General features: G+C 56.2%; 1 protein-coding gene across 6 annotated transcripts; it reads right to left on the bottom strand.

Moving 5' to 3' along the window:
- Positions 1-218: 218 nt before the first annotated feature.
- ADGRL1 (adhesion G protein-coupled receptor L1) lies at positions 219-49,445 on the bottom strand. Of its 6 annotated transcripts, none has more exons than XM_047776829.1 (24): positions 49,095-49,445; positions 31,377-31,548; positions 27,366-27,579; positions 22,333-22,442; positions 18,214-18,228; positions 13,817-14,617; positions 12,687-13,001; positions 11,883-11,986; positions 11,383-11,568; positions 11,030-11,068; positions 10,663-10,846; positions 10,359-10,481; positions 9,702-9,916; positions 9,237-9,407; positions 8,610-8,819; positions 8,300-8,520; positions 8,048-8,114; positions 7,543-7,634; positions 6,870-7,038; positions 5,163-5,291; positions 4,882-4,978; positions 4,660-4,788; positions 4,488-4,505; positions 219-4,084 (listed from the first exon to the last, which is right to left on the bottom strand). In XM_047776829.1, the coding sequence occupies exons 2-24, from the start codon at positions 31,444-31,446 to the stop codon at positions 3,342-3,344; spliced, it is 4,422 nt and encodes a 1,473-aa protein (XP_047632785.1). In that variant the 5' UTR covers positions 31,447-31,548; positions 49,095-49,445; the 3' UTR covers positions 219-3,341. The 6 variants fall into 6 exon arrangements, with proteins under 6 accessions (XP_047632785.1, XP_047632784.1, XP_047632787.1 ...); XM_047776828.1 differs by having other exon boundaries at positions 18,214-18,231; positions 49,095-49,231; XM_047776831.1 differs by having other exon boundaries at positions 8,610-8,702; positions 18,214-18,231; positions 49,095-49,231.
- Between the last annotated feature and the right edge of the window lie 11,503 nt (positions 49,446-60,948).

Raw genomic sequence — 60,948 nt, 5'->3', positions numbered from 1 at the left:
TATGATTCAGACAAAAATTGCACCTGAATTGCTCAACCAGGCCCAGGAAACTACCCAGTTCCATAAACAATGATTCTGTGACTCACCAGGCCCCTGCTGTGGGTTCTAAACACTTCAGTACAGGTTCCTCATTGTGTCACAGCCTCGTGGGGATGCTCTGTGCAGATCCACTCACCTAGTTCTTGCCTCCCCCCTCCACTAAATGAGTCACACCACTCTTATCATTCCAAGAAATCTTAATTTCTTTATTGATTTTTTTTTGACTCAACAATTTTTTAAAACTTTTTTTTTTTTCTGAAACGATCTTGTTGTTAATGAGCCTTTTGTTTTGTTCTCGTTAAATGCACTCGACCCAAAATTGGTTTGGCATATCGAAAAGGAGACCAAGGAGGGACCAGGGGAATGGGAGAAGGGGGAGGAGGCCCGGAATGGACATAGAAATTGAGGGTGAGAGAAGAGAAACACAAGAGACGACGAGAAAGACATAGGGAAAGAGGTGGAGACAGAGAAAAAAGAAGGCAAGGAAAACCAAAACCAAAAAACAAAACAAAACAAAACAAAAAAACCCAGAAAAATAATAAGATTCAAAAGCAAATGAATTCAGGAGCCTAAGGAAGGGAGTAGGAGAGGAAACCAAGACCCTTCCTTCTCTATACCGTCCCAGCTGGGGTGGGGGCATCAAGGCACCAGGTCTGGTTGGGGTGGGGGGATACCTGGGCTCCCGGGGTAGCTTTATACTGGACTGTAGTGATGTCCAGTCCTACCAGGGGCCCTGCCATACAACTCTGAGGCCTGGGAACCCATATTGGTGATTCTGGCTGGATTGGGAACCAAGGGACCTGCTGCACCCTCTCCCCCTTGATTGTCGGAGTCTGGAGAGATGAAAGGAGGACTGGGCAGAGGAGAGGAAGTGGGACTCCTTGCTTGCGTCCAGTTCCCCAGGGAACTCTCTCACCCTGCAGTCTCTGCAGAGGCAGTCTCTGACTCCAGCTGGGCTGATACCTGGGCCAGGCCTAGTCCTTCATCTATCCTTGTCTCCTACCAGCTCTTCTTAGATCTCTAGCCACCCCTCCCCATAGAGGAGTGTCTGGCCTAGCGAAGCCCAAGAAAGCCATGGAGCTGTCTCCTGCCCTCACAGAGCCATCTGGGCAAGACCGTTCCCTTCCTTACTTGACCTCCCTGTCCAGATTCACCCATGGTCTTATAAAAAAGGGGTTAAGCCGCCCTACCAGGAAAAAACAGGTGGAACGCAACCTTACCTTCTCTCCACACCTGTCCCCCTGTGTGGGACAAACCACCATCTTTGGTTTGACCCCTTCTCCCCTAACTGATGGGGACAAGCAAGCCCCAGCTCCCCAGGAGAAGGGAGGGGCTTTCTAGCAGCAAAAAGGGTCCCTCCAGCCACCTATCTGTCCCCTCCTCCTAGTTCCTCCCTAGAATCCCTCCTCCTTAACCCAAAGAAGTTCATGGCAGCAGCAGGCTAAGACCCGAAGATGTTTGAAAACTCATGGCACTTGTGAGAAAAGAGGGGCAAAAGAGATGAGGGATCAGAGCAGAGGTGGAGGACCACCACCACTGGGGAAATGACAATGACAAGGCTGGGCTAGTATGGCAATGGGACTATGCTGTTCCCCAAAGAGTTAGGATGGTTGCTGGGAAGGCCATGGTGACAGACTGAAGAGGAGGGGGCTGGGAGAGGTACTCAGGTGACATCCCAAGCCTGGAGCTTCTGACATCTGCAGGTTTGGGGTTGAGCCCTCAGAACATAGGTGTCTTGACTCTAGCCAGACCCTGGTACTGGCTTTGCCTCCCATGCAGGAGTGTGTAGGGTAGAGATCACCTCCCACTGCCAGCCCTCCCTTCTCAGTTAATACCCACCACCATCAAACCCCGCTGTCATTTTCCTTTCCCTGTCAACCTCTCTAGGTGGGAAATTAACCCCTTCCCAGGCCGAGAGTCCCAGAAGCAGTATACAAAGAAGCAGGAACTCAAAGGGACAGCGCAGCCATCTTGGCAAAAGCATCTTTGGGTGTGAGGGTGCCTCCCCCGGGCCAGTGGGGAGGGGAGGGGGAGACAGGCCCCAAGTCCTGGGGCAGGCAGTGAGGTACACGCCCCAGGAGGGCTGACTGATGCCAGGGAGAGGCAAAGCAGGGAAGGAGGCGACAGAAACGGGTGCCGGGAAGGAAACGGGTTCTTTGTTTCGATGTTGCTTCTAGATTTTGTTTTCTGTCTCTGGATTGTAAAAAGCTGCTCTGGCGGCCCGCCCACCCCGGCTGGGGATGCACAAATACATGGAGAAGTCCTGGCTTCCAGGGCCCGGCGGCGCAGCTCTGCTCCGGAGAAATCCCGGGCTGGCCGGGCTGCAGGCTCCCGGTGGCTTCAAGTGATGAGATTTTCTTTCTTTTTTTTGTCTTTTTTTTTCTTTTCCATTTCATTGAAATATTTACAGCAATGGGGGAGGAGGAGAGGAGAGGAAGGGGTAAGAGGGCCCCCTAGGGAAAGATCCAAGCCCAGGACCCACTCCCCAGGGAGATCCAGACCCAAAATCTGCTCCCCAGATAGCCAAGCCCACAGGACTGGGAACTGCTCAAATATGGCCACCCCTGTGGGCTGGGGGCCCTGTGGGGAGTTGTGCTTCATCAGGAGTCACCCCAAGGGAGGGGGTCATTGGGTGCACTCAAGGAGGGCTGAAGGGGCAGCTTGCTGGGAAGGCAGGGACGAAAGAGCAGAGAGAAGGAGCTTCGGAGAAAGTTCCACCTTTAAACCACCAGCCACAACTGCCCATTCCTCTTGCCCTGGGGCTTTCTGCCCCTCTAGGGCTCTCTCCTGGGCCAGAGGCCCCAGTCTCCATGGAGCAGGGAACTGTAGTGCAGAGGAACCTGTCCATCTGTCCTGCCCCTGCTGCTCCATCCCGGTGCAGCTGGCAGCACTTCTGGCTGCAAAGAGAGGAGCAGCTGACAGGTTCTATCCAGCAGGGCCTCTGGCCCAAGGAATCCAGAGCCCTCATTTCCCTCCAGGGAGGAGGAAGAGTAGGGAGGGAGGGGGAAGTCAAGAGTGGGCTGCACCCTTCCAATTTCTCCTTCCTCACTCCCCTGGGGACCTCTTGGCTCCTTACTGCACTTCCCCCAAATTGAGCTGGTGCACATGGCTGGTGGGAAACCCTGTCTGTGAACCCTGCACCTCGGGCCCTCACAGCAGAGCCCTGGAGGGCCCATGGCTGAGGGGCTCCTGCAGAGAGTGGCCCATCAGCCACTGCCTCCATCAGCCTCCCTCTCCCACCAGAGCCCCACCCAGGGTTCCCTTCCTGGCCTGGGCCACCAGCCCCTGGTCCGTGAGGTCCCTCAGAGACTGGTAACCAGTTGCATCTGCCCATCCCCATCGGGCCCTGGCCCCTCAAGGCCTGGGGCCGCCAGGTAGCCCTCATGGCTGGGCCGCCGCACCTGGTAGTAGCCCTGCAGGGGGTTCCGGGCCACCAGGGCCGGTGGGCGCGAGGTGTAGTAGATTTCAGGGGGGCCAGGGGGTGCAGGTGGGGGTGGGGGCAGGGCCTCACTAGGCCCCTCGGGGCTGCTGTCCGGGTAGGAGGGCGAGTCCCGCAGGTTGGCCCCGCTGGCGTAGAGGGAGTCCCGGCCTGGAGGGGAGGAGAGGGGCCTGCTGGTGGCCCCGTCCTCCGCCGTGCAGCTCTCCGACTCGTCCAGATCGCTCTGGTACAGCACCGACTGGGCCCGGGGCAGCAGTAGTGGCTCCTCCAGGGCCTTGTAGAGAAGTTCGATCTCTGCCCGGTCAGCACCCCCGGGCCCACCTGCCTCTTCCTCACCGCTGCCCCCTGGCACGGGCGGCACGGGGGGCTCAGGCGGTGGAGGGCCCTTGGCTCCGCTGCTGCCACCCCGCAGGTTGTTGTGCACCAGCTCCGAGATGATCATCTTCTCGAAGGCAGCAGCGTCGGCCAGGTTCCGGCCTCGAGGTGGCTCGGGGGCCCCATCCCCTGGAGGGAAATCCCCACTTCGCAAGGAGTAACTGTTGTTGAAGTTGCCGTTGAGGGGCAGCGTGTCCATGCCGCAGGCTTCCCGGCCTCCCAAGGGGTGCTCTGCAGGCAGAAGGGAGCTGCTCAGAGAGTTCAGAGTGGTTGCCTGCCTTTGCCTTATTTTCCCTGGGCTCGCCCCTGCCCCTGGGGATTGGGGTCTTGTACCACTTTTCCACTGGCAGCAGGGGCAGCAGCTCGGCAGTAGATTAGTGGAGGTGGGTGTGGCGACCACTTACAATTACCCTAGGGTCCCCTCCCAGCTGGGGGGCTCAGACTCTCAGCAGTACGAGGAGATCAGGTGACCAGGTCATGCTCTGCCCCCCGTCACCCTCATTCCCCACCTAACAACACCATGCAGTATGTGTGGGAGAGAGCACCCGAGTTTCTAAGTTAGGCCATCTGCGGAGGCCATGGTGGAGTTCCCCTCCCCACCTTGGAAATGTTCTCAGGAAACAGTCACACTTACTGGGTTCCCGGTAGCTCCCTGCAGGTGCCGGCCAGGAGGGAAAAGAGAGAAGGTGAGAGAGCTCAATGCCAAGTCCAGGCTCCAGTTCAGGAGGCAGGAGGATGCCTCAAGTGGAGACCCCACACTCCCTGACCAGGGCTGTCACCCTCTCCCAGCACCAGAGTGCTCTCACCTGGGGAGTTGAAGACGGGGGGCGAGGAAGGATTGAAGCCCACCGACTCAGCAATGAGGGTGTTGTAGGGGCTGGTGCCCCCACGGGGCTGCAGTACAGGGTTGGTCAGCAGATGGTTCCCCATGGTACCTGCCCAGGAGGTCAGAGGTCACAAGGCGGCCAGGAGATGCAGGCCCAGGAATCTTGAGGGACTGAAGCCTGGGGTGAGGGATGCCATCTCACCTCGGTTCAGGGTAGGGGTGCTGTTTATGTCGCCCGCCATGAAAGAGGATTCCGTCTGTTTCCTCACCGTGTCGTTCCACATCCTCCGGATTCGGCTCTGGGGACACAGCCCAGACGTGAGGGGGCCCTTGGGCTGCCCACCCTCCAGGATCTTTCTGAGACCACTTGCCTGATGAGCACCACCAGGGACCTGGGCGGAGAACTGCCCTGCCTCTTGGGCTCTCAGGTCCAACACTAGCCCCAGGGAGCCCTGCCTGGCACCCTGGCCCCGGCCCAGATACCTGCGTCCCCGTGTAGTAGCGGGTGTTGCTCCGCATGGCTGAGGTCTTGAGTGAGCCGTGAGCGCCCCCAGGCGGGGAGCGGATGCAGCAGTAGGAGTGACGCAGGCACTTGCTGTACTCCTTATGCACCTGGGGGGCCAGGAGGACAGGCAGCTGGCAGTGGGTACCCCTGCCTTGGGAGTCTCAAGACCAAGTTCTCAGTAGGCACCAGAAAGCTTACTATCTCCTGTCCCCAAGAGCCAGCCAAGCTGTCTCTCCTCATGCAGGCCACCCTCCTTTCTCCACCTCCACCAACAGTTTCTCATTCATTCACTCAGCAGAGCTTTAACATGCATCCTTTATGTGCCAGGCGTGGCTTAAGCCCCGAGGATAGACACAAATTGGGCGTAAAGCCCTACTTCTCAGAGCTGGCATCTTTTAGTAGACAGGGATATAACATGGATGCAAATATCAGTACATTGTGAAGGATGTCTGATGGCGTGAGGTGCTGCCCAAGAGAACTATGGCCAGGGATTAGGCAGGGCAGCGCTGGTGAGTGATTTAAAATAAATCAGGGGAGGCCTCACTAAGGAGACGTTTCAGCAGAAACCTCAAAGAAATAAGGCAGTGGGCCTCTCTGGGGAGGAGCAAGGGACAAGACCTGAGGAGGGAGTACCTCCTGGTGTCAGAGAGCAGAGCATTGCTGGAGCGAAGGGAAGGAAAGGGGGGGCCTTATGGTGGACCATGTGGGCCTGGGGGCCCCTATAAGGATGTCACTGTCACTACATGAGGTGGTGGCCATGCAAGGATTGGTTTTGACTGTGTGCCTCACAGAGGTGTGTAAGAATATCCCTGTGTGATGAGGGGATAGGGTTTTGTTTTTTTTTTTTGTCTTTTTGCCTTTTCTAGGGCCACTCCGGTGGCATATGGAGATTCCCAGGCTAGGGGGTCTAATTGGAGCTGTAGCCACTGGCCTACACCAGAGCCACAGCAACTCGGGATCCGAGCCGTATCTGCAGCCTACACCACAGCTCACGGCAACGCCAGATGCTTAACCCACTGAGCAAGGCCCCGGATGGAACCCGCAACCTCATGGTTCCCAGTCGGGAACCACTGTGCCACGACGGGAACTCCGAGGGGATAGTTTTGAGCAGAGCAAGGATACAGTCAACCTTGTAGCCAAGACTCCTCCACTCCCCTCCTTAGCCTTACCCCCGCCCTGTCCCCCCAGACCAGTCAGTCTGACCTGTCCAAAATGCCTTGGCTCAGTTTCCCTGCCTTTAGTCTTGAGCCTACTGCCTGTACACTCTCTCCGCATTCCTCTGCTTCTGTTTCTCCTTTTTTTTTTTTTTTTTTTTAAAGATTCAGACTTGAACACACTTTACTTAAAAAGGAAACTTCCTATCACCACAAAACTCCCAGTCTGTCCCATTACTATTAAGTAGGAAATGTTCTGTCTGGGTGGCGCCCATGGTCATTTCCCTCCACATGCCTGATCTATGCCCCACACCGTGGGGAGGGTCTGTCACCACCTCCCTGCCCTGTGCTCTCCCAGCTCCCTGAATCTGTCTTGCTTTCTCCTTCCTCTAGGCTGTGCTACCTTGCTCTTTTCCAGAACCCTCTCCACACCTGTCTAAAACCTCCCTGCCCATGAGCCTGCATGTCTCTCCAGGCATAAACAGGTCCCACTGCAGAAGGCAGCCCCCTGGCCCCTTCCCTGGTGCTCACCTTCTTCTGTAAGGCGCAGTGAAAGACGAAGATGAAGACCCCCTGGAAGGCGTTAAAGGTGGTGAAGAGATAGGCCATGACCACCGACTCCTTATTGATGAAGAGGAGGCCAAAAGCCCAGGTGAGGCCCAGCAGGAAGAGCAGTGCGATGGCTCCCAGGGCCCAGGATCTGGGGACAGGTGGAGAGGGGACGGGGACGTCAAAGTCCCCACCAGCAGAGATGCCTCTCCCTGCTGCGCGTCCCTCTGGGTGGGCCTGGACACTGCCCTGGAGTGAGCAGGCCTGCCCAGCAATGCTTTCACTCAGGCTGAGCCTGAAGGGCAGTTGGAAGTCAGGGGTCATTCCCCTGCAGCCTTCATCCTTTGGGCCATATTTCAGAACTTTAAACTATTTTTGTCACTTCTCTTTAAGTTACCCTGAAATGGACTATGTTTTTGAACTCTGCCTCACTCTAAGCAGTTATGTGCCTAAAACCAGAGCTCGATGTGCCAATGCCTTGTTTTCTAACACTTATTAAACAGATAACCCAAAGAACACAATAAAACCACCTTTGTCCTTAAAATTACAGTATGTAACAGACCCCAGAAGTGAAACACTCCCTTTTAGGAAACCCTGGAAGAGGCCTGGCCAGCTCAGGGTTCTTAGCGCGTGGGTACGGGAAGGGGGTGCTCACTTAATGTTGTCGAGGCGACTGGAGTCAGGCTTGAGCACGGATGAACTCCGGATCATCTTGTGCAGAGTCACCATGAGGAACACCAGGTTCACCTGGGGGCAGGATGAGGGGAGGAGCTGGGCCAGGGTCCCTCTGCCTCCTGCTGTCAGCTCCTAGCCTGGGTTCAGCCTTGACTCCCCCCCACCCCCTTCAGGACCCCCCCTGCTCCTATCTATACCTGTCCCCAGGGGCATGCTAACTGATATAACTGTTAATGTGTCTCCCAGGACTGGGGGGACAGGGCTCACGGCCTGACACAGATCTGGGGCTCAAATCACAGCTCCTGGATGATGGACAGAGACTGACAGACCTCAGTGCTAGAGCTCTACAGACCCACTCTACTCTCGTTTTCTTAGCTGGCCGCTCAGTTCTGATGGTTTTCAAGGGCTCAGGGAAAATGAAGGGCTTGCGTCAAGGCTAGCCTGGATGAAGGACAAAGACTGGGGGCTGCTGTCTTCCAACTTACCACAATAACAAAGGAGACGGGCCCAATGAAGCTCCAGATGAAGTAATTGTCCACGCGGAGCCAGCAGCTGTAAAGGAAGCAGAGCCGGGGTAGAAAGAGGTAAGGGGCGTGGGCCCTTCCCTGCCTCTGATGCCAGGAGCCCAGGGACTCTGCTGACTGTGGCCTCAGGGCTCAGGAGGAGGGAGGCCAGTGCCCTCAGGGTGCTGCTGAGCAAGGAGCCAGGAGACACTCGGGGGCGAAGGGGAGACTCACGCCTTCTCAGTGCCGTAGCTGCGGTAGTCGATGGCAGCTGCGATGCCCACCACCAGGGCCGGGAAGCAGTACCCGCCCAGGTAGTAGTATTTGGTGCGGGAGTACTCGCTCTCAAACACCTCCACCAGCAGCAAATAGAGGTGCACGCCCTCTAGGCACAGCCAGGAGAAGGCAGCCAGGAAGAAGTAGTGCAGCAAGCCGGCGAAGATGGGGCAGGCAATCTGGGGGGGCGGGGAGCACCAGAGGTGAGGGGCTGCCCCGCTGGTGTCACCTCTCCTTCCAGCCCCTCCTGCCCCAGAGGCCCACTCACCTCATACTGAGTCTTGTCTATCCCAACCAGGAAGAGCAGCTCAGCCAGGAAGAGGTTGATGCACAGGTTCTTGTGGATGGTGTTTCGGTCAGTCTGCAGTCCCCGTAGGAAGCAAAAGGTGGAGATACAGATTGCCAGGCAGACCAGGGAGATGACGATGCCCACCCAGGTGATGACCGACAGCAGCAGCTCGTTGATGCGACCCTGGTACTGGGGGAAGGAGCAGGGGTGTTGCACGCAGCCAGGGCTCAGCTTAGTGCCAGCTACGGGCAAGGCTGTGGGTCACAAGCACCACCAGTGCCACCCACCAAGCCTTCTGCCCCCCTGGCCAACTTGCCAGCCCCCACCCCTGTGCAGGCGGCACGCTCACTTCCTCATGCTCTGGAAGGCTCGTGGAGAGATGACAAAGGTGACACCAACTTGCTTCTCCAGAATGCCTTGGAAGAATGTGGGACCATGACCAGAGAAAACCAGACGTATGGCCTCAGGCCCTGGGCAAGTCTTGGGGCCCCCCTGCCCACGAAGCTGGCCTTCCCTGGCACTGCCCATGCAGCTCTCTCTATGCCATGCAAAGCCGGGCGAGCAAGGGGGGGCCTGCCCGGAGGAGCAGAGCACCGGCCAGCTTACGATCTCACGGTGAGCCATGAGCACAGCAAAGTTGGTGAGGTGGCTGCAGGCACAGGTGGTATGGGTCTTGTTGGACTCCACCAGGCGGCAGCCCTGGGTTGACCAGTAGCCCAGCATGGAACGCTCCGAGTAGTTCCAGAAGGAGCAGTTGGCATTGAAGTGGTTCTTGGCCTGTTGTGTGGTAGTGGCCGAGGGGTCAGATCTAGGGAATCCCACTCCGGCCCCTGTGCCCAACTACAGGGATAGTGATAAGCAGGAGAGAAGTGCCTGGGGCTTTGGGCTCCAGATAACAGTCTGAGGTATCTGGGGACAAATGGCCCAAGCTGCTGAGTTGGGGGCTGGTGCCCCAGGGAGAGGTTGTAACTTGCTCTTGGGGTGGGTGATCACACAGTAGGGGAGGATACATAGCCTAGGAAAATGGAGGATGCTGGGGCCCTCATGGAGAAAGGGGGCACCTTAGCTCACCTCCAGGTGGGCCACAGTGAAAATGACAGGGTCCATGAGGAAGACTCGGCTGGACTCCTTGTTGATGGATGCTGCGATGACCTGTGAGTTCACCACCAGGGAGGCGCCCCCCGGGCCCCCTGGGCCTGCCTCGCCCGCCAGCTTCACCGTAGCGTTCTCAGTCGACAGGAAGAGGCCCAGGTTGTTGTAGAGAATGAAGACAACTTTGACCACTCCTGGGGAAGACAGGCACAACGGGGTGTGTTGTCAGCCCCTGGCTGGCACAGCTCCAGCTATGCTGGCCACCAGGACTTCTGAGGTCAGGCTGCAGCTCAGGCAAATGGACCTCTGGGAGAGCCCTTCCAGGGACTGGGTTCCCAGCACATCTCTCACTTACTGTGTGACCTTCTGCAAATCCATAACCTTTCTGGGCTTTACCCTCAAAAGGGACAATCCTGCCTGAGCTAGGAGAATACTACTGCCCGGGAGTGAGCTCTACAAACTGCAAAGTGTCCTAGGTTCTGTGGGGCTTTGCGGGGGTCTCTATGAATCCTCTGAAATGTTACACTAGCTTGAATGGTGGATACCTCTTATGGGATTCTACAATCTGATAAAAATCAAGAACTGCTATCCCCCATAAGAGGAGCAGGGATGCTGGCACAGAGCTCAGGCACTGACCGTTGCGGCTGTTCTGCTTGATGGTGTTGGCGGACAGCTGGATCGAGTTCTCGCTCGGGTACTCCTGGGGGAACACCAGCTCCTGCACTTGGCCTTCGGTGTTCAGAACTGTGACCTCTAGGACTGTGGGGACAGGGAATGGCAAGGTACACATGGTTAGGGTCTGTCCACAGTCCAGGGGCCCAGGCTGTGGCAAGAGGCCCGAGATCGAGAGCCAGGGTATCCCCTGTGGTCTTCAGGCTGGGCAGACCCCACTATTCAAGATTGGTACCCAGATTGGCCCCGGCATGACTACAGCACTCACCCACATTCGGCTTGGCGGCCAGAAAGCGGGCAGGCTCCCTGACGTTGTCGGCCAGCAGGAAGGCGCCCTCCTCTAGGACGTCCAGGAGCATGGTGGCCGTGTGCACCTGCTCGGTGGCATTCATATCCTTCCAGGACTCAAGAGCCTCTGGCCGCAACAGGTTGTCCACCGTCTCCACCACAGCCTGTGAGGGCAGGGGTAGGGTGTGGGGGAGGCAGCGCTGTGATTCCCCCTACATCCTTCAGTTCCTTGGGCTGGGCTTTGTGTCCCCTTCTCTGAACCTCTGTACCCAGTGCCATCTGGGGCCTTTCCAGGAGTGACAAGGGCTGCCCCACCCCCTCGGCCAGCAGGAGCCCCTCGGCCTCACCTTGATGTAGTCCTTGCAGGTTCTTTCCCGCTTATGCATCTAGGGAAAGAGATGGGATACGGTCAGGCTTGGCCTCCCAACCCTACTCCTCCAACCCCGACACTCTGGGCCCCTGGGGAGCTTGCACTTCTGCCTCTGCTACTGACCTGGGGCTAGACCATGAGCAAGAGCCACTCCTAAGGGATCGCCCTCCCCCAGGACCTTCCAGGGCAGTCCAGGAGGGAGACCCAGTAGTCCTGGGGCCTGTCTTTCCTTCCTCTCTGATGGGTGGGTGGCAGCCCAGCTGTGGTACTAGGCTGGATATTTCTTAAGTGCCCAGGGCAGTGTCCACTGACTCTGCTGCCAGGTCCCACCTTGTTGTAGTTCTTGCCAGCTGACTCGCGTTCGATGGGCCGCAGGGCCTGCAGCTGGGCATCCAGGATGTCCAGCAGTTGCTCCATCAGCTTCACAGAGGAGGACACGTCACCCGCATAGATGGAGCCCCGGGTGTGGCGGGCCAGCTCGCTTGCAATGTTGGCTGCATTCTCCCCGCTCTTGATCTGTGTGAGGTGGCAGTGGGGGTCTCTGAGGGACCATCCTGCTTCCCACATGGTCGTTTTCACACGCCCAGCCTGCTCAGCCCCTCTCAGCCCTCTCTCAGCAGCCCTTCTCCCTGTCTTCCCTCTCCCTCCCCATCTAGCTCTGCTCCCTCTGTAGACCCAGGAGTGGACCCACAGTCCTGCCTCCCAGACCTGCCGGCCCCTGCTCCTCTCCCCAGTTGTTCCACTGCCCCTGCTGGGCCTTGTGCCCAGGCACCAAGGGCCCGCTGTGTGAGCACATGTGCCTGTCTGTGAGGAGCAGCTGCTGCTGGTACCTTCTGGGCCACCTGGTTGACCCAGGGGGAGGTGCAGTTGCTGAGGTCAGGGCCCCGGGGGTTCCAGAGCCCCAGGGCTGGTAGACACTGGAAGGAGGCAATTCCTGTAGGGACAGACAGACAGGAACAGAAAAGGGAAGCACAGGGAAGGAGAGAAGGATGGGCCAAAGCAGGAAGAAAGGAGATGAAAGAAAGAGGGGGAGAGGAGAAAGGTGAGGGGAACATGGAAGACCAGACATGAAGTGGGCCGGACAGTCAAGAGAGGTGTCACTCTGAGGTGACATAAGCCACCCTTCACTTTCCCTAAACCCTCCCTCTTGGCTCCTTTTCTATCTTTGCCTACCACAGCTGGAACCTTCTAGCAAAGCCCACCTTGGAGGCCTCACCACTCCCCCCCAACTCTTCTGACCCTCCCCTCAGATCCCTGGAGCATGTGGTCCCAGCCCCACCCTCTGTGGCACTTCAGCTTCTGTGTCCTGCCACCCAAATCACCTCCCATGGGCTCCCTGCAGGGTCCACCCAGCACTTTGCATAAGGCAGGTGCTTAGTATTACAGAAGGGCATAGGGAACAAAGCAGGGGAACCAACTCTGCTACTGTGCTCTCTTGGGCTCTGGGTTTACAGCTACAGACATCAGGTGTGACCCCTGCACAAAGGCCATGCTCAGGCAAGGGAGATGCACAGGTAAGTGCACCTAGGCTAAGCTAGGTGATGGGCATGTCCCCGTCCCCTCCCTGGCCAGACCAGCAGTGGCCATTCCCCAAGCCCCTGCTGCAGCAGAGGTAACCTCAACTCTGCACTCACCTCGAGTCCCCTTAGGGCAGGGCCTCTCCACCAGCATGCCCTGCTGGGTGGCTGGCCACTGGACCCGCCGCACCTCTCGAGGTTCACAGAAGAGTTCAGGGGACACATGCAGATTGGGGGCTGGGGGCCGCCGGGTGCTGGGGGCGGGGGCAGTGGCTGGAGGTAGGTCAGGTCCCAGCTGGTTGATGGCACCCACAGGGTGCGTGGTGAGGGGCGCCCGGCGGAGCGGAGTGGTGGCTGCGGGCGAGGCTGTGCTGGTCAGGGGCGTGGGCCGGGCTGTGGTGGTCGTGCTGAGGGGTGGGGAAGTGGCTGGGCCTGGAAGGAAGAGGGGATATGTGATAGGGTTACCCTTGTGCTTGAGGCTATTGAAGTGGAAAGCTATCCTGGTTCCCAAAAGGTCTGGGAACTTGCCCTTGGCCTCTGCCCACAGAGGGCCCTCGTACCCCTGGGGCCATCTAAAGCATAAGAAAATGGTAACAATTCACTAGTTCGTACTCTTGAGGTCTGCGAGCACAATCACAGAGGACCAGCCAGCACGGAGGTGTCTGGAGGCTGTTGCACACGGCTACCTCCCACCCTCATTCTACACTCACTCTGGTCTGACTTGGCCACATCCCTTCCCTCTGGGAGGGCCTCAGTTCCTCCTTTTGGATTAGATCCAGCTCCCTGGAGCTATGGGGGCTGTTCAGAGTTGGTTTAGGGCAGCTGAGGGGGCCCCGACCCTGGTCAACATCAGCAGCTCAGCTTTTGTTCTGTTTTACTGATACTGGGCTTCCACTCAAGATTTTGGCTGAAGGGGTTCCAGGGCTCAAAATGCACAGGCCTCTGGGAGACAGAGTGCAGCTTGGCTAGGAGCTCGGAGTCCTTGGTTCAAATCCTCAAATAAGCAAGTTAGTCTCCTACCCACCCAGTTCTTGGGTTTCTTCCATCTGTAAAATGGAGGCAATAACAATCCCTGTTTCATACTCTGAGGATCAGAGAAGTTGCTCAGAACAGCCTCTGTCACATCGCCATGTCTGTGACCTCCACGGCTCCCCAGGACCCACCTCCAGATCCCTAAGAGCTCACAGAGTGCACCCCCCACCCTGGGACCAAGGTGGGATTGGGGAGCAAACTTAAGCTGTCCTCACCAGCACTAGGGTCGGGTGGCCCAAACTCCAGGCTATAGCGCACCACAAAATAGTTGTTCCAGACATAGAGCTGGTTGTCACGAGGGTTATAGTCTACAGAAGAAACAAACTGGTAGGGGTTGGGGAAAGCCAGGCTGACAGGCTCCTCACGGTTGGCATTGGTATTGAAGGCGTAGTCCACGCGGTTGCCGGCCGCCTCGCTGTCGTCGTCCACGTACACGGAGCGAAGCACGTAGAGGACCCCGCACACCATGAAGGCGTTGGACGCTGAGCGCTTGTCGTAGCCGGTCTCCCACGTGCCTTCAAAGCGCAGCGTGTAGGGGTTGAGCTGGCTCACCACCAGCCGCCCGTTGTTGCCCTCAGTGGCATAGATGACCCACAGGCCGTTCTCATCCACCGCCAGGTCAATGTCGGTCTTGCCCCCCCAACGGTAGGGCGACGTATCATGATAATTGGCCGTGTTGATGACCGTCTCCCCGCTCTTGATGCGCGTGCGCAGATCATACTTGACGATGTTGCGCGTGCGTTCCTTGTTGTAGAAGACGGCGCCGTCGTAGACCACGAAACCTGTGCCGTCCACGCGGTTGGGCAGACGGTAGGTGGTGGTGTGGCGTGCCGCCACGTAGTCCTCCCACGAGGCGTACTCGGTCAGCGTGTCCGTGCGGTAGGGGATCCAGGGCATGACGTAGATGCGGTCACCTGCCTGCAGTGGGTCCTTGCACCACGCGCCAGACTGATGCTCTGACTCGTGTGTCGAGGTGGGCTCCAGCACCTTCTGCAGGGTCCCTGGGCACACGAAGACTGGGCCAGGCGGGTGGGCGGGGAGGACACAGGGGAGAGGAAGAGCAGGGGCGAGGGAAGGGGAGAGAGAGAGGCAAGTTGGTCACGCGGCCAGGGGGGAGCCAGGCTGTCCCCTCCTGCTGCTGCAGTCACGGTTGCTTGGTAGGGCTGGTGATGGGAAGGGGGTTTCCGGGCTGGGACCCCTGCCCCGCCCAGCTGCCCCTCTCCCTGGAGATGTCAACCCTGGAGGCCATTAAGAGCAGGGTTAGTGGGGGGAAGTGGTACCCCTCTTTCCTTCCCTGGCTGCTAGAGACCCCACAGGCTGGGGATAAGGGGTTTGGCAAGAGCCATCCTACATCCGTGTGCCTTAAGTGGAGGTGGAAACGACTTCCTCGCTGCAGCCACTGGCGGTTTTGAGGCTCCAGAGACTCAGGGCCCTGCCCCTTTGCCAGCATTTATGCCCCCTATGGAAGAGCTAGGGTCAAGGGTCCCATCCTTCACCAACCACATCAGGACACAGATTTTTTTTTTTTTTTTTTAAAAACTCCATTCTTCCTCCTGCAAAAACTGCAAGGCAGAGTGATGTTTCCATACCCACTGTGGGTGGGTGTGAGGAGTCCACTCCTATTCCAGGGTGGGAAGGCACCCAAGGCTCCTGAGGCAGCCTGTGGCACCCCCCACACCCAGTACCCATGAAATCAGTAGCTGAGGAAGGGTTTTCAGAAAAGTCCAGCCCCTCCTGTGGGTGCCCAGCCCTGCCCCCAGCCGGCAGGGTCTCTCATGGGGTTCATTCAGCAGCAGACACTGACACTGGTGCACAGGGGAGCGGGGGAGGACATGGGAAGGGAGGGGACTCCCGGGAGAGCTGGGGAAGGGGAAGGAGAGCTGTGTGGAGGGAAGAGAGACAAGGTGGGGTCGGGTGGGGGGGCTCGGCGAGGTCCTGGCTCCAAGGGAGGCACGCTGGAGAGCACCTGGGAAGAAAGGGTTAGTGCTGGCGAGGAGAGAGGGGGGTGAGCAGAGAATTCACTCCAAGGCCCAGGCCCAACTGAGGGTCCCTTGGGGGGGCAGTCCCAGGTCCAGCTCAGAGGGGGCAAGGGAGGGAACCAGGTGCTAGGATAAAGACCCAGCCCGCCCCCGACAGCTCCCCCCACCCCCCTGCCCCGACCCGGATTTACCTGCAACCATCCCCGGCTCGGGAGGAGGGACCAAGGCAGCGCTGATGTCAGAAAGGTGGGGGGCCCCGCCCCACCCCCCCATTCCCTGAAAAGGAGGAAAACCTCAACTGCATCTCGTTGGCCACCAATGGCCTGCCCACCCTTGCCCAGTCACGTCCCAGAGCCACCTATGCCTAGCCTCCCCTTACTGACCCGGTGGGGGTCTAGACTTTCAGTCAGTGTGGCCAGGCTCCCCTCCTCCTCCCATGGTGGTGACGTCCCTCCATCCAGGATGGCTGGGGCCTCCCTCTCACCTCCCTCCTAGCAGAACCCACGGACAGGCCAGGGTGAGAGTTTGCAGTGAATTCTCTGCTCTTGCTTGGCCTGTCACCAAAGCAGCTGGCCCCGAGGGGACAGGGAGGGCTGGGACTTGGCATCAGCTTGGGGGATGGCCACAGTGGCTAGAGGGGCTTGGACAGAAACCACTTCTCATTCCCCCACTTCCAGCCTCCTTCTTCAGCAGGCTTAGGTGGGTGAGTGGGAATAGCCAGCCCTCCCTTCACAGCTTTAGGACAGTTTGACCCAAGGGTCTCCAGGCACAAGCAGCCAGGAGCATGTTTTAGAAGGGGGAAGGGAGTCTGGCACACAGAGGGAGGCGGGAACCAGAAGGCTCCTGGCCTGAGCCCTGGGGCTCCACCATCTCCCTGTCCCCAGGGGCCTGAGGGGTTGGCTTGCACCTTCTGTCCAGCGCACCTAGCCACTGCTCTTCCCCCCTGTGCCTGAGTCTCTGCTCTTCCCAGTCTGGGCCCTCCCCCCACCAGCTCTGTGACACCTGAGCAGATATGTTGGTGTGTGTGAGGGGGGCAATGGGAGGTCTCAGAGCCTGGCCTGGTTGGAAGGGCATGGAGGAGGAAAATGTGGTTAGAGGTTACCCGGGGGGAGGGGGAGAAGATGAGGAAGAGTCTGCCTGGGGCCTTTGCCAGCAAGGACCCCTCCCCAGCACCAAGCTCCCAAGACCTCCTCTGCCCTCCAGCCTCCTCCCACCCACCCCTTGAAGAGAAAAGATCCCAGGCTGCCGTATCCAAACCACCACCGGGCCTGCAAGAAGAGTGTCTGGTGCTGGGTGGGAGAGAGACTCCAGGAGAGAGAGGGAGAGAGTGGAAGGGTGCAGTGAGGGGCAGGACGCTGGGCTGGCTGCCCAGGCCTCTATGAGATGGGGGGGAGGGGACAAGGGGGGAGGGGAGCAGCTCGGAGGGACCCCATCCCACCTCCCTCAAAGGGGATGCTCCATAGACCACCGTAATTTCAAGGCAAAAGTTTTCCTGAAAGGTCATCTCTTCCAGCCCTGCCCCTGCTGCCTGTCTCAGAGCTGTCAAATTCCCAAAACTTTCAGGGGAGGAAGGGACCATCCCCAGCATCGAAGGCCTCCAAGCCCTTCTGCTGTAACCCTGCCCACCACGGAGTTCTCCCCTCCTCTGCTGAAGGTTTCACCTGCAAGAAATTACGGTGCTCGTTGAAGTCCCCCGACCCAGCCTAGACCTCCCCCGCCCCCCCTCTCCCTGGTCCTCTAACCACAACAGCCCAGAAGAAACCCTGACTGCAGCTTCGCAAGTATTTCAGAACCAGAGGAAAAAAAAAACCAAAAAAACAAAAACGCTTCCCCCGCCCCTCGCTCCCCCCACCGTGAGGCCCGCCCCCACCCTCTCGCCCCAATTTGGCAGGCTGCCCTCCCAGGGCTGGGGACAGCTTATACCCCTCCCCAGGGCTGGGCTCTCCCGCTGGTGGAGGATGGGGGTTGGGGGTGGGGAAACTGGTGCTCCGTGCTCCAAAACAGCTCTGGGCCTTGGAAACGCCAAACCAGAAGGAACTTAAGCCACCAGGAGCCAGAGAGAAAGAGAGAGAGAGAGAGAGAGAGGAAGAGGAGGAATCTGCTCCCCAAAAGGAAAACAAAGTGTCCCCTCCACCCTGCTCCCCCTCCCCCAAACCAGACACATGTTACAAAAGTTGGGGCAGGAAGAAGAGAGAGAGACGGCTCACCCGGTGCCCTCTGCCCCCAGTTGGGAGCCAGGGAAGGGGGTCCCTCCCTCCCCACCCGCCCCGGATGCTTACACACTTCTCCTGAAGGAGGCAAAAGAAGTATGAGAGAAGGCCAGGTCCCCTCGAAAGGGCCGGGACTAGGAAGGAGGGACAGGGAGAGAGAGAAAGGAGAGAGAGGCAGAGAGAGAGACAGAAGGTCCTGCCCGAGCTCAGAGAGGAGCTTCCTCGGGTGTCTGGAGGGTGGAGTCGCCTGGCCACACCAGGGCTGGCCCCACCTTGGGGGGACACCGGGGTGAGGGAAAGCAACTAGACCAAGTTGGGGGTGGGGGGAAAAGAAGGGGCTGGAGGGGAGGGCGGGTCACATAAGTATGGTACAGGTAAAACAAAGTCTGAGTTAGGGGTTAGCATTGGTAACAGTGCGTTTACCTTTCTGCTCCACTTCTACTTTAAGCATCGGAAGAGAGAGAGAAAACAAATTGAAAAAAAAATGTGCAAGAAAAAAAGAGAAAAAAAAAAAAGATTAAATTGCTTTCGTTTCTTTTCTGGCAACACGCCCCCTTTTCCTTTCTTTCCTCACTCCTGGTTCCCCAACCCGGAACGTAGCATCAGCCCCCACCCCCAAGTCCTTTCCTCTAGGGAGGGTGTTGGGAGACAGTCACAGGGAGGGGGAGACACACAGGAGGACAGAGACCAAGAGAGACACAGGGGGTGGGGGGTACAGGCAGGCAGGGGGCAGAGCCCTCAGATGAGAACGGGCACCCTCAGTGCAGCAGGCCCTGGTGTGTGGGGGAAGGCCCAGCTGGGAGATGGCTCTGCTTAGGGGGGCACCAAGGAGGGATGGGGGTGGAGGAACCACTTGGATCCCCTCCAGCCCTGCCTGCTGCCCTCCTGCTAAAACTGGGGGCCCAGAGGAGGGGGTTCAGTGCCTCCTGGGGCCTGGCAGCTGTGCATCAGAGAACACACTGAACTCCTTCCCCTTCTGTGCTGGCCTTGAAAGAGTCCAGCTGAGTGTCCCCAAACCCTCAAAACCCCCCCCCAAAAGCCAACACAGAGAGAGGGTGGCAGCAGTGGACACAGGATGACGGAGAGGCAGACAGGCAGAGCCCCCTGGGCTTCAAAGGGCCCTGTGGGGGAGACAGAGGCAGAGGGGGAAGAGGCTGGGGTGGGGCGACATCACAGACAGGCAGGACAGCAGGTGGGGGCACAGACACGCTCCCACACTCCCCCGGGGCAAGCCTGGGGCTCAGTTTCTCTGCCCAGCTCTCCCCCCCCCCACCCCCGGGGGCCCAGGAGCTGGGAGCTCCCCAGCCCACTGCTGGGGTGGGCGGGCGGCACCTGGGGGAGGAAGGGGGCACGGTTAGACTGTGCTCAGCTGCAAGGCAAATCCAGCGTTAGTCGGGCCTGTCCAGTGTGTGAGTGGGGGCCAGGGGGAGTCCCACATACCCACTGCTCCCTTCCCACGGTAGCCCCTGCACCCACCCCTAACCAGCACTGGGGTCACCCCAGCCTCTGAAGCCTAGAGCAAGATGCCTGCCCAGGCTGCTCCCCCTCCAGGTTCTGTATCCCTGGCCCCTTAGAGACCTCTGACCCAGGCCTCTATCTCCTGCCCCCTCTCAGGAGGGGGCAGTGTTTGGCTCCTCTCCCAGCGCCTCATCCAGGGCCTGGTACACAGGAGGTGCTCAGCGAAGTGTTTGGGGGATAAGTGAGTGCCTGGCTTCCCTGTTCTGTGGCCTAGCTTCCATCACCCTTTTAATGCCAGCCCTCTTCTGGGACCAGGAGCTAGCTCAGCCCGTGTGTGACCGTGAGTGTGTGTGTGTGTGTGTGTGTGTGTTTGTGTGTGTGTGCGCCCCTCCTCCAGGGCTCAGGCTAGCTCTCTCCCATCAGACTGGGAGCTGCCCATCCCCTGGGCTACCTTGCCCTCCATCCCCTGGGCCCTCTTGGTCTCTGTGGGCCATGTCCCCCAGGCCAGACTTGGAGGTTTGGCTTCAGGAGGTCTCTAAGCCCTTCTCCCCCACACCCTCTTTTTCCCTGCTTCTTTTTTTCTTTCTTCTTAGGGCCACACCTACGGCATACGGAAGTTCACAGGCTAGGGGTCTAATCGGAGCTATAGCTACCCACCTACGCCACAGCCATGGCACCTGGGGATCCAGGATACGTCTGTGACCTATACCACAGCTCACAGCAATGCTGGATCCTTAATCGTCTGAGCAAAGCCAGGGACTAAAGCTGCATCCTCATGGATACCAGCTGGGTTCTTGACCCAATGAGCCACAACAAGAACTCCTTTTTCCTGCTTCTTTGCCTGCATGGTATCTACCTGCTTTGGACATCTCTTGGACCAGGGATTTTTTTTCCTGCCCTTTATCTTACCTGCCTCAGGAGAAGCTCGGTTTGTCATCTATTGTTTTATTTTATTTTTTTTTCATTTTTGGACACCCTGAAGCATATGGAGTTCCCAGGCCAAGGAATCAGATCTGAGCTGCAGCTGCGACCTAAAGCTGCAGCTGCAGTAATACTGCATCCTTAACCCGCTATGTTGGGCTGGGGATCACACCCGAGTCCCAGTGCTCTGAAGACACCGCTGATCCCGTTGCACCACAGTGGGAGCTCCAATTGTTAGTTTCGTTTTTGATTACCAATAGCAATCATAATAATTGGAAAAAATCATGAGCATTCACAACAAAAGCAATGACTACCAAGTGCCCAGCACTTACTATGTGCCAGGAACCATGCTAAGCACCTCCTGTGCAGCCTTTTGAGAACCCTGTCTATAGATGAGAAAATAGGATCAGTAAAGTGAAGCAACACGGCTGAGATCACATAGCTGACAAAAGTGGGCACTGTTTCCTTCACACCTATGGCTGAGGGCACACACGGAGTTCTTACCTACATTCTCTATACTCCTGGCAGCATCTCAGGGAAGGCGTCTGATCCCCTCCCACCGTCACACAGGAAGATACAGGCTCAGCCGGATTGAAAGGGCACCCAAACCATTACTGAGCACATCGTGAACCAGGCTTGGGTCTGGGCGCTGAGGAGTGAAGGTGAGGCCTCTGTCCTGGGGGAGCTTATGTCTGGCACTTTGCCCTCAGGAGCAGGCTCTGTGGCCCACCCTGGCCAGGCTCTTTGCACACATGGTTGCTTGGACTCTTGCCTCCTTCTTCAGTGGCCCAGAGAAATTATGTCATTTGCTCAAGTTTCAGAGCCATAAAATCCAAGAGTCGGGGGCCAAGCCTTGAACCCAGCCTGATTCCCCCACTGTGCTATGCTTCCCCACTCCTGCCCTGCTTCCCTGCGGCCCCCGCCATGGGGGTGGGCAGTGTCCCCAGTGCTGTGGGGAGGCTTCAAGGATCAGATGGGCGTCTCCCTCAGGCAGTGGCTGGAGACCTTGGTCGCTGAAAGGAAAGGGTGAGGAGTAAAGGAAAAAGGTTATGGAAGCACATAAGAGATCCTGTCTCCCCCAGCGCGTCTGTGGTCACCTGCGAGAAGAAATCAAAGGTTGGGAAGGAAGGCTGGGGTGGGAGGGGGGAGGAGGGAGAGTCACAGGGCCTCCTGCTCCCCCCTGTCCCTGCTTCCCCCAACCCCCCACCGCACTCAGACACCCTGGTGGCCCTGCCTCCTCCCCCCTCTGCCCGGAAACCCTACCTCCAAGTTGGCTACATGAAGCTGGGGGTGGAGAGGAGGGGAATGGATGATGGGGAAAAAGGAGGGAAGAGTGAGGGCCAGAAAGAAGGGCCATGTTAAGGGTGGGGCTGCTGAGGAGGAGAGACCTTGTCATTGGTTGCTCCCCTTGGCCAGGTGCAAGAATGGCAGGCTCCTGGCTCCCCAGATCACCTTCCTCAGGCTTCCTGGGTGCCACCCACCCCCAATCCAACATGGCGGCACTTCCTTTGAAGACAGGAAGTACCATTGTGGTAACGGGCAAACCAACCCGTTGGTGTGGTGACTCTGTGGAAGATGCCCCTAGCCCTTCTCATCAGGCCTTAGAGGGTGGTCCGCCTCTCCAGGGGTATAGAGTCCAGCTTCCAGGACTAGGAAGGGGCAGGAGAGGGGGCATGTGTGGCAGACAAGAGAAAGGAAATGAGCTGAGAGGAAGTGGGGTGAGGGAGAGGGGAGAGCAGGTGTGTAAGGGTGTCAGGAAGGGAGGGGTTGTGAGAAGAGGAAGGAGGCAGAGGAATTAGAGAGCAGTGAGGTCGAGGTCCAGGGAGAGGAGAGGAGAGATCTAAGTGTGCCATGTGGAATACTTGGGTGTGGCCTCCAAGTGCAAAAAAAAGCCAAGGGAATGTGAAGAAGCAGGGTGAACACGCCAGGGTAATGGGAGGTGGAGGAGGATGCAGACAGAATCGGTGGGGGTGGGGGTGGGGCAATACCACTGTGTACAAGGGTGTCTGGGAGAAGAGAATGTGTGAGGGAGGGAGCAGGCCCAGCTGGCCTGCGTGCCTGGCCCTGATGTGGCTGTCAGTGTGTGTGTTCAAGGTGTCTCCTCCTCACTTGCTTCTGGGAGGGGGAAGGGCCCGTGACCGCACGAGGAACAAGATGACTCACTGTAGGGGACACAGTCGTACTGCACCTCCAGGTACTTGTAGGTCCCAGGACAGGGGTCGGGAAAGGCATCGGAGCCGGCGACCACCACGCACTGGGTGCGGTTGTTACACCTGTGTAAGAGAGATGGATGCTGGAAAAAGACAGGCCTGGAACTGGGGAGGGGCCCCCAGGGTCAGGAGAGGAATGGACACCCCCAAATCGGGAAGGAACCGTGGTGACCACACCAGGGACCTTGTGTGGGGGTGGTTTTCTGCTTCTTGCCTCCTCTCTCCCACTAGATAGGATTCTTCTATTTCACCCCTGGCACAGCATGAAGCTCAGGGCTGGGCCAGAGGGGTTGCTCCATAAACTGCTTTCCCAGCCACCCTTCATCACTTTCATCCTCTCTGAGTGGCACCAGTGCCATTGTGTCCTTGTTATTTTTCCAAATTAGACTGTAAAGCTCCTCCTTTGTTTACGGAAGAGAAAGATATGAAGCTATATATGTGAGGTGGTGTCTTTGCAAACATGCTCTTAATGACATGCTCATAGTATCGGCCTGTGTCTACTTCAGATCATGTCTTGATGTGTCCCACCTTTGGACAGCGCTGTTGGGCGGCTCTGTGGCCCAGGACAGGGGCAGAGTCTTCGCCTCATGCTGAAGCCATCCTCGATTCCCCATGGGGAACACCCCCGAGTCCCTGTCAACTTCTCAGGAGGCTGGCTACCATGTACAGGGAGGCGTACTTAACAACAACAAAAAGATATTTCTTCTCTACTGTCTGTTTCCACAATCAAGGTCTCTGTTTCCTAGAGCAGGCCAGGTCTCAGCCAGGCAGGACAGCAATCTGACTGTGGGTGTGTATGAAGTGGTTTGGGGGCTTCCTGACAGGTACAGGGCAGAGGGGGCTCTTGTGTCTTCCTTTTAATCCTGCCCTTAACCAAGAGTGCTTAAAAAATGAGGATCTGTTTACACCCACCCACCTCAATTCCCGCCCCCCCCACTTTTTTTTTGGTCACGGCTGCAGCATGAGGAAGTCCTGGGCCAGGGACTGAACCTGCACCTACGCTGCTGCAGTGACAAGGCCAGATCCTTAGCCTGGTGGAGAACTCCCCCAATCCCCTTCTTTAAAAATATAACACTTAGGGAGTTCCCATTGTGGCTCAGCAGTAACAAACCCAACTAGTATCCACGAGAATGCAGGTTTGATCCCTGGCCTTGCTCAGTGGGTTAAGGATCTGGCATTGCTGTGAGCTGTGGTGTAGGTCGCAGACGCAGCACCGATCCCGTGTTGTTGTGGCTGTGGTGTAGGCTGGCAGCTGCTGCTCTGATCAGACCCCTAGCCTGGGAACTTCCATATGCTACACATGTGGCCCTAAAAAGCAAAAAACAAACAAACAAACAAACAAAAAAAACCCCCAAAAAAACCCAAAAAACCCAAAAAACAAAAAACACCCAACCAATAAACAAACCCACTTAGGAGTTCCTGTAGTGGCTCAGTGGGTTAAGAACCCAACTACTATCCATGAGAATATGGATTCAATCCTCAGCCTTGCTCAGTGAATTAAGGATCTCCGATTGCCGCAAGCTGCAGTGTAGGTTGCAGATGCAGCTTGGATCCAGTGCTTTTGTGGCTGTGGCATAGGCTTCAGTTGCAGCTCTAATTCTACCCCTAGCCTGGGAACTTCCATATGCCGCATGTGCAGCCATAAGAGGGAAACAAAAAACCCCACTGACCTCAGAAGGTTTAACAGAGACTTAATTACCTATGGCTAAGGAACCACCTCCCTAGTTATTGTCCAAGGAACGGAAAGCAATTGCTTTCATCTACTGGAATACTACAGGTGTATTCATGTACAACTACTTGTATACAAAAGTTCTTGGCCGCATCATTCACACCATCACCGAAAGGTAGAGACAACCCAAATGTCCATTGATGGATGAGAGGATAAACAAAACATAGTACATCCACACAAGGGATATCATTCAGCCAAAAAAGGGAAGGAATACAAGCCACGACGTGGCTGAGCCTTGAAAACATCATGCTCAGTGAAAGAAGCCAGCCACAAAGGCCACATGTTTCACGATTCTATTTATATGAAACGTCCAAAAGAGGCAAATCCAGAGACAGAAAGGAGATTAGTGGTTGCCAGGGACTGGGGGGTGGGGGTGGGAGGGCGGGAGTAGGGAGTGACTGCTGCTAAGTGCGATGGAGTTTCCTTTTGAGGTGAGGAAAATGTTCTGGAATTAGATAGAGGCAGAGACCGTACAACATTGTGAATTGTTCACTTTCAAATGGTGAAATTTTTTTCCTTTTAGAGCTGCACCTGTGGCATATGGAGGTTCCCAGGCTAGGGGTTGAATCAGAGCTGCAGCTGCTGGTCTACATTACAGCCACAGCAATGCAGAATCTGAGCTGCACCTATGACCTACATTACAGCTTTCGGCAATCTCGGATCTCAACCTGCTAAGAGAGGCCAGGGATCAAACCCGCATCCTCATGGACACTATGTCAGGTTTTTAACCAGCTAAGCCACAACGGTAACTCATCAAATGGTGAATTTTATATTATGCAAATTTCAATATAAAGATGGAAACAAAAACAGAAACAAAAATACTGGAGTTCCCAATGTGGCCACATTCTAGAAAGGGAATGGACATTTAAAAATAATCGTGGCCGTTCCTGTTGTGGTGCGGCAGAAACAAATCTGACTAGTATCCATGTAAACACAGGTTCGATCCCTGGCCTTCATCAGTGTGTTAAGGATCCAGCACTGCCATGAGGTGTGGTGTAGGTCGAAGACGTGGCTTGGATCTGGTGTTGCTATGGCTATGGTATAGGCCAGTGGCTACAGCTCTGATTTGATCCCTAGCCCGGGAACCTCCAAATGCCTCGGGTGCTGCCCTAAAAAGACAAAAAAAAAAAAAAAAAGCTGGCCTTCCAGCTGGAGACTGCATTTCCCAGCTTCCCCTACAGCTGAGTTCTGTCCTGAGAGGTGGGAGTGGCTGTAACATGGCCTTTAAAGGGCTGGAGTGGGGGTGCGGTGCTGAGACAGAGGGAAGTGGTTGCAAAGGGTCTTTTCAACTCTGATCTTGTTTAGGTCACTGTATTTATTCTGAGGTGTTTTGGTCAGAGTAGCAGAGCTATAGAGTCTCCAGGTTTTGAAGATCCCGCTGTGGTGCATGGGATTGGTGGTTTCTTAGGAGCGCTGGCATGCAGGTTCAATCCCTGGCCCAGCACAGTGGGTTAAGGATCTGGTGTTGCCACAACCACAGTTGCAGCTTGGGTCGCAACCACAGCTTGGATCTGATCCCTGGCCCAGGAACTCCATATGCCGTGGGTCAGTCAGGAAAAAAAAAAAGTCTCAAAATAATCTCCAGGTTTTGGAGTTCCCTGGTTGTGCAGTGGGTTAAGGATCAGGTGTTGTCACTGCTATGGCTTGGATTGCTGCTATGGCACAGGTTTGTTCCCTGGCACGGGAACTTCCACATGCTATGGTACAGCCAAAAAAACCCCAACGTTTCCAGGTTTCCAGGTTTTCAGATGGCAGAGCAGTGGCCTCATCATATTCCCTCAGTCCCAGTGACTGCACTGCTCAGTGTCCCCCCTGCAGAACTGAGAACCCATAAGCAATGGAACTGGCTAGTCTCACTGTGCACTAAGCTAGGTGCTTGGGGAGATTGCACAGAGAATACCACAGACCCTGAAGCCAATGTGAACAGAGCAGGCAGGGAGAATCTGAAGAGGCAGGAGGTAGGAGAAAAGGGCGACTGTCCATGCAGGCGTGGACAGGAAATGGGGAAGATGGTTTGAGGGGAAGAGAGAGAGAAACAGTGGGAGGGAGGGGATGAGGTGGGTCCGGCTGGTCCACCTGACCATGTCCATCCCATGCCCCAAACTCAGGAGGCTTTCAGGGATCCCACCCAGTGACATATTCTGGAACCCCCAAGTTGCTGTAGGGCTGCACGAGGCCGCCTTCCTTTACCAGCTTTACGCTTAGGGACTTGGAGTGAACCCTGCACTCTGTCAGGCATTTGGCAATAACTTAGTGACCAACGGCAGTGTATCTGGCCGTGGACACCGTGATGACAGACAAAACTCCCTTTCCCGTGGGGCTCACAGCCCAGTGAGGGAAGACATTTTACAAAATCATAAGATAGGAACGATAAAGAGGCACAGTGTCCAATAGGACTGTAGCTGGAAGTCGGGACTAGGAGAGAGAGTTTGGGGAAGGGGCTGGGACACGGGGGCTGGGATTTTAGAGGGTGGTCAGAGGTGCTAAGAGGCCAGTTAAGTTTGAAAAAAATCCCTGAGTAAAAGGAGGGAGAAGCCATGTGGGTTTCGGGGAACAGCATTCCAGGCAGGTGGAACAGCTAGTGCAAAGGCCCAGAGGGAGCCCTTAAAGGAAGATGCCTGGTGTGTGTAAGGAGTAGGCCAGGTAACTCAACCCAGTGAATGGGGGGCATGGAGGAGGTGAGGGCCGGGGAGAGGTCAGGGCAGTGTGCACAGGGCTGGTGGGCCTCCAGGAGGACTTAGGCTTTTGCTTTGAGGCTGGGAACCAAGGAGGGCTCTGAGCTGAGGAGGGACAGGACTGGATGCAGGTGCTCACAAGCGCCCTCTGGTTGCTGTGGGGGGAACAGACCAGAATAGGAAGATACAGGAGCAGCCCTGGGGGTTTGGAGGTGGAAGCAGTGGTCAAATCTGGGTATAATTTAAAGGAAGAGTTGGCCAGCTCTAGGTAGCCTGGCTATAAGTGTGAGAGTGGCTTCTGCAGCTTTGCACACGCAGCGCCTCTCCCTAGCCTACCCACCCCCACAGATGCAGAGAAACAGTCCTCACACTAACCCGCTTGCTCATATTCTCACACTTGTTCTGACATTCACAAGCATGTACACTTCGGTCACCTGTGTTCAGGGGTCACCTCCTCAGGGAAGCCTGATCAGACCTCTGGCCTGTCCTTTAGCTCTCATGACACCTCACCCTGTTCTGCCATGGCTTTTACTCGGCAAGCCCCTGCTGACTGCTGCCACCCCTTCTCCCCAGGCCCCTCACCTCTGCGACATGATCTTGAAGGCGTCCGGCAGGTAGCACTGCACGTTCTCCATCTGGAATGGGTCGGCATCGCAGATCTTGTCGTCTGTGCGCCCGTAGTTGGCGTTCTCCACCATGATGACGTCGCTGCCCGGGCACCGCAGCTCGATTGGGTAGCCTTCACAGGCTAGCTCCCGGCGCATCAGCCCGAACGGAAGCCCGGCCCGGCTCAGGCCTATGGGGATGGGGGGAGGGAGTCATACCGTGCCCAAGAAGCGCCATCTCCAGCTTGACAGCGGGATGTGGGCTGTGTCATCCTTGTTTATTCGTCTGTGAAATGGCTTCTCAATGTGCCCACCTGGGTGGTAAGACCATTAACCTGGCCCAAAGAGAATCTGGCCTCTGCCTCAGCTCCTGGGAGGTGTCCCCTAAGCCCTTGAAGTGTGATGCTTGAGAAGAGTGTCTTTATTTGCCTGGGGGCCTTGAGCCATGCCAGGCAGTCCGTGCTATTACGGGTTGAATGGTGTCTGCCCCCCTCCCCAAATTCACATGCTGACATCAAGTCTTAACTCCTGGAACCTCAGAATGTGACTGAGTTTGGAGATAGGGTCTTTAGAGAAGTAGTCAAGTTAAACTGAGGTTTTTTTGACTTTTTTTTTCCCTCAGGGCCACACATGTGTAGCATATGGAAGTTCCCAGGCTAGGGGTCAAATCTGAGCTGTAGCTGCCAGCCTATGCCACAGCCACAGCAACACCAGATTAAAACGGCATCTGCGACCTACACCACAGCTTACGGCAACACCGGATCCTTAACACACTGTGTGAGGCCAGGAATCAAACCTGCATCCTCATGGATGCTAGTTGGGTTTGTAACATGCTGAGCCACAACAGGAACTCCTAAACTGAATTTGTTAAGGTGGGCTCTAATCCAATATGAATGGTGTCCTTATAAAAAGAGGAAATTTGGGGAGTTCCCTGGTAGCCTGGCAGTTAAGGATCCAGCCTTGTCACTGCTGTGTCACAGGTTTGATTCCTAGCCTGGGAACTTATGCATACAGTGGATGCAGCCAGAAAAACAGGTGCACGCAGAGGGAGGACGATGTGGAGAAACAGGGAGAAGATGGCCATCAAGAAACCAAGGAGAGGAGTTCCTGTCATGGCTCAGTGGTTAGCAAACCTGACTAGCATCCATGAGGATGCGGGTTCAATCCCTGGCCTCGCTCAGTGGGTTAAGGATCTGGTGTTGCCGTGAGCTGTGGTGTAGGTCACAGACATAGCTCAGATCCCCCATTGCTGTGGCTGTGGCGTAGGCCAGCAGCTGTAGCTCTGAATGCATCCCTAGCCTAGGAACCTCCAAATGCCGCAGGTGCAGCCCTAACAGACAGACAGACAGAAACCAAGGAGAGGGAGCTGAACAGATCCTTCCCTTGGAGCCCTCAGAAGGAGCCTATACTGCTGACACCTTAATCTTGGACTTCTGGCCTCTAGAACTGGGAGGGACCATGTTTCTGCTGCTTATGCCCCCTAGTCTGTGGGACTTTGTTACAGCATGCCTGGCAAACTAGTGCACTAACAATGTGGCTTCAGGAAGGTGCTTTGGGTCACGTGTAAAGAGCTGACCCCTGGAGGGGCTAGAGATTGAGGTCAGCCTCTGGGTGGTCAGCCCTGTCTGCATGACTGAGCCCCGGTAAAGACTCTGGACACCCAGGCTCAGGAAGCCTTCCTGGGTGGGCAGTGCAATGTTATGTGGTGTCACTCATCGTTGCCAGGGGAGTTCATGCCGTCCACTGCATTGGAAGGGGACCACCGGAAGCCCTCTGCATGGCACTTTCCTGGCTGCCGTCCCTGGCACCTCTTCTCTTGGCAGATTTTAATCTGTATCTATTGACTGTAATACACTGTAACTGCAAGTATCACGGCGTGTTCATCTTGGAATTCTGTGACTCCTTCAAGAGGGATCTGAGGGTGTCCAGGGGAAGTCCTGGAACTTGCGATGGGTGTCAGAGTGAGGGGGGCCTGGGGTCCTTCCCTAACTTCACACTGCCCCATGCAAGGAGCAGAGAGGGTGCAGGAAGGCAGAGGCTTGCATTCCGGAAGAATCCAAAGATCCTGGCCTTGTCACTTCCCAGCTGACAGGCCAGGTGGGTCTTTTGGGCCAGGGCTTCTCAGGGTGTGGCAGCATCAGCATCATGTTCGGAATGCAGATTCTGGGCCCCTGACCCAGGCCTGCTGAATCGGAATCCTAGGGGGTGAAACCAGGAGCCTTCGGATCGAAGCACCTGTCAGTGATTCTGACGCACACTCTAGTTTAGACAGCCACTGCCGGAGCCTCACCAGGCCTCAGTTTCCGGCTCTGTAAAATGGGCCACCACAGCCTGGGGCTGTACTGGGAGGATTCTGTGCTACCAAATGTTCTCATAGGAGGTGCTGTGCGTGGTGCCGTGTGCAGTGAGGGCGCCACAGGGAGTGGCCGCTTTGCTTTCACCTGGGAAACCTCCCTGGGTCGTTGTGACAATGAAGGAACTTGCCACAGGCATGCCAGCTCTCAGAGGGGCTGCACTGTCACACGTCAGCATCCATACTGTGCCATGTGGGGACTGAAAGCTGGCACTCAGGACCCAGATGGCCGGGGTTTAAATCCCAGCTCAGCCACTCCCTGGCTGGTGGCCTCATCCAGTCACTGACTACCTCTGTGGCCCTATTTTCTTCCCTAAGGAGGAGACAACTCCTACCTCACTGGCCCGTGCTGAGGTGCACAGTGAGATTACAGGCTGCTAATGACCGTTATCACTAAGATGATTAAGGCAGCCCATCTCTGTCGGACAGAGTGGACTCACTACAGTCCACGCCTGCCCAGGGCGGCCACCTTCTTGGACACTGTCCTAGGCAGGTCTTGTGGGATGCCAGAGGGAAGTGCGGGTGCAGAGCATCGAAGACACCGGTGCATGATGGCAGAAAAGCCAAACAGGCTCCTCTTCTGAGATCTGGTCCCTCTAATGCTGACTAGGGGCCCAAAGGGATTGGCAGCCAGGCCCTCGGGGTTTTTTGGGGTGAGTTGAATCCCACTCGGGGGAAAGTTTTACATGTGTTCCTCTTGTACCATCTGCTTCCACAGCTAATTTTAGCTCTCCCTGGGCCGGGGAAGGAGGCCGGGGGTGGAGGGCTGGCTCCGATGGGTCTGGGGGTGGAAGCGGCCCCTCCTGGCCCAGCTGGGGCTGTGGGGCAGGACCTGGCTACGGAGAGAACTCAGGTGCTGGGGGAGTGGAGGGCGCCAGCTGGCCAGAGCAGTGCCAAGGCCCTGTGGCAGGGCTGATGAACAACGCCCCCTCCACCTTTGTGGCTCTCCGGAGGGTGGGGCTATATGAGGGGGCCACTGGGCAGTGGTGTGCCCCGCCAGTGCCCTCCAGACAGGGCATGCCTTTTCTCTCTGGCTCTCTTCTCGCCTGCCTTTGCCCCCGTCTGGGCCCACCGTGGGGACGATAATTGAGTAATCGGTGAGGGTGGGCGGGCAGGCCCGGGGCACTAATTGTGGCATGTGCATGGGATCCTGGGGCCGGCATAGGGCCGAGCCAGGGTAATTAGTTGTTTTTAAATAAACGTCAGTGGGCATGCTTTAATTAAGCCTTCTTCCCAGCGAGAGCCTTGGCGATGTAATCACACCCAGAGACACACATGCATGAGACAGAAGAGCATCGCCTCCCCAGGAAGGCCTGTCCTGGCTCCAGGAGGCACCAACCCGAATCCCAGGCTCTGGGACCGCCCCCCACCCTCCCACCGTGGGATGAAGCCAGGTCCTCTGGGTCGGGGGTGGGGGGCGGTGAGGGGCTGATCTGGGGACCCTTTGGTGGTGCGGGGGCAGGGGGTGTAATCACTAAGTCTTCGTTGGGGCTGGTTCCGCCATGGTCTGGGGCCGGCTGGGGGCTGTGGTCCTTTAACAGGTGATTGGGAGGTATTTCAATGATTTCAATGTGTTATGCACCCTCCCAGCAAGGTTTTGGAGGCGGGCCCCTCCCCGGCCCCAGTAGCACCTACCTTGGGTGGCTGAGGTGACCAGGACGGCAGTGATGCAGAGACTCCAGAGCACGACAGCCAGGCGGGCCATGGCGGCAGCGGGCGGCCGGGGGCGTGTTCGGGGCTCTCAGTGGCCTGTGCAGGGGACCTCGCCCCGCATCACCAGGTGGGCACCACGGCCTGGCCCACCAGCCTAGGGAGGACAAGAAGAGTGAGATGGGGGCAGGGGCCGGCAGCCACAGGGCCTAGGAGGAGGGGCGTTTGGGCCCGTTCCCTTTCCTCCTGCTGGTGGCCGAGGGCTTCCATCCTGCAGTCCCCAGAGGGGCTGGTGGATGTAAGTCCCTCAAGCCAGCTATATCTGACAGATGCTGCACCCTCATGACGGAGGCTGACCCCCCTCCAAGGCCTCTGGTGCACCCTGCACCCCCACCCCCACCCCGTCAGATGGACCTGCTCATCTGGCACCTTGGACTTCCTGGAAGCACCTCCCCGGGGTCTGAGCCCCGCTTGGGTAGTTGGGACAACTCTTCAGTGTGTCACAGCTGTGAAGGGCCCACCTGCACCCAGGCAGCTTCTCATCCTGGAGAAGAACCCTCTGGAAGCCACTTTCCCCATCCGAAATCAGGAGCCTTCCCTTTGTCTCCTCCCGCCTCCAGCTTCCTCACCCAGCACCGTGTCTGGGGTGGGGGACCCAGGCATCTTGGCCCCATCCTGAAGCCACTGGGTCTTGGGCCAGGATCCAGGGCCCAACCCCCAGCCCCCTGCTTCCTGTCTCTCTGGCTCTGGTGGCTAATTACGATCCAGCTGGCTGGCGCCACAGATTGGGAACCAGGGACAACTGAGTCCCCTCTTTCCTCTCAGGGGGACCCTCGGGGTAAGCTGGAGACAGGCAGGCGGGGTGAGGGGCGGGTGCAGGCCCTGGAAGGCAAGGAAGCAGGCGGGTGGTGGGGGCCGTCATGTGGCCTCCCCTGCCATCCTCCCCTCTGTCTGCCTGTCCCCAGGCACAGCAGCTCCAAGGGCACAGAGCCTGGTTCTGACCCACTTCTCCCTCACGGCCTCTCCTCTTCTCGCCGCCACCCTGGAGAGTCTCAAGGTTGCCAAGCCCAGATCTCTGCTCCTGGCCCTTGGCTTTATCTGCACCCCGTTCTCCAAGTGTGGCCTCAGCCCAGAAGCGCCACCCTGGCCTGGAACTTGCTAGAAACACACACTCTGAGGAGGGCCAGCACCCCATGTTTTAACCAGCACTTCACTGTGCGAACGCCCCCACTCTGTCCTTTCCCAATGTCTCCCCAGCCTGTCCCACAGTCTCAACACTGCTGACCAGGCAGTTCTTTCCAAACGTCTTATTTCCAATTTGAAATCTCTCAAAAGAATCCCAACTACTGTTTTTTTCCCCCAAAAGGAAAGTCTGTCTGCCAGCCAGTTAGCTCCCTGAACCTGCTCCTGCCCCTGCTGTCCCTCAGCCATACCAGACCCTGCCCTGCCCCAGGGCCTTTGCACTTGTCCCTTCCTCTGTCTGTATCTAATGCCCGCTGGTTATCCACTTGGCCTCTCCCTCTGCTCCCTCACCTCCTTTAGGCCCTGGTTCAAATGCAACCATTTAGCTCTTGGATGGCCCCGCCTGGGGCATAGGCAGGGATCATTGCCTTGTTTTGCTCCTGGCCCTTTTCCCAGAACAGGCCTGACACACAGTGGTGAATGTTTGTTGAAAGAATCTCAGCACCCAAACCTAGGAAGCCTCCTTGATTTCTCACCCCTCTCCTTCCCTCCCCTTCAGAAGCTCCATCGGCAAGGCCCATGGGCTCTGCCTCCAAAATTTCTTGCCGACCCGCCCACGTTTGGCCCCCAGCACCTACCACCAGGTTGAAGTCACCCTCCTGCTCTACCTAGATGCTTCTCTCGGCCTCCTCCACCTCCCTGCCTCCATGCCTGCCCTCTACTCAGTGCTAAGGGATCATTTAATGATGTAAATCGGAGTATTAACCCCCCTCACGGCTCTCTGGGGTCCCTGGTGCTGAACCTTTGCCTGGGCTGTTCCTCTGCCTGGAACACTCTCCTAGAGTCTCCACATGCCTGCTGCAGCTTCTCACCATTCAGGGCTCAACCTCAAGGTGACCGACCCCAGCACAGCTACCTACCCTGACCACACCAACCACCCCAGCTACCCTCACCTCCCACCCTTGGATGGATACCAGTTGGGTCCTTAACCCACTGAGCCACAATGGGAACTTCCCTCGCTCGCCATCCTTTAGCCTCTGGTTAATCCACAGCACCTGAAATTACCTTCTTCTATATGTAGGTCTGTTGTCACCCTGCCCCACTAGACTGGGAGCTCCTTGAAGGCAAGAGACTCAGCACAGCTTCTCAAGAAATATTCAGGTGGAGTTCCTGTTGTGGCTTAGCGGTAATGAACCCGACTAGTATCCATGAGGATGCAGGTCTGATCCCTGGCCTTCAACAATGGGTCAGGGATCCAGCATTACCGTGAGCTGAGGTATAGGTTGCAGATGTGGCTTGGATCTTGCGTTGCTGTGGTTGCAGCTCTGATTTGATCCCTAGCCTGGGAATTTCCATATGCCGCAGGTGCAGCCCTAGAAAGAAAAAAAAAAAAAAAAAAGGAAAGATATATGGGTGGCTCGCTCATGGGCAAGACAGCCCTCCAGGCCCATCGCCTCTCACGTGAACCCGGAAGGTGATTCAGGGCAGCCCTGCAGCCTATCTCCCCTCACTGCCCCTCAGCAGCTCTCAGTGCCCTCCCTACCACCCAGCACTTAGGAAGCTCCCCACTTCCTCAGTCCACAACTGTCTTGTCCCATGACCCTGCCCGGATGGTTTTGGTTCATTTCCTAGCATTCTGAAATTTTACATGAGTGGGGGTGCATTCTTCATTGCCTCATCCCCCCCCCCACCCCATCTTCCAGCCGTGGTCAGATGGGGGTGGTGTGTGGGGAGGAACTGACCCCAGGCTGATGGACACTCCCCTCCCTGACTCTTCCCTTGAGAGTTAAACTGGTTAGCATCTGCTCCCTGGCTCTCCTTTAGGGACTTAAACTGGTTAGTGTCTGGTTAATGCTGGAGCGGCTGCCAGATGCCGGGCTATGGGGGCAGTGGGCCAACCTGGGTCTGGAGCCTGACTCTGGCATTTCAGTCTCCCTGACCCTGCATGCCATCCCCCACAACTCCCTCCCGAGAATCTGCAGGGTTCTGGTAAGGATAATAGTCTACACACACAGTAGGCCAGCACGGGGTGGGAGGGCATCAGAGGCCGCTGTCCCAGCACAACAGAAGTTAAGGCCCAGGGAGCATCCATCTGAGGAAGGAGGCTCCCCTCCCTCTCCCCAGGCCTCCCCATCCACCCTCCACCCCACCATGGCTTTATTTTTTATTTTTTTAATTTTTTGTCTTTTGGGGGCCGTTCCCGCGGCATATAGAAGTTCCCAGGCTAGGGGTCTAATCGGAACTGCAGCCGCCAACTACACCACAGCCACAGCCACAGCAACAGGGATCCGAGCTGCATTCGGCACTTAGGCCACAGCTCACAGCAACGCTGGATCCTCAACCCACTGAGCGAGGCCAGGGATCGAACCCACATCCTCATGGATACTAGTTGGGCTCTTAACCCACTGAGCCACAATGGGAACTCCCCACCTCAAGGCTTTAGACACTGTCTAGACCGTGACAACTGCCACACCTGCGTCCCAGCCCTGCTTCTCTCCTTATGTCTACACCTCCATCCTTGAGCCTGACTGGACCTGACAGCGCGCCCCGCCCCCCCATTTCAGTCCATGGTTCCACCATCCTCCCCACATCCTTGGGCCAAAAACCCAGGAGTCATAATCCTGGGTTCTTTCTCTCACTACCACATCTGGTTCAGGGGTAAGTCCTGGGTCTGTATCTCTACAACACCCGAGTGTCTGTCCATCTGTCCTTGGCAGCCGTCCTGCACACCTGGACATCTCTGTCCCTGCCAGGCGGCCCTGACTTCCTCCCAGCTGCCTCCCAGCCCCTCTTGCTCCCACAGCACAGGCTCCCTGCTGGCAGCTGGAGGGGCCTTAAAAAAAAACTGTGGGAGTTCCCGTCGTGGCACAGTGGTTGGCGAATCCAACTAGGAACCATGAGGTTGCGGGTTCGGTCCCTGCCCTTGCTCAGTGGGTTAACGATCCGGCGTTGCCGTGAGCTGTGGTGTAGGTTGCAGACGTGGCTCGGATCCCGCGTTGCTGTGGCTCTGGCGTAGGCCGGTGGCTACAGCTCCGATTCAACCCCTAGCCTAGGAACCTCCATATGCCGCGGGAGCGGCCCAAGAAATAGCAATAACAACAACAACAACAACAAAAAAGACAAAAGACAAAAACAAACAAACAAACAAAAAAAAAAAAACTGTGGTGCAGTATGTATATAAAACATATAGCTTGTCACTTAAACCATTTTTAAGTATACAATTCGATGGCATTAATTACATTCTTAATGCGGGGCCATCACCACTGCGATCTGGTTCCAAAACTTACAAAAAAAAAATCACCCCAAACAGGTTGGTAGATGCAAACTCTTACATTTAGAATAGACAGGCAATGAGGTCCTGCTGTACAGTACAGGAAACTATGTCCACTCTCTTGGGATAGAACATAATGAAAGATAATATGAGGAAACGAATGTATGTATATGTATGACTGGGTCACTTTGCTGTACAGCAGAAACTGACAGAACACTGTAAATCAACTGTAATAAAAGAATAAATAAATAAATCACCCCAAACAGAAACTCATTACCCATTAATCAAGAACTCCATGGAGTTCCCTGGTGGGTTAAGGATCTGGCATTGTCCCTGCTATGGCTCTGGTTACAGCTGTGGCATGGGTTCGATCCCTGATCTGGGAACTTCCACATGCCATGGGCGTGGCCAAAAAAAAAAAAAGAAAAAAGAACTCCCATTTCCGCCTTCCCTCAGGCCCTGGCAACCACTAATCTGCTTTCTGTCTCTGCCGAAATCTGTATATTTGCCCATCTTGGTCATTTTCATACACATGGAATCATACAATCTGTGGCCTTTTGTATCTGGCTTCTTTCACTCGGCAAATGGTTTCCATGGTTCATCCACATCATAATGTGTGTCAGTACATGACTCCTTTTTCTGGCTGAGTAATATTCCACTGTACGGATGGACCACATTTTGTTTATCCATTTATTATGGCTGGACTCTGGGGCTGTTTCCACAGAGGGGACTTTTTAAAGACCATCTTGACAATTGCTCATTTGCTTAAATCTCTGCCGCAGCTCCCAGTCCACAGCCTGGGAGGCCACACTGCCTGGCTCCTGTCCTCTCCCCCCTGTTCCAGCTGTGTAGGTTCCCACCATGCAGTCTTGGCCTGTGTCCCTTAGATTTCAGCTCATGTCCCCTCCTCAGAGATATGGGTGGGCCTTTGCCACCCTCCGTCATGGCACCTGGCAGTCAATGCCCACTTGTCCCTCATTATCCCATAACATTTTGGTAAAATGGGGCTACCTCGTAGGGTAGCTACATGACAAGAATTCATACCCATGAAACACTCAGGGCTGGGCTTGAAGCATAGCAAGTACAAAGTATCCCCTGTCCCCATCCATCATGTCACTGCCATGTGACTTGACTTGTCCATTCGTGCATGTCCTTTGTACGCAGAAAGGAAGAATGGAAGCTCCCGAAGCTGTCTCCTGGCACCCAGACATGAAGCGTGTCCTCAAACAAATATTTACCAAATGGGGAGTTCCCGTCTTGGCTCAGTGGTTAACAAAACCAACTAGTAACCACGAGGTTGTGGGTTTGATCCCGCATTGCTACGGCTGTGGCTGTGGCGTAGGCTGTAGGGTGTAGCAACGATTCGACCCCTAGCCTGGGAACCTCCATATGCTGTGGGTGTGGCCCTAAAAAAAAAAAAAGACAAAAAAAATTTACCAAATGGACACAAGGACGGTGGTGGGGGCAGCTGGACAGGGCATCTGCTCTACGAGCTGGGGGCCAAGCCTGGCCCACACAGGCTGGGCATCACTGCCTCAGGGCATAGAAAGTATGCCCCACAGGCTGTCTGCTGCTCCCTGAAGCCCCTCCCTGGAGAAGCTCCTCCAGGAAGCCCCAAGCACCCCCAGAACTGCCTCTACCTCTGGGCTGGAGCAGGCAAAGCTGGGCACTACAGTTCCCATTCCCCCTCTTCCTGGCCTGACCACCCACCCAACTGGCCTGGGAGAGATTCGCTGGCCAACGTGTGGTTACCTAAGTGAGGAGGTAAGGCCAGACATGGCTAGATGGGAACTACCTGGGAGACCCAGGCCTGCTCATCCCTAAAGCCTTGGGATGAATGGAATTGTGTTCCCTCCAAAACAGGTATGTTGGAGTCCTAACCCCCAGTGTCTCAGAATGGGACTTTAGGGTCCCTGGTGGTGTAGTGGGTAAAGGATCCGGTATTGTCACAATTGTGGCTTGGCTCACTGCTATGGCATGGATTTGATCCCTGGTCCAGGAACTTCCACTTGCTGGGGATGCAGCTGAAAAGAGAAAAATAAAACAAACAAAAACCTGGTGGCTTAGGCCAGAACAGGATTTATTTGGAGACAGGGTCTTTAAAGACGTAATCAAGGAGTTCCCATTGTGGCTCAGTGGGTTAAGAACCCGATGTAGTGTCTATGAGGATGTGAATTTGATCCCTAGCCTCATTCAGTGGGTTAAGGATCCAGCGTCGAGCAAGCTGCTGCATAGAGTGCAGATGTGGCTTGGATCTTGTGATGCTGTGGCTGTTGTGTAGGCTGTAGCTGCATCTCGAATTCAACCCCTGGCCTGGGAACTTCCATATGCCACAGGGGCAGCCCTAAAAAGAAAAAAAAAAAAAAGTAAAGAAGTCAAGTTAAAATGAACGAGGCCATTAGGGTGGGCCCTATTCCAATCAGATTGTCCTTATAAAGAGGGGATCCTAGGACACAGACACACCCAAGAACACCCTGTGAAGATGGAGGCAGAGATCAGGGGAATGTGTCTACAAGCCAAGAAGCTCAGGTTACTGGCCAACCACCAGAGGCTGGGGGAGAGGTTCTCCTTCAGGGCCTTCAGGAGGAACCAGCCCCGCCAGCACTTTGATCTTGGATTTCCAGCCTCTAGACCTCTAAGACAATAAATTTCTTTTTCTTTCTTTCTTTCCTTTCTTCTTTTTTTTTTGGTTTTTAGGGCTGCACCTGTGGCATGTGGAAGTTCCCAGGCTGGGAGTCTAATGAGAGCTATAGCTGCTGGCCTACACCAGTCACAGCAACGGATCCAAGCTGCATCTGCGACCTACACCATACCTCATGGCAACACCAGACCTTTAACCCACTGAGTGAGGTCAGGGATGGAACCTGCATCCTCATGGATACTAGTCAGATTCGTCTCTACTGTGCCACAATGGGAACTCCAATAAATTTCTGTTGTTAATGCTGCCCTACCTGGGGTCCTTTGTCACTAGCAGCCCTAGCAAACTCACACAGGGCGGCTGGGACACATGAAGGGGGTGGAGGCAGAGATGGGGGGCAGGTCTCTGAGCCACACAACTTTCAATTATGGGGTATGTGGAGGGGGCTGGGATCTCCCGTTTGCCAAAACCTCCAGGCCCCATTCTGAGCACTGCACACTGATAACTCATTTAATCCTCATGAGAACTTAGTAAGGGTTGGGGGTGCGTACCCACATAAGGTCTCAGAGGCACCTGACTGGCGAGGTGGCTTTGTACCCCAGGCTGAGCATGGGGAGCTGGAGACACCCAAGGGGGCCAGGAGAGCATCCTCCTCTGGGCCCCTGCTGCATCTGTGTGACTGAGCATCCTCAGAAGGGGCCACACCCGGAAGTTCTGCACCCACAGGGGTCAGGTGAGCCCGCCCCCATATCTGTCCCCATCTTAAGCCTCAGTGGACCTGGGTGACACCAATTTAACCCATGGGAAACAGGGCTCCCCACCATGAGGGGGGACTGGGCCCCAGATGTGTTGGACCTTCAGATCAAGTGGGCTGCCCAATGGCCCCACACCTGCCTCCGTGTGTTGCCTGAGCCCCACATCAGTCTCAAGTCAAGGGTGGGGGCAGGGGGTTGCGGGGGTGGATCTGTCCTCAGGTGCCCTGGCATGGGGCAGGGGAGGGTGCCAGGGGGAGAACCAGCTGCTGGAGAAGAGGGGGTTGCTAACCTGCCCTAGAGTGAGGTTGCCATGGCAACTCCCTGTGCTTGAGTGGGTGGGAGTCTGAATGCCTGGGGGGGCACCAACAGGGGGGCTCCAGGCCCCTCCCTGCCCCGCCCATGAACACAAGAGTCTCCTGCCTCCTGCTCCCTCCCCAGCAGCCTGAGTCCTCCCGAAACCCAGCAGCCTGAGAGCCCAGCTCCACAAGTGCCCCCTCTTCCAGGAAACCCCTGGGCATGGCAGAGTGGGTAAGTGGCAGGCTCTAAGATGGTCTAAGGACTTGGCTCCTGGGTCTGAACTTGCTGTGTAATCTCAGGCCAGACTCGGCCTCTCTGAGCCCATTTCCCCTCCCCTACCCTGGGACAAACAGATTTCCTGGCAGAGAGGGAGCCAAGTGCACAGTGTCTAGCACGTAACCTCCTTTAGGAAAGGGGCCATGGGCTCAGGGAGGGCAGGGTCCCCACGGATCCCTCAGTTCCATACCCTAATCTTCTCACATCTCAGCAGAAGGCCGCCCAGTCCTCCCAGGCGCTCAAGAACCACAGTTCTCCTAGATGCCTCTCCTCCTCTCCTCCCTGCAGCGGCTCTTGTGTTTCCACCTTCTTTCTCCCCTCCCCGGTCCAGTCCTATCATCTCCCCCTTCCTCCAGCTGTGCCACTGCCTCCCCATCTCATCTCCGGGTTCTCGGGTCCTTGCTGCCTAGTCTGTTCCCTCTGCAGCCACCAGAGGGCGCCTGTGAGCACATGATTCTGGGCATGTCCCTCCTCTGCTCTGAAGCCTCCATGGCTCCCACCTCACTCAGGGCAAAAGCCAAAGTCCTTTCTCAGCCCGCAAGGCCCTGCGCACTCTGCCCCGGCCCCTTCCTACCCTCACCTCCTTCCACTCTCCCCCTGACTCATGAACACAGGTGCAGTCCTGTCTCAGGGTCTTCGCAAGGGCTGTTCCCTTCTCTCCAGACACCTGCATAACCCTTCCCTTGCCTCCTTTAGGTTTTTACACAGAAACACTGCCGGTTCCGGGAGGTCCCGCTGCCTCCAGCACTGCCGCATCCTACCCTGCCTTTATTCCTCCACACCCGCCGCTCATCGCTAGCATGCCAGCCACGTGCTTTACTTTTTGGCTTTTCTCTCCCCCTACATGTCTGTACCACAGGGTGGGATTTGTCTGTCTTGTAAATTTTAAAAGGTTACTCTGGCTGCCAAGTGGCACTGGACTGCAGGGGGGTGGGCGTGGGGGGACGGTTTGAAACACCCCCTTTCCCCGGGATGCCTCCTCCCTGGTCTCCCCCATCTAGCTGCCACTCCCACCCCATGCCATCTCCACCCTGCAGCCAGAGTGATCTTTGCAGAATGAAAACCCAATCGAATCCCTCCCTGCCTAGAGTGCTCCATGGCTCCCTATTGCCTCAGAGGCCTCAATGTGGCATTTTATCAAAATTTTTTTTTCTTCTTTTTTGGAGACCTTGCAGTATATGGAGTTCCTGGGCCAGGGATCAGATCCGAGTAGCGCCAGATCCTTTAACCCTCCATGCCTGTGTCCCAGCCCTCAGGAGACACTGCCAATCCCATGGCACCACAGTGGGAACTCAACATGGCATTTTAGGCCCTGGTCTCCTGCCACCTTCTCATCACCTTCTCTGCTGGGGCCTCTCTCCTCACTGACCCCCTCCCACATCTCTCTCTCACATACACAGCAGACCCCACCCTCTGTCCCTTCTGCCTCCAAAGGCTCTGTCTGCCAGGACTGTGTTGGTCCCTCCTGTACCCACACTAGCAGCCCACTCCACATTTTGCTCCCCTAATTGGACCTGGGCTCTGCAGTTCAAAGTCTGTCTATCCTACTAGCTGGGGACTCTGCAGGGAAAGTTCCACCGTGGGTTGGCCTGGCTCTCTGTTGCGTGCCCAGCCCTGGGCAAGGAGAGGGTACTTGTTAATTTGTTTAATGAATGAAGATGAAACATACCCACAGAACTGCTCCTCCACTCAGTGGATAGTTACCCAGCTCTTATTCTGTTGCAACTGCTTTGGAGGAAAATAGGCTCATAGGAGAGAGAGAGTGGGGAGGTATGTGTGGGTACAAATATAGATGGGGTGGTCCCAGAACACCCACCAAGAAGGGAACATCGTATTTTATTTTTTTCAATTTATAGCCATTTTTTTCTTTTTAGGGCTGTACCTGTGGCCTATGGCAGTTCCCAGGCTAAGGGTCTAATCAGATCTGCAGCTGCAGCCAAGCAGCTTAGGATCTGAGCTGTGCCTGTGACTACACCACAGCTTGCAGCGATGCCGGATCCTTATCCTACTGAGCGAGGCCGGGGATCGAACCTGCATCCTCACAGAGACAACATCAGGTTCTTCACCCACTGAGCTACAACAGGAACTCCAAGAAGGTAATATTTTAGCAGAGGTCTGGAGGAGGTGAGCCATCTAGGTACTGCAGAAAGAGCAACACCCACACACACATCCCCCAGCAGTGGGAACAGCACATGCAAAGGCCCTGAGGTAGGAATGTGCTAAAGTGTGGCCTTGGCCCAGTGAATGAGGGGAGGATGGGAAAAGAGGAGGGCAGGTTGACAGGGCAGAGCGAGCAGGGCCTGTGCGCCACGTGGTAGAGTGTGTGGGACTGAGGTGGGAGCCCTGGAGGTTCTGAGTGGGAAGAACACTCGCCCTGAATCAGATACTTGCAGACCCCTTCTGCTGAGTGGGGATTAGACTGTGTGTGTGTTTGTGTGTGTGTGTGTGTGGGGGGGTGTTACTGAGACCTGAGGGTGTACCCCCCTTCTGGGTCCACCTGCTGTCAAAACCAGAAACCTGTAGTCCCCCCCGACACACACACCACCCTCCAGCTGATCATCTGATAAATCATGTCAAGTCTGTCTTGAAAACCCCACGTGGGTCCATCTCTAAGGTCTCAAGGTCTCCAGACAAGCCTTCACCTTGACAGGCTGCAGTGGCCTCCTCCACCAGCCTCTCGGCCTCCCTTGCACAGTTCTCTCCTTCTCTCCTACAAAGCAGCCAGAGGGAGCGCATGCTGATCCTTCCAACCCTGTCTCATGGGCCCTGACCCCTTCACAGGCCTCCCCAGCACCACCCCTCCAAGCAGAAACGCAAATCCACAAACAGTCCTATGGCCCCGAGACCAGCCTCCTCTCTCTGCCCCTGGCCAGGAAGTATCTTTCCTTCCCCCTCTGAGTCACCCACCTTTCTGACCTCAGGGTGGGCCCCTCTGTCTCACACACTCTCCCTTCCCCTCCACCTTATCCCACTTTCCCCTCCAGGCCTTGGCCGGGAAGCCCCCTCCACCAGGAAGCCCTCTCTGACTTGCAAGCTAGTACCTCCTCTATGTGCCTCACCAGAGCGGCTTGAGTACCATGGTGGCCTGAGGTCCATTTCTGTTCCAGGGTGATCACTGTCCAGCCACAAGCCTCAGTGCCAAAAACAGTCACAGGAATCAGGGCCTGAGGGGGAGGCCGTGGAGGAAGGCTCTGGGGCCCTCTGCTACCACCAGACTAGCAGTGAAGGGGCAGGATGGATGCAGAGACCAGAGGGAGGGGGAGAGGTCCTGGGTTTCAGGGTCCTAGGTTCAAATCTGAGATATGCCCACTTGAGGCTGTGTGATGGGGCCCCCACATGACATCCTTCCTCTGAGTTCTGTCTCTTCCCCGGGGAAAAGGGATGAAAGCCTCCCAACGGTGGTTGTGGAGCTTAGAAATAACATTCAGCCATTCTACATGTCTCTTTTAGAGCACCTACTATGTGCCAGGCACGGATCTAGGTGCTGGAGAGACAGCTGTGCTGAGCTAAACACAAAGAGCCCCAAAGAGGTCAATCCTGTGATGTGCTAGTAGAGAGAGTGTGTGTGTGTGTGTGGGGGGGGGTCGTGCAATCTTAAATAGGGCGATGAAGAGTGCCCTGGATGCTTTGGCAGAGCTCTGGGAAGATGAGGGAGAAGCCACAGAAGAGCCCAGGGAGAAGAAGAGCATTCCAGGCAGAGAGTATCGCTTGTGCAAAGGCCCTGGGGCCGGCCTACGCCTGTGTGTTTGAGGTCCAGGGAGGGAGCGAGCATCAGGAGTGGGAGGAGGAGAGGGCAGGGAGGTGAGAAAGAGTGACAGCACCAGACTTGCCCCCAGCAGGGCGGCCCCTCTGCTGATGAGGGTGCATCCAAGGATGTCTTGATCTTCACTACCAGGAGCAACAGGGTTGCGGGGCGGGGGGGGGGGATGTGTGCTCCAGGGTGGGAGTTGGCCACCTGACAGCCTAGGCAGCACCCACCACCAGTGGGCTAAAAATGGTTCTGCCACTTTCAAAGGGTTAAGAAGAAGAGGCAGTGGAAGAAAATGCAACAGGGCTGAGAAGCCTGCAAAGGTCTCCAATATGTGCTCTCCAGGGTCTTCACAGAGGGTGGGTGCGGCCCCCTGATCTAGGGTGATGGTTCTCATTCCAGAAGGGGCATGACTCTACCCCTCCGCCGCCGGGGCCATGTGGCAATGTCTGGAGACATTTTGAGGTGTCATCACTGGGTGGGTGAGGGGGGATGCTACTGGCGTCTGGAGCGTGGAGCCTAGAGATGCCAAAAAGTCCTAGGGTGCGCAGGACACCCCACCCCACCGAATGATGCAACCCCAAATGTCAGGAATGGCACAGATGGGAGACCCTGCCCTGGGCCCCTCACCTGCCTGCACCACCTCCCTGAGGACAGGAGCACCCACCTGGCTTCCTGACCTGCTGGGTATTTTTAGCCTCAGAGGGAGGGGCCCTGGCTATTTTTAGCTTTGGGGGTGGGAAAGGATGTTTTCAGTCTGAGCATCTATTTTTTTTTTATTATTAAAGTGTAGCTGATTTACAGTGTACAGTGCTGCTGTACAGCAAAGTGACTCAGTCACATATATACACTTCCTTTCTTTCTTTCTTTCTTTTTTTTTTTTCCTTTTTTGGCTGCCCTGTGGCACATGGAGTTCCGGCGCCAGGGATCAGATCCGATCTGCAGCTTCAACCTAAGGGGGCGATCCTGAACCCACTGTGCTGGGCCAGGGATTGAACCCTCGTCCCAGCTCCCAAGATGCTGCCAATCCTGTTGTGCCACAGGAGTAACTCCTCCCTTTGTTCTTTTATCTTCCATCATGGTTGGGCACCTATTTATTGCCAACTTTATCCTCCCCATACTTTGGAGTTGGAGGGAGGGTGTCAGGAGGCTTTTGCTTGGCTAGTTCCCTAGAGCTGGGACAGAGCACTGAAATAAGGATGAGGGTCCCACTCTGTGAGAGTGAGACTGCGTCAGCGTCCCCCTGGAAGAGGGGCTTCTCAAGTCCTCACCCTTGAGTTCCTACCCCCAGGAAGGGCAGAGGACCCCCCACGTTACCCTCCAGGCTCTAATCTCTACATGCACACAGCCCTGCAGGGGAGCCACCTGCCTGTGAAGACAGCCTGACACACCGGAGCACCAATGTGCCACCTCAGGGAGTGTCCCCACAGGTGTGTGCATGGGACAGGGGCAAAGCTGGCCTGGCCTGGCCCCTGGTGGGTAGCCTCAATCCCCCAAGGGGACTGGATGGGTGAGGAGTCCCCCATTCCCATTCACTCAGTTAAGAGCTCTGTCTCTCTCTCTCTTTTTTAAATGGCCGTACCCACTGCATATGGAAGTTCTGGGCTGGGAGTTGAACTGGAGCTGCAGCCACCAGCCTACACCACAGCCACAGCAATGCCAGGTCCTTAACCCACTGGGCAGGGCCAGGGATTGAACCTGGATACCAGTCAGGTTCCTTTCTGCTGAACCACAATGGGAACTCCCTGCTAAGAGCTCCTGAACACCTACGGTGGGCCAGGCACACGTCTAGGCACCTGGCATCCAAAAGTAAACCAAGGAACAAATTCCCTGAGCACAAGTGTTGGGGAGACAGACGATAAACAAACAGGCACAATAAATCAGGAAATTACGGCGTGTGCGAAAAGTCATCCGCACTCTGGAAAGTCAGGAGGTGGGTGGGAGGCTGCAATTTTAAAACAGGCTACATGGGGTAAAGGTTACTAAGGAGGTGACATGTGAGGCGGGCGAGGGAGCCAATGCTTGGCAGCTGGCTAGGGGAGGGTCCTGGGGGAAGGGGCAAGGGTCCCAGGAATTGCGTTTAGCATGCTAGAGGGGCAGCGGGGACAGTGGAGTTGAGGGCGAAGAGGTGACAGGGACGATCATGTGGGTCTAGACCCCAGGACCCCCATGCCTGGGAAAGCTATCGTGCCTAGATGCAGGGGCTGCTGCCTTTTGAGTCAGGGGCTCTCCCTCCCCAGCTGGGAATTGAGCCACGCTGGGTCAGGAGACACAAGTCTCCTCCCCAGCTGCTATGAGAGGAGCCCCTTGAGTGAAACTGCCTGTGTCACTAGATTGTGAGCTGCCTGAGGACAGGACCGGAGCACTGTCCCCCCGCCAATGTCCCCAGCCTGGCACCTCGTGAAAAAGACAGTTGGCAAATATTTGCAGACTTCATGAAGGGGTGAACACAGCCTTGCTCTAAAGAGCCCCACATACACACATTAGGCACACACCAGCAGGTGCACGCAAGATGCAGACAGTAGCTCATACGTGGACACACACGCGTGTGCACGCCAGCCCCTCTACAAAACTCACAAGAGACACTTAGGCACCTAGGATCAGCCTGTTGGACAAGTGGCTCATCCAGATCACTATCCAAATCACACGTACCTGGTAGGTACAAACGGGTGCAGGCAGATGTGTAACTGGATTCTAGGGGTCGTGGGACCCACTCCCAGGCTTCTGTTCAGCAGCTGCCCTCCCGCCTTGGACCCCGCTTCCACTTTCATCAGGGTGGCCAGTGGTCGGGTCCAGTTTCAGACCCAGGGAACCCCCATCTCAGGAGCCACGCTCCCCCACCCCCCGCCCCACCATCTCCCTGGAGGGTCTGGAGGAGGGAAAATGTCTGGCGTCTGGAAATTGAATCCTCGAGAGGAGCCCACACAGAAACCAGAGCCTTCTGTGTGTCCTTTGCCACACGTCTGGCTGGAGAGGTATGGGGGGCAGAGACTGCGAACTTCAGGTCCTCAATGGCCAGCTGGTGGGGACAGCGGGGATCCCACTCCTCCTGTTCTCCATCAGGGGAACCCATTGGGGGGAGGGGGGCAAGCAGCACTGCCTCTTGGGATCAGCACCTGCCTCCCTGCCCCCAGATGCTCAGGCTGGAGCTGAAGCACCACACTCTCTCCTGCCAGCCTGGGTGCCCAGGGAGGATGCAAATGCCAGGCGCAGGCACCAGGCAGCCCCTCACAGACAGGTGGAGCCCTGGCCAGGACCAGACCGCTTGATGCAAACAGACTCCCCAGGGGCCAAGGCACCTGCTGCCCCCCCCCGCCCCGAGGGCCCCCCCCCCAGGATAAGGGGCTCCCCAGGGCAAGCTGGGAATAGAAACCAGGCTTGGAGTCTCCTGTCTTCCACCTCCTCCCTGCAGGCTCTGTGGCCCAGGTGTGCAGGTCCCCAGCTCCCTGCCCTCCCCCCACCCTGATCTCCACGCCCAAGGGCAGGCATGGTGATCAGCACTGGACGATCCTGCCTTGGGCCAGCCCCCCATGAGTGGGACTTGGGATGGGCACCCCAGGTAGTGAGGAGGGCCTGGCAGGGCATTAGAAAGCAGGAGTGGCAGGCATGCGATGAGCTGAGGCCCTGAGGGAGGTCACTGAGAGAGAGGAGAAAGAAGGTGGCAATGCCAGCAGGAGGACAGGGCACTCGCATGTGAGTACACACGTATGTGGCTCAGTGCATGGGGGCCACTGCTGCCAGCCAGGGATCGAATTAGTTCCCTTTTCCGCTTTCCAGATGATTTTTCATCTCTGTAATTAATGGGCAAGTCAGTTCTGAACAGCATGGCAGGCAAATTACTAGTTAGGAAAATCATGGATAATTTTCTCGATATGATAATGAAGGTTGTATTCCTTCTCTTATTCTCCCTGTTTTCATCCTACTTTTAAGTAATAAATTCAGCATTAGCGGGAGGGGAGGGGGGAGGAAGGAGAAGTCACCTGCCCCCACAGCTGAGGCCCGACCCAGGCCCACCAGGAGTCCTCAGTCTACGGCCGGCTGGCAGATGGAGGGGATGAGAGACTGTGGGGGTCCCCTGATACCCTTGATGATGGACTCAGGGAGTCAGGCCTGGAGCCCCCAGGCTGTTAGCCGGGGTAAAGAAGTTGGGTCTGGGGTCAGGTTACAGGCTTAGCCAGCCCTTGGGTGCTGGAGACGGGAGCAGAGATCAACTGGCTTCTTCCCAAGCAGCTTCGAGGTCAACGGCCCAGGCTAGATATCTACCCTCAAGGGTTCCCCACACCTGCCCCTACATTGTCCCACCCACCCCTCTCCTTGGAGACTCCTGTGGCAACCAAGAGAACAGGGCAAGCCGAGAGAGGGAGAGAGAGAAAGAGAGAGGTGGAGAGGCAACCAGCCATCTTGGCAGCCATTTTGAACCCCTCCCCCTGCTCCCCCCAGGCACACCACATGTTTGGATGTGGGCAGAGGAACCCAGGTCCTGGGTCCTGCAGAAGCCAGGAGGAAAGGGGGCCCTATCTCATAGACTAGGATGGAGGAACACCCACACAGCTGCCATGACTGGGGGGAGGGACAAGGAGGAGTGGAGCAGGAAGGTACAGTGAGGTCCTAGGCAGGCAGGGGTGCGCCTGCGTGCTGACTGAGCCTGGAAGGCCAGGGACAGGGATGTATGCAGGCTGGAGGCTGTCTTCACATGGGTGCCCCAGGTGCCCTGGAGCAATGCCTGTGGGGGCCACTTTTTGGTCATGGCTGGAGCACACACAGTGCTGCCCACCCTCGTCTGGCACAGGCTTCTGTCCCAGGACCCTCACATGGAAGGATGACAATTGAAACCCCATAGCGCTACCCACTAAACACCTGAGAAATAGAGAGAGAGAGCTGGCCCTCAAAACCTGAATCCGGGTAGATCAAACCCAACAGCTTCCCACACTTAGTCCGCTACCGCGGAGAGAAAGATGCTCGCGGCGGCTGCAGCCGGCCAGACACCCAGACAGACCCCTTCCCATCCCTCGCGCCTCTGCCTCCCAGAGAAAAACAACCCCCGGCCCGACATCCTGCGGGGCCAGCCCCCGACACGGCTCCTCCGGGGGCCGGGGCCCGCGCGCCGCGCGCACACGCACCCTCTCCGCTCACACCCAGACACCTACACAAACAGGGCGCCAAGCACCCGCGCGCACACGCACCGGGGACACGCAGGCACCGCCGCGCCGCTTCCCCACAAAGACCGGCGCGCGCGCGGGCACACGCAGCCACGCGCGGGCACATTCGCGGTCCCTTCCCCCCACCGAGCACCCCGCGGCAGCCCATCCGCACCCCCGACGCTCCGTGGGGGCCGCCCCTCCGGTTCCCCTCGCCGGTGGGGGTGAGGTGCAGGCCGCCCCCGATTCCCCTCGCGCTCAGGTGCCCTGACCCGCGGCTCCAGCATCCCCTCCCCCTTCGCAGCCCGGACAGGCCCCGGCTCCCATCCTCCCCACCTCGGCCCGCACACCTGGCCCAGGTACAGCGTCCCCCTCGCCCTGGGCCCGCAGACACTCACCTGTCCAGCGCCGCTCCGGGGTCGGCCCTGCGCGTCTCTCCTGCGGCTCCGCGAACCAATGCCTCCCGCCCGGCACATCTCCCGGAACCGGGGCGGGGGGGGGGGGGACGAACGAGGGGCGGCGGGGTACCGCCGCCACCAACCAAAAATTAAAAAAAAAAAAAAAAAAAAGCAAAGCTGATTACACAGCTCCAAAGGCGGCCCCCTCGCGGCGGCGAAGACTCGGGGCTGGGGGCGAGAGGGTCCGCGCCCCTCCGGGGGAGGGAGGTGGCGGAGGCGGCAGGGCGGGGGCGGTGTCAGAGCTCTGGGGGCTGGGGCGAGGCGGAGCCCCCCAAGGTGGCGCCAGCAGCTGCCCGCATCTCCCCCGCAGCTCCGCGGCCCCGACGGAGTAGGCACGTGTGTGCCCAGGCGACTTCCCAGCCCCCTCCGACGGCGGCAGCCGAGGGGTTAACGGGGCAGCTGGGGTGCGCCTGCAGCCCCCCGCCGCCCAGCGGCGCCGCTCCGGGGCCCGCGCGGCCCCATCCGCCGGGGCCTCCTCGGCAGACGGCGGGGCGGGGGCGCCGCAGCGCCGACAGCTCCCGCGCCGACGGCTCGGGCTCCCCGCAGTGGCCGCGGGGGGCTCGGGTAGGGGGCGGACGGCGCGGAGCTGGGGGGGGCGCGGCTGTAGGCGGGCGCGGCGGCGTCGCGCCCCCGGGGTGGCCGGAGGGGGGGCGCCGGGCCGGGCCCGTGGGCACCGCAGGACGCACGGACCAAGCCGGCGCCGGGCACCAGCAATGACAAGCCGCCTGTTCGCCCCTCTCCCCGGCGCACCCGCTCCGGGAGGGGGGGGGGGCGTCGGGCGCGCACAAAACCCGGCCCGGAGTCGTCGCCCGGGACCGGCCGCCGCAACCTGCCCGAGCGCACCGGGGGCCGGCCCGAAAACCCGGGATGGATTTTCCTCCCCTTGGCCCCCTCTAACCCCTCTGGAAAATCGGGGAAAGGGAAGGCGACGAGCTGAATCCCGGCGTTGGAACGGGAAGTGGGGGGAGGGGAGACGGGCACAAGGAAGACCCGGAGCGGATTTTGCCAGTAGTGAAGTAAGGGAAAAGCGCCGAGCCCGGTGAAGGGAGAAATGGGAGAGAACTGGAAGGGGTATGCAAAACCCGGGTTGGATTACACAGCAATGGGAGGAAAGGAAGGAGCTGCGACAGGGCCAAATGCACCCGGGGCACGCAAATTTCGGGCCGGATTCTTCCTCGGGAGACGGAGTAATGCGTCATGCCTAATGCAGTGGGAACAAACAAGACCTGGCCTAGAGTTCCCAGACATGGGCTCTCAGGGGGGCTCCGGGAGGGGGCTGCTAAGTGGCTGAGGCGGCGTGGGCTGCCCCTGTCTTCCTGGCAGCGACGTGCAGGAAGGAGGGGCAAAAGGAGAGCTGGACTCTGGCACGAAGGGATCTGGAGCGCCGGCTGCACCGAAGCGGGCAGGTAAAAGCGGCTTGAGGATCCAGGGATGATGCGAAAGGAATGAGACGGGAAGGCCGCTACCCTGGGAGACCAGACCTACAATAAAAGGCGAGGGAGGACCGCAAAGCCAGGACTGGAATCTGAGGGATGGGACAAGACCCCAGCAGAGGATCCCTGGCAACTGGACAGGGGCTTGGAGCTGACCAGGCAGGAGGAGCGGAGAGAGGGGTGTTAGGGGGAGGTTAGTATCTATAAACGCCTCAAACGTCTCACTTTGGGAGGGGGGCAGGGGAAGAGAGAAAAAAAATTGAATTTTAGGTTATCGGCAAGAGCAAAACCTCGGCGCGGATTTCTACAGCTTAGCAACCACACTGCAGCTGGTGGACTTGAAGAAGTAGGGCAAGGAACCAGCGGGTTCCTAGGCATCTGGCCGAGTGAGGCGAGGGGCAGGTTTCAGGCAGAGGCTGCAGAAGGGAGCCCCGCACCCCCTCTCCGGGTTAGGGAAGGCAGCCCAACCTGGCTTGGATCCCCGGAGCCAGAGCTGTGACTGCCAAGACCCACAGTCTATAAAACCGGGACCCAGGCCAAACATAGGCACTAAGGCAGAATAGACAGTTTAGTGCAGGGTGGGGGCTGAGGAAAAATTGGAGGTGGGGGGCACGCAAGAATCTGGGAAGGGGGGGCAGTTACAGGAAGGTCCTGAGAGGTAAGATCCGGTGAGGATCTTGGGAGATGGGACCTGAAAGTCTGGCATTTTATGAAAGATGGGTGCAACGCTAAGATGGATGGCTGGGGAGGAGCAAATCCCTGGCTTGGATCCTCAGGGAAGGGAGTCCATCCAAGGGAGGCCTAAATAGTAAATTGTCCAGCTCCTACAAAGTCTGGGCTGAATCTTGGCAGACACGGAGCAGGCAATAGTGGGAAAGTCCAGCTCTGGATTATAGAGGAAAGGGATGGGCTGGGGATGGGGAGAGGGGCAAACCTTGGTCTCTGTCTCCAGGGAAGAGAATGCATTGGCAACCCAGCTAGGCTCTGCAGAATGGGTGAGGAATTGGGAAAGTGTGTGGAAGTAGCAGGGGGAGGGGGAGGGATGGTAAATACACAAAACTTGGGGCAGACTCGGATGGGAACCAGGAATATCTAAGAAAGACTAAACTGAATATCTGCAAGTGGATTAACCTGTCCTCTAAGAATCCTTTCCCTAAAGTCTGTCCCGGTGGCTGAACTTAGGGAAAGGCAGACTCTAGACTTCCAGGCTGGCTCAACAACCAGGGGCTACCTCTGTGGCACCCACACTCCACTCCCTTCTGTGAATAGTCATCATTTCAGGACTGGGCAGGGATTCTCATAGCCTGGAACCTGAGCCAAATCAGGTCCCCAAACTTTAGGAGTGGAAAGAGTAAGCGGGCCATTTCTTTGCACCCAGAATTCCATGGCTGCCAAAACTGGGCTTTAAATCTGGGTGGCCAGGTCCACCAGCTGGATCTGAGGGCCCAAATATGTGCGAAGTAGAGGTTGGTGGGTGCAAAAAGGATCCCATCCATCTGTGGTTCGTGCAGTTCCCCAGGTGGGAGGATGAGCACGTTCCATCTCTCCGCACATCAATTTCCCACTTTGAGGTATCTTGGCAGCACCTTGTAGGGCTCATGGAACCCTCTGGGGTGCTGGGAAGAGGGGTCGGTGCCACAGGAGGCTACCAGGACACTCTCCCCCACACCCAAACAGCCAGCTTTCTATAAACTCAACAGGACTAAAAGGGGGAAGAACCTGCAGCTCTGGGAAAGCTGAGGATCTCCAGAGCCCTCAGGCTCTAAGCCTCCTCCTACCACTCCACCCTCTGGCCCCTAGCAGTCCACCCACCTCCTTATATGGAGCAACCCTAGGAATCTATGAGCATGCCTGGGGATGGTTCCTTTTCGGTGGCCACGAAAAGGGGTGTCTTTAACTTATATGAGGGGAAGGACTGGAATGCTTTAAGAAACTCCTGGCTCGGTTTGGAAAAATCCCGGCCAGGACCCCTTCTCGGCCCCTCCTCTTTCTCCCAAAGCCGGTGGTCAGTGGAGCGCTCCTGGTGGAGGATGGAATAGGTTCACTAGCCTCCCATCCTATCCCAGTCTTCTGGCCTCGCTGGAGAGGAGGACGAGTAGAGGATGGGGCGGTGAAAGAGCCCCAGCGCCCCTTCTCCCAAAGACCCTCGGCTGCGCAGCCGCAATGGAGGCCGCGCCAGCAGTGGGGCTCCGGGAACTATTCGTCCCCGCCTCTCACCCGATGCCAAGTGCCCAGCACCACGCGCGTCTGTACCTATGCCCAGGACGCCCTACTCTCTACTCCCCAGGGCGCTCCTCGCATGGCGCATCCTATCTTGTGCCTCGGGATTCCCACGCGCAGTGTTATCCCCGCCTTGGATACCCAATGTCCTGTGCATTCTGCACCTGGACACTCCACTCTTCCGCGCACCCGTGCCAGAATACCCCACATCGAGGTTGCCCCGCGCCTAGGACACCCATGTACCGAATCCCCAGGCATCCTGAAGACCCTACACTCTGCGCTCCAAGTACCTGGGGCACCCTGCTCTCAGACGCAGATGGCTTTGCTCACCTGTACGCTCTGCCCGCCCCCACCCCATGCCTTCCGTGTGATGGGCCCACTGCTTCAGGATCCTGCGCTGACCTCCCTGGGTGCTGTGCTCCTCCACCCTCCCGTCTCTGATGCTCTGAGTCCTCTGCCTCAGGTGCCCTCAGTCATGGGTGTCCTGCCTCAGGTTGCTTAGATCCTGGGAGGCGGGGGAGGGGGGGGGAGAGAGGGCGCGGCGCAGATCATTGGACACGAGCGGGGGTTGGAGGTAGGGGATAAAAGGCGTTCCTGGACTCAGGGGAAACCAGGGCAACGCCCAGACATCCGCTGCCCACCAGGTGCCCCCAGCCTGGCTTTAACTAGAGCCCCTTTGGCAACTTGGTCCTAGTGGGTAGGGCAGACACAGAAAACATGATGGAGGAAGCCTGGAAAGTGAGCAGAGTGCTAGGGGAGTGGATGGTAAATCTGCTCAAGCTTTGAGGTGTGGGTGGGTGGGGTTCTGTGTGCTGCTGGCTCTCCTGGAGTCTCCCTGTACCCCTGCCTTGGGCAATGCCTGAGCTCCATCCCATCCTACCCCCTCAGCCAAATGAAAAGTCAGGTAAAGTGGTCTCAGAATTGAGCTGGGAGGATATCATGTGGGTGGGGATTAATTCCAGCTGCTGCCTTGAGGGGGATATGTGCATTCAGTCAACAAACGTATTGAGCACCTACTGTGCACTGGACACTGTGCTGGGAGCACAGTAATGAACGAGGCAGACAGGCTTCTCTGTTCTTGGGGCTGACATTCTAATCAGGAAGACAGATGAGAAACCAGAAAATAAAAGATACAGAATGTCAGACGGTGATAAGTGCTATGGAAGAAAATTAAGGAAGACAGAGAAGAGACGAGGTGATGGCTGCAATGTGAGATCGAGGAAGTCGGGGAAGACCTCTCTGAGATAGTGATATTTGGATAAAGACCGGAAGAGGTGAGGGAAGAGTTTTGGAGAGCTGGGGGTGGGGGGGAAGGGGGTTCCAGGCAGAGGGAAGGGCCTGTGTAAAGGTTCTGAGGCAGAAACATGCTGGGTGTTCAAAGGATCCATGAGAGAGCTCGTGTGGCTGGCGTGAGTGAGTGAGGGCACAAAAAGGAAGAAGTGAGGGGATGGAGGTGATGGACCAGATTGTGCTGGCCTGGTGTGCTGAGGGGAGAGAAGGATTTTGCTTGGAATCAGCTGGGAGCAATGGAAGGTTCTGAGCAGATGTCTGTGCCCTGACTCAGATGTTCAAGGTGCCCTCTGGCCATTGTGTGGGAACAGAGTGTGGAGGTCAACAGCAGAAGCTGGGGGACCACGGAGGAGGCGACTGCACTGGTTCGGATGGATCAGTGCTGGGGCAGGACCAGGGAGGTGACAGGAGGTGAGCAGTGGGTGGATTCTGGGTCCACTTTGAAGGTGGAGCAGATATATTGGAAATGGGATGCGAGGGAAAGAGGCAAGTCAAAGCTTGTAGCCTGAGCACCTGAAAGGGTGGAGACCCTGGAAGTGGTTTTGGAAGTTAGATCCAGGAATTGCATTTGGTTTAATAGATAATCATGTGGAGATGTCGAATAGGTGACCAGGGAGAGACCCAGGCTGGCTGAGAAGTGGTCTGAGTTAACAGTAAAGGCGTCAGTTACCCCTCATGATCACCCCATGAGGTAGTTACTTTCTCCCCATGTTACAGAAGGGGAAATTGAGGCTCCATAATTGCCCAAGGGGTTAAAAAAATGAAGTCAGTTTCTGAGCCCGGACTACCCTGACCTAGGACACTTGCTTGGAGCTGCTGCCCTGCTATTGCAAGTGTTGGTGGTTGCCTGGCTCCCAGCTTCCTTCTGGCTCATCCATTCATCCTCAAGCATGGACAAATGAAGAGAGCGAATACCAGGCTCCAGACAGGGCCGATACTGGGGTAAGGCACTTCCTAGGCCACAAAATTTAAGAGGATGCCCCCAAACTCAGCAATCAAGAGAAATAAGATTATAATGCCAGGAGTTCACTGGTGGCTCAGCAGGTTAAGGATCTGGTGTTGTCAGTACTGTGGCTCTGGTTACTGCTATGGTGTAGGTTCAATCCCTGGTCCAGGAACTTCCACATATCACAGCTGTGGCAAAAAAAAAAAAAAAAAGTGCAATATTTAAGAAACCCAAAATTCATGTAAAAAATCCACAATGATCAAAATAATCAACTTTTCAAATAAAGGCAGGATCAATAAGAGAGCCATGTGGAGCCACCTTGGAGCCTGAGGGGAAAGAGAAAGTCAGGAAAACTGATGCTATCTTTTTATTGAAGATTTGGACATTTTGTTCATCATGAATTTTGAGTTTTTTAAGTGTTGCATTAAAATATGCTTTCTCTTCAGGGCTGAGCCTCACTCTGCTCCTGACTCTGGTTCCAGGCCCTGCTCTGGAACCTGAGGGTATGACAGTGAATAAGAGACACAAAGTCACTGTCCTCCTGGGGTTTACACTTTATTGGGGAGGCTGATGATTCACTAGTAACAAGAATCTCAGAGTGTCATCCATGCTGTGAAGAAAAAAACAATGAGGAATCATGAGGTGGGATGTGGGTGAGTATGATTTAGGCTAAGGTGGCTGGGAGGGGGGTGTGTGTGGGGGGGTACTTTTTCTTTGTTGTTGTAATTTTCCCTTTGTCTGGATGCACCTGTGGCATGTGGAAGTTCCTGGGGCAGGGACTGAAGCTGAGCCTCATCCGTGACCCATGCCAGAACACCTTTGTCAGACAGGGATCAAACTGGCAACACCACAGAGACAAGCTGGACCATTATCCCACTGAGCCACAGCAGGAACTCCATTTTTTTTTTCTTTTCCTTTTTTGTTTGTTCTTGTCTTTGTTTTTTGTTTGTTTGTTTGTTTTGTGTGTGTGTGTGTGTGTGTGTGTGTGTGTGTGTGTAGACTTTTGAGCTGAGATTTGAGAGCTGAAAGGAGTTCATCATGTGCTGTCTGGGGGAAGGGCATTCCAAGAAGAGGAAACAGTAAGTGCAAAGGTCCTGAGGTTGAAACAGACAGGACTATTTGAAGAGCAAGAGGGCCAGCTCGGTGGGATCACCAAATGTAGCCTGAGAAGCTATGAAGAGGGTCTGAATGAGATTCTCAGTGACAGGAGGCGCTAGGGGAGTACTATGAGCAGGGGGATGACATATTCTTATTTGAAAGCTGAATAGATCATAGGGCCAGTTCCTCAATAAATACAATATAGAATTACAATATGACCCAGTGTTTCCACTCTTAGATACGTACCTAAAAGAATATAAAACAGGCACTCAAATACTTGTACACAAGTCTTCACAGAAGCACTATTCATAGAAGCTAGAAGATGGAAACAACCCAAATGTCCATCAATGAACAGATAATGCTCTATAATCATACAAGGGAATATTATTCAGCCATAAAAAGGATGAAGTTCTGATACATACCACAATGTGGATTTTTCTTGAAAACATTATGCTGAATGAAAAAAATCAGAGCTAGAAGGTCAAGTATTATATGATTCCTTTATATAAAATATCCAGAAGAGGCAAATCCATAGAAACAGAAAGCAGATTCGACACTACCAGGGGCTGGGGAGGGGGAAAGGCAAGTGACTGCCACTGCATAAAGAATTGCCTTTTTGGGATGAGGCACATGTCTTGGAGTTAGACAGAGGTGGTGGTTGCACAATGTTATAACATGGTGAATATACTCCATGCCACAGAATAGTTCACCTTGAAATGACTAGTGGCTAATTTTCTGTTAGGTGAATTTTACCTCAATTAAAACAAAATGATAGGGAGGATTTGAGAGAAAGCCAGGACACTGGGGAGGTGGCCTCCACAGTCCATCTAGGTGAGAGGCAATGGGGGCCTGGATCAGGATGCTGGGTAGAAGTGGTCAGATTTGAGGCATATCCTAGGGACAAAGCCTAGAGGACCCCCACCCCTCCATTGGGACTACTCAAATGTCACCTCTTGATCACACTATCGAAAACTCCAAACACTTCACCCTCCTCACTCCCGGAAGGCGAGTCGAGGAAGCTGCCTGGGTCCAGTCTGAGCAGTAGCCAGCAGGCAGGAACGGTGGTCCATTCCCAGTTAGGCACCACAACCGGGAGGGGAGCCCAATTGGGCTGCGCTTCCCTCCCCGGCCGCCAGAGGCCGCTGCTCCGCTGCTCTGAGGCCGCCAGGTGAGGAGGCCCCGCCTCTTCCCCCCTCCCCGCCCCCAGGTGTACTGGAGGCGCCGCCAAGCGGCCAGGGGAGGAGGGTGAAGAGCCCGGGGCTGGGGGAGGAGTCGGGGGTGAGGGGGCAAAATGGGGGAGAAAGGAGAGAGCTGACTACCTCCAACGTGGGGTCTGCTGAAAGGGGGTAGAAAAAAAGCCATGGGGAAGATGGAGGATTCAGGTGAGGAGGAGGAGATGGCTGGCTGCTGCGTGCTTGGGAAAGAGGAGGGAGAGCTAAGGCGTCTGGCGGAGAGAGGAGTTGGGGGAAAACTACTCCCGGCATAGCGCAAAGCTGGGAGGGAAGACAGATGAACAGGTAAGGAGTCAGGGAGAGTCCTGGAGGTGAAGGGGAACATTTGGACAGTGCATGGGGACGGCTAGGAGGGTTAAGGAGGGGTGGGCCTGGCCGGTGGTAAATTAAGGACCCCAGGGAAGGGACCGGGCACTTTGCCAGCCTTGGCCGATGTGGACTGTGGGGGAGGGGAGGGAAGGAGAGGATAGTTTCTCAGGCCTTGACCCCTAGGGCCAGCAGTGGGGACAGGGCTTCTGAGGAGTGAGGTGTGCACGTCAAGCTCCACCCAGAGGCCAGAGGGCATGAGGGCTCTCCCTGTCGCTCCTTCATGCCCATGTCCATTATTCACCGTGCACTGAGCTGGGTGGTGGGCAGATGAAGGAGACAGAGGCAGTCCTGGTTGACCCGGAATTGGCAAGGAATCCAGGGACATTGTTGGGGGACAGGGTGGAAGACGGATAGGGCCTGTGGGAGAGTTCAAGTGGGAGGCCCTCCCCAGCCAGGGGGCTCAGAGATGGTTGTCCTGGGGAAGTGACTTATAAGCAGAGAGCAAGAACCCACCAGCTGAAGAGAAAAGACTGTGATGGTCTGGGCAGAGCAGAGGTTCTAACAACGTTGCCAAGAAAAATGCCTGCAGGGTCCAGGCTGCAGTTGGGCAACAGGAAGGTAAAAAGTAATTCCTGACCCTGCATGAACCCGGGGCAGGGGCGTCAATGCCAAATGCCAACCGGGAAACAAAACCCGAAATGGGGCAGGTGTGAGGCAGCGAGGAGAGAGGGTGACAGCTGTGGGGAGCTGGAGATGCACCCCCTTTTAAGCCAGCAGCCGCTTGCTACAACTCAGCTTCAGCGGAGAGTTACCCCATGGGAAGTCAGCCTCAGAACTGCCAGAATGGATTCTTCAAGAGAAGCTGGAAGTCAGGGTTTTTATGCAAAATTCCTTGAGCTTTAACTTTCTTACAGACTGATCTACTAAAGTTAAATCACTCTGACCCAGCAATTCCAGCCCTGGGTTTATTCCCAATGGGAATGGGCACTCATGCAACCAAAACACTCAGATGTGAATGTTGACATCAGCTTTGTTCACCATTGCCAGAAGCTGAACACCAGCGAAGTGCCCATCAATTGGCAAATGGAATTAGCTGGGGTATATTCATTCAATGGAATATGATACAGCAATGAAAAAGAACAAAGTACGAATTCATACACAGCCCTGTGCATGATGCAAATAAGACACAAATAGGGTGTGCTGAGTGATCATATACCTGGGACACTCAAGGAAAGGCGGAAGTAATCTGTGGAGTCTGGGAGCTCATGATTTCCTAACTACAGACCATTGACATTCGGGGCTGGATGATTCTTTGCTGTAGTGGCCTGTCCTGTGCCTTGGATATTGAGAAGCATCCCTGGTCTCTCCCCACTAGGTGCCAGTAGCACATGACTACTTGTGATACATGTCCCATGTTGGGGGAGCCACAGTCACCTTCAGGTGCAGACCACTGGGAAAGTCATATTTTGGGGCAGGACACTTACTAGAAAGTGGCCTTGGAGAGCTCCTGAGGGACTGGAATATTCTTTTTTTTTTTTTTTTTGTCTTTTTGCTATTTCTTTGGGCCGCTCCCGCAGCACATGGAGGTTCCCAGGCTAGGTGTCGAATCGGAGATGTAGCCACTGGCCTACGCCAGAGCCACAGCAACGCGGGATCTGAGCCGCGTCTGCCACCTACACCACAGCTCACGGCAACGCCGGATTGTTAACCCACTGAGCAAGGGCAGGGACTGAACCCGCAACCTCATGGTTCCTAGTCGGATTCGTTAACCACTGTGCCACGATGGGAACTCCCTGGAATATTCTTTTCTTTTCTTTTTTTTTTTTTTTAAATCTTTTTAGGGCCGCACCCGCAGCATATGGAGGTTCCCAGGCTAGGGGTTGAATCAGAGCTGTAGCTGCTGGCCTGCGCCAGAGCCACAGCATCACCAAATCCAAGCCTCATCTGCAACCTACACCACAGCTCACGGCAACACCAGATCCTTAACCCACTGAGTGAGGCCAGGGGTCGAACCTGCGTCCTGATGGATGCTAGTCAGATTTGTTTCTGCTGATTCACGACAGGAACTCTGAGACTGGAATATTCTATATCTTGAGCATGGTGGTGGTGATCAGGATGGAACATGTTTTTAAAATTCGCAGAGTTCTGCTGTGGTGCAATGGGATCGGTGGTGTCTCTGCAATTCCAGGATTCAGGTTTGATCCCCAGCTTGGCAGAGTGGGTTAAGGATCTGGCATTGCTGCTGCTGCAGCATAGGTCGCAGCTGCGACTAGGATCTGATCCCTGGCCCAGGAACTCCATATGCCTCAGGGCAGCCAAAAAATTTTTTTATATATGTAATTATATATATATATATGACAGAGCTGTATTCTTAAGAGGTATGTGTTTCACAGTAAAAGAGTGAACCCTACAACATGGATGACCCTCAAAAATATGATGCTGAGTGAGAGAAGCCAGATACAAAAGGCCACAGATTACATGACTCCATTTATATGAAATGTCCAGAATAGGCAAATCCATAGAGACAGAAAGCAGATTAGTGGTTGCCTAGGGAAGGGGGTGGGGGACGAAGGGAGGGGATAATGGAGATTGACTGCTAATGGGGTTGGGGTTTCCTCTGAGGTGATGGGAATGTTCTGGAATTAAATACTGGTGATTGTTGCACAACACTAGAATATACAAAACTGTGACAAATCGTACACTAACATGGTTAATCTTTGGTGAATTTTGCCTCAAAAGAATTTTTTTTTTAAAGAGAGTTAACCTAAATAGGCTGAACAAAACTGGTCCCTGGGCCAGCTTGGCCACTTTGCAATGGAGGGAGGGGACAGTGGGGAAAATGAGGTGACAGGTGACAATGTCTGTCCAGAGAAAATGCTGACTTGGTGTGGGGTGGGTGGGGGTGGGGATGGGGAGTGGGAGCCATGGGCATTCTTGGCAAGAGGAAGGCTGAAGAACAGAGGCAAAAAAAGTATGTCTCGGCTCAGGGGAGCGCTCCCTCTTAACCCAACCTGTCAGCCCTGGAGAGAAATCGCAGGCAGGTCAGAGGCCAGCTAGCGAACTGTTGAAGGGAATGCAGAGTTCTGACGTGTGGAAGAGAAATGACAAGTGCTCAGCACAGCCTGACGCCACAGAGGGATGATAAACACCCCCCCAAGTGCTTGTGGGGGTGTTCTCTGTGAGCTGGAGAGCAGATGGGGGCCTCACTCCAGGTCTTCTAGCAGCTCACAGAGGAGCAGACTTCCTGAGGGCTCAGCCTGCATTGG

Source organism: Phacochoerus africanus, chromosome 4 (genome assembly GCF_016906955.1).
Source record: "Phacochoerus africanus isolate WHEZ1 chromosome 4, ROS_Pafr_v1, whole genome shotgun sequence".
Taxonomy (NCBI): Eukaryota; Metazoa; Chordata; class Mammalia; order Artiodactyla; family Suidae; genus Phacochoerus; species Phacochoerus africanus.
Note: the sequence above shows the minus strand (reverse complement) of the source record. Positions and strands in the feature narration are given on the sequence as shown.

Excerpts from the sequence above, each read along its gene's own strand:
- ADGRL1 (XM_047776828.1), bottom strand. The coding sequence starts at position 31,446 with ATGGCCCGCCTGGCTGTCGTGCTCTGGAGTCTCTGCATCACTGCCGTC. Across the intron at positions 4,979-5,162 it reads GCTACTACACGGGGACGCAG|AGCCGAATCCGGAGGATGTG; the intron begins GTATCTGGGCCG and ends CTGTGTCCCCAG. Across the intron at positions 4,789-4,881 it reads CACCCCTACCCTGAACCGAG|GTACCATGGGGAACCATCTG; the intron begins GTGAGATGGCAT and ends CCTCCTGGGCAG.